The 72,089-nt window shown below is 42.4% G+C and overlaps 1 protein-coding gene across 1 annotated transcript; it reads right to left on the bottom strand.

Annotated features, from left to right (window-relative positions):
- Window positions 1-25,643: 25,643 nt before the first annotated feature.
- LOC126419549 (alpha-tocopherol transfer protein-like) lies at window positions 25,644-61,630 on the bottom strand. Its single transcript, XM_050086739.1, has 6 exons — window positions 61,492-61,630; window positions 57,629-57,788; window positions 39,425-39,683; window positions 37,582-37,692; window positions 29,016-29,118; window positions 25,644-25,795 (listed from the first exon to the last, which is right to left on the bottom strand). The coding sequence occupies exons 1-6, from the start codon at window positions 61,628-61,630 to the stop codon at window positions 25,644-25,646; spliced, it is 924 nt and encodes a 307-aa protein (XP_049942696.1).
- Between the last annotated feature and the right edge of the window lie 10,459 nt (window positions 61,631-72,089).

The raw sequence follows: 72,089 nt of genomic DNA, 5'->3' as shown, positions 1-72,089 counted from the left end.
TTGTTTCATCTCTTTTCAGTGTTTCGTCATCATGTATGTTATCTGATTTATCTTGAGTTTGGTCTTTGTAGCTTTTAAGTACTACGTTTAGATGGAATTTTTGTCCTTGATGTGTGTTGTAGTAATGTAATTTCATTTGCTATTGCTTATTCTTCCAACGGTAAGTGTATGGTTTGCACATATATGCAACCTGGTATGGTATGAATTTTTACTGAAGATAATGTCTGCAGTTGCAGCTTTTCTATAAATTCAGATATATTTTGATTATTATTGCCTATTTTTAGGTGTAAGGAACTGATGAATTTGTTGTTTTCTGTTTCGATTGTTTAACAGTTGGTGAATTGTTTATGTACCAGTGTTGTCCCCATTTATTACCAGTACTTATCGTCTACATACCAAAAGTACGAATATGTTATTTACGTATTTACTGGAAGTAAATACCTAAACGTTTGGGTGAAACTTACTGTGCAAGTCGCAACTCACCTTGAGCTCTCTCTGATTCTGTAGCGTCTTTTGGATGATCTGTGTTACACATATGCAATGTTTGTATTGTCAGACCGCATTTTTTCTTTTCCCAGTTTAGATCTGTAGATGATATGCTAATCAGATGAAAACCATTCATTATTAATAAAAGATAACTAGTGATTCAAACGGTGTTTTCCAATCATCATACCGATAGATATCATCGTTTTCCTTGAGAGGTTGTCAGTATTATGAAAGTTAGAATTGACATTGCGGGGCTGCTACCTTTTTCACACTAGTTTTGAAACGGTTCATTTCGATCTTCTCCTGAAATTCGTAACATCCCACGTACTACACTAACGTGGAAGCAGAGCGGCAGCTATTATCTTTTACGTTTCCCTGGCACTTGGAGACCATCATGTTAAAATTAGGCGAACTACGAGAACCTTTATCGACATGCTGAGACTGCTGGTACTAGACGTCCATTTGTAGCAGAGATCACTAGGTACATGAGACTGAAGATCGTTTCATGAACAAAAATCTCATGAAGCATTACTAGACGTAAACATCTAGTCCTCTATACCGTTATCAGGCAAATTGTACAAGTCGCAACTCACCTTAAACACTCCCTGTTTCTGTAGCGTGTCCTGAGTGATGCGTCCTCCGTTTGCTGCAGAGGCTGTCTCCAGAAACACACCTGACGACAGTCTTCCGAAGAGCTGGAGTGGAGCCTGCGTTATCGCTCAGAGAAGTGAAGATGATTACAGGAGATCAATAGGCGAACGCGCCTTATCACCGGCACGTAATGGGTGCTGCTGCCGGCCGTGTGACCGATACCGGCTTTCAACCTGGGCAAGAGGGCCGAAAGGAAATGATTTGAGGCAGCTGTGCGTTGACTAGCACTGCAGTAATCCAGGGTGCCATGTAGTGCGTGCAGTTGCAGTGTTGCCGACCCTCGTGCAGTTTCCAGTTCTCCATGCAGACACTGCACATCTCACAAAGGGACGGCACCTACTTTTATTTATTTCTTTATTGTTCATAATTACAGCCTATTATATGAAAATCTAAAATAGACTACACAAATCACATATACACTCCTGAAAATTGAAATAAGAACACCGTGAATTCATTGTCCCAGGAAGGGGAAACTTTATTGACACATTCCTGGGGTCAGATACATCACATGATCACACTGACAGAACCACAGGCACATAGACACAGGCAACAGAGCATGCACAATGTCGGCACTAGTACACTGTATATCCACCTTTCGCAGCAATGCAGGCTGCTATTCTCCCATGGAGACGATCGTAGAGATGCTGGATGTAGTCCTGTGGAACGGCTTGCCATGCCATTTCCACCTGGCGCCTCAGTTGGACCAGCGTTCGTGCTGGACGTGCAGACCGCGTGAGACGACGCTTCATCCAGTCCCAAACATGCTCAATGGGGGACAGATCCGGAGATCTTGCTGGCCAGGGTAGTTGACTTACACCTTCTAGAGCACGTTGGGTGGCACGGGATACATGCGGACGTGCATTGTCCTGTTGGAACAGCAAGTTCCCTTGCCGGTCAAGGAATGGTAGAACGATGGGTTCGATGACGGTTTGGATGTACCGTGCACTATTCAGTGTCCCCTCGACGATCACCAGTGGTGTACGGCCAGTGTAGGAGATCGCTCCCCACACCATGATGCCGGGTGTTGGCCCTGTGTGCCTCGGTCGTATGCAGTCCTGATTGTGGCGCTCACCTGCACGGCGCCAAACACGCATACGACCATCATTGGCACCAAGGCAGAAGCGACTCTCATCGCTGAAGACGACACGTCTCCATTCGTCCCTCCATTCACGCCTGTCGCGACACCACTGGAGGCGGGCTGCACGATGTTGGGGCGTGAGCGGAAGACGGCCTAACGGTATGCGGGACCGTAGCCCAGCTTCATGGAGACGGTTGCGAATGGTCGTCGCCGATACCTCAGGAGCAACAGTGTCCCTAATTTGCTGGGAAGTGGCGGTGCGGTCCCCTACGGCACTGCGTAGGATCCTACGGTCTTGGCGTGCATCCGTGCGTCGCTGCGGTCCGGTCCCAGGTCGACGGGCACGTGCACCTTCCGCCGACCACTGGCGACAACATCGATGTACTGTGGAGACCTCACGCCCCACGTGTTGAGCAATTCGGCGGTACGTCCACCCGGCCTCCCGCATGCCCACTATACGCCCTCGCTCAAAGTCCGTCAACTGCACATACGGTTCACGTCCACGCTGTCGCGGCATGCTACCAGTGTTAAAGACTGCGATGGAGCTCCGTATGCCACGGCAAACTGGCTGACACTGACGGCGGCGGTGCACAAATGCTGCGCAGCTAGCGCCATTCGACGGCCAACACCGCGGTTCCTGGTGTGTCCGCTGTGCCGTGCGTGTGATCATTGCTTGTACAGCCCTCTCGCAGTGTCCGGAGCAAGTATGGTGGGTTTGACACACCGGTGTCAATGTGTTCTTTTTTCCATTTCCAGGAGTGTATATTACTACAAACCTAAGTTAAATCCTTAGCCAATTACCCAGCTACTAATCTACCACATGCACTACAGAATTTGTTCTCCGTTTGTTCTTTTATTTTTGGGCATTTAACTTGTAGATGGTTGTCTCTGCTGCTGTAACCGCCCTCATTGTATTCCGGTCAACAGCCATAGTCTGCTGGATTCCTTTGGCGTCGGGCAGTACAAAAAAAAAAAATGGCTCTGAGCACTATGGGACTTAACAAAAAAAATGGTTCAAATGGCTTTGAGCACTATGGGACTCAACTACTGAGGTCATTAGTCCCCTAGAACTTAGAACTAGTTAAACCTAACTAACCTAAGGACATCACAAACATCCATGCCCGAGGCAGGATTCGAACCTGCGACCGTAGCGGTCTTGCGGTTCCAGACTGCAGCGCCTTTAACCGCACGGCCACTTCGGCCGGCGGGACTTAACATCTGAGGTCATCAGTCCCCTAGCACTTAGAACTACTTAAACCTTACTAACCTAATGACATCACACACGTCCATGCCCGAGGCAGGATCCGAACCTGCGACCGTAGGGGTCACGCGGTTCCAGACTGAAGCGCCTAGAACCGCACGGCCTCGGGCAGTACATCAGCAGCGTTTCCGCTAAAGCAGGTAATTCCACCCATCACTGTCACTTCTTACAGTCTACACTTCCACGATCACTTGCAATAACGCAGTGTAGATTCTCGCCGGCCAAAGTGGCCATGCGGTTAAAGGCGCTGCAGTCTGGAACCGCAAGACCGCTACGGTCGCAGGTTCGAATCCTGCCTCGGGCATGGATGTTTGTGATGTCCTTAGGTTAGTTAGGTTTAACTAGTTCTAAGTTCTAGGGGACTAATGACCTCAGCAGTTGAGTCCCATAGTGCTCAGAGCCATTTGAACCATTTTTGTAGATTCTCGGGGCAGTATTTCACTCGGTGGTCGCCGATCTCAATTATCTTCTCTCCATCTGCAGAGTATATTGTCTAGCCTGGATGGCAATATGATGACTTTGGTTGAATGTCTCGTGAGGTCTTCCTTGGCCTTCCTGGGGACCACTCCTGTTTATCATCAAAGATTTCGTACGAATTTATGATAAATGCAGGGCTTGAATGGAAATGGAAGTGGCAGAATTGGGAACGCCACATGACCAATAGCCTTTCCTAAATAAGATTTTCGGAGCGGATCATGCCATTTATTTTGGTGTAGGTTCCAGACAGCGGCTGGCGCAGTGGAAAGATTACATAACGATGGCCATGGAGTCGTCTCCCTACGCGAAAATATTATTTTTTTTAAATTTTCAGGTCTAATATTATATATATGCTCCATACAAAAAATTATGCTCAGTATATTCTATTTACTTATATTTTCCAAAATGGCATCCATGAAAGAATTGTACTTACAGCATTCGCAAAAACATGGGAAATAACTTTCCAAGTAAGGAGTATAATTCGAGCGTACAGGAGTTTGTTAATGGCGGTTTGCTGTCAAACTGTTCGATGAGAAAGAACCTTTTATGAATGTTAACCAAGTTAGCTTTCCAATAGGAACATTAAAACAACAATGTAGCTATGAAACGGGCCCTTTAAAACATTGCAAGATGCAGAGAAAATTACTGCTTCCCCTGTTTTCACAATTAATATCATCCCAGAAAGTGTAAATCATAAGCTGCAGAAGAATAAAAGCATCTAATTTTATTCAAAAGGTTCTCACCTATGAGTTACAATCTCTTCCTGGAAGTTTATTTGCCATCCCTAACTTACCTTTGCCTTTCATTTTCATTTAATTTAGGAAAGTATTAATAAATACAGTACATTTCGGTTTATTTGTACAATAAATGACGTAAAACTTGAAAATAAAAAAGTATTCCTATAGACACTCGACCCTTTCCGCTGCGCCAACCGCTGCCTGGAAATCACGTCAACATAGACGGGGGTGACAAAAGTCATGGTATACCTCCTAAAATGGTAACAGACCTCCTTTTACACAGTGTAGTGCAGCAACTCGACGTGGAATGGACTCAACAAGTTGGAAGTCCCCTGCAGAAATAATGAGCCAAGATGTCTCTACAGGCATTCGTAAATGCGAATGTGTTGACGGTGCAGTATTTTGTGCACGAATTCACCTCTCGAATATGTCCCGTAAATGTTCGATGGCATCCGTGTGGTATAATCACTCACTCGAGTTGTTCAGAATGATCTTCAAACCTATCACTAACAATTATCGACCAGTGACATGGTGCATTATCACCCATAAAAATTCCATGGTTATTTGGGAACAGGAAGTCCATGAACGGCTGAACATTGTCTCCAAGTAGCCGATCATAACCATTTCCAGTCAATGACAGTTCTGTTGGGCCGGAGGGTCCAGTCCATTACGTGTAAACACAGCCCACATCATCATGAAGCCGCCACCAGCTTGCACAGTGGTTTCTTGACAATTTGCGTCCACGGCTCCGTGAGGTTTGCGCCAAACTCGAACCCTACCATCAGCTCCTACCAAATGAAATCGCGATTCATCTGATCAGGCCACGGTTTTCCAGCCAAATTTCGCCGCGCTATGCTAACGAATAAGTTTTTTGTACGTCCCTCATTGATTACTGCGGTTATTTCCGGTAGTGTACCTTGACTCTTAACATTGACAAATCTACGCAAACGCTGCTGCTTCCCGTCATGAAAAGAAAGGCCTTTGGCCACTGTATTAATCGTGGTGGAAGGTAATGCCTGAAATTTGGCATTCTCGGCACACTCTTGACACTGTGGATCTAGGAATATTGAATTTCCTATCCCAACGATTTCAGAAATGGAATGTGTGTCCGTCCCCCCCCCCCCCCCCCCCCCCTTCCATGAACCATGGACCTTGCCATTGGTGGGGAGGCTTGCTTGCCTCAGCGATACAGATAGCCGTACCATAGGTGCAACCACAACAGAGGGGTATCTGTTGAGAGGCCAGACAAACGTGTGGTTCCTGAAGAGGGGCAGCAGCCTTTTCAGTAGTTGCAGGGGCAACAGTCTGGATGATTGACTGATCTGGTCTTGTAACACTAACCAAAACGGCCTTGCTGTGCTGGTACTGCGAACCACTGAAAGCAAGTGGAAACTACAGCTGTAATTTTTCCCGATGGCATGCAGCTTTACTGTATGGTTAAACGATGATGGCGTCCTTTTGGCTAAAATATTCCGGAGGTAAAATAGTCCCTCATTCGGATCTCCGGGCGGGGACTACTCAAGAGCACGTCCTTATGAAGAGAAAGAAAACTGGCGTTCTACGGATCGGAGCGTGGAATGTCAGATCCCTTAATCGGGCAGGTAGGTTAGAAAATTTGAAAAGATAAACGGATAGGTTAAAGTTAGATATAGTGGGAATTAGTGAAGTCCGGTGGCCGGAAGAACAAGACTTTTGGTCTGGTGAATACAGGATTACAAATACAAAATCAAATAGGGGGAATGCAGCAGTAGATTTAATAATGAATAAAAAAAATAGGAATGCGGGTAAGCTACTACAAACAGCATAGTGAACGCATTATTGTGGCCAAGATAGATACGAAGCCCACGCCTACTGCAGTAGTACAAGTTTATATGCCAACTAGCTCTGCAGATGACGAAGAAATTGATAAAATGTATGATGAGATAAAAGAAATTATTCAGATAGTCAAGGGAGGTGAAAATTTAATAGTCATGGGTGACTGGAATTCGATAGTAAGGAAAGGGAGAGAAGGAAACGTAGTAGATGAATATGGATTGGGGGGAAGAAATGAAAGAGGAAGCCGTCTGGTAGAATTTTGCACAGAGACTGACTTAATCATAGCTAACACTTGGTTCAAAAATCATGAAAGAAGGTTGTATACATGGAAAATGCTTGGAGATACCAGAAGGTATCACATAGATTATATAATGGTAAGACAGAGATGTAGGAACCAGGTTTTAAATTGTAAGACATTTCCAGGGGCAGATGTGCACTCTGACCACAATCTATTGGTTATGAACTGTAGATTAAAATTGAAGAAACTGCAAAAAGGTGGGAATGTAAGGAGATGGGTCCTGGATAAACTGACTAAACCAGAGGCTGTACAGAGTTTCAGGGAGAGCATAAGGGAACAATTGACAGAAATGATGTAAGAAATACAGTAGAAGAAGAATGGGTAGATTTGAAGGGTGAAGTAGTGAAGGCAGCAGAGGATCAAGTAGGTAAAAAGACGAGGGCTAGTAGAATTCCTTGGGTAACAGAAGAAGTATTGAATTTAATTGATGAAAGGAGAAAATATAAAAATGCAGTAAATGAAGCAGGCAAAAAGGAATACAAACATCTCAAAAATGAGATGAACAGGAAGTGCAAAATGGCTAAGCAGGCTAGAGGACAAATATAAGAATGTAGAGGCTAATCTCACTAGGGGTGAGATAGATGCTGCCTACAGGAAAATTAAAGAGACCTTTGTAGAAAAGAGAACCTCTTGTATGAATATCAAAAGCTCAGATGGAAACCCAATTCTAAGCAAAGAAGGGAAAGCAGAAAGTGGGAAGGAATATATAGAGGGTCTATTCAAGGGCGATGTACTTGACGACAATATTATGGAAATGGAAGAATGGAAGAGTATGTAGATGAAGATGAAATGGGAGATATGATACTGGGTGAAGAATTTGAGAGAGCACTGAAAGACCTGAGTCGAAACAAGGCCCCGGCAGTAGACAACATTCCATTGGAACTACTGACTGCCTTGGGAGAGCCAGTCCTGACAAAACTCTACCATCTGGTGAGCAAGATGTATGAGACAGGCGAAATACCCTCAGACTTCAAGAAGAATATAATAATTCCAATCCCAAAGAAAGCAGGTGTTGACAGATGTGAAAATTACCGAACTCTCAGTTTAATAAGCCACAGCTGCAAAATAATAACGCGAATTCTTTACAGACGAATGGAAAAAGTGGTAGAAGCCGACCACGGGGAAGATCAGTTTGTATAAATATTGGAACACGTGAGGCAATACTGACCCCACGACTTATTTTAGAAGATAGATTAAGTAAAGGTAAACCTTCGTTTCTAGCATTTGTAGACTTAGAGAAAGCTTTTGACAATGTTGACTGGAATACTCTCTAAAGGTGGCAGGGTTAAAATACAGTGAACGAAAGGCTATTTACAATTTGTACAGGAACCAGAAGGCAGTTATAAGAGTCGAGGGACATGAAAGGGAAGCAGTGGTTCGGAAGGGAGTGAGACAGGGTTGTAGCCTCTCCCCGATGTTATTCAATCTGTATATTGAGCAAGCAGTAAAGGAAACAAAAGAAAAATTCGGAGTAGGTATTAAAATCTATGGAGAAGAAATCAAAGCTTTGAGGTTCGCCGATGACATTGTAATTATGTCAGAGACAGCAAAGGACTTGAAAGAGCAGTTGAACGGAATGGGCAGTGTCTTGAAAGGAGGATATAAGATGAACATCAACAAAACCAAAACGAGGAAAATGGAATGTAGTCTAATTAAATCAGGTGATGCTGAGGGAATTAGATTAGGAAATGAGACACTTAAAGTAGTAAATGAGTTTTGCTATTTGGGGAGCAAAATAACTGATGATGGTCGAAGTAGAGAGGATATAAAATGGAGACAGGCAATGGCAAGGAAAGCGTATTTGTGGAAGAGAAATTTGTTAACATTGAGTATAGATTTAAGTGTCAGGAAGTAGTTTCTGAAAGTATCTGTATGGAGTGTAGCCATGTATGGAAGTGAAACATGGACGATAAATAGTTTGGACAAGAAGAGAATAGAAACTTTCGAACTGTGGTGCTGCAGAAGAATGCTGAAGATTAGATGGGTAGATCACATAATCAATGAGGAGGTATTGAATAGAATTAGGGAGAAGAGGAGTTTGTGGCACAAGTTGACTAGAAGCAGGTATCGGTTGGTAGGACATGTTCTGGGGCATCAAGGGATCACGAATTTAGTATTGGAGGGCAGCGTGAAGGTTAAAAATCGTAGAGGGAGACCAAGAGATGAATACAGTAAGCAGATTCAGAAGGATGTGGGTTGCAGTAGGTACTGGGAGATGAGGAAGCATGCACAGGATAGAGTAGCATCGAGAACTGCATCAAACCAGTCTCAGGACTGAAGACCACAACAACAACAACAATGCGTCATGCGTCTAGCTCCAGCTGCCATTTTTTGTTCGAAGTCTGTTAATTACCGTCGTGCGGACATAATCATGTCCGACATCTTTTCTCATGAATCACCTGAGTAAAAATGACAGCTCCGCCAATGTACCTCCCTCTTGTACGTTGTTTACGGGAGAACACCTCCATCTGTATACAATATGTGCATATCGCTATCCCAGAACTTTCCCTGACATCAGGGTATATGGCTGATGCCTCGCCCAATACGGGCCAAAAGTGATGTATTTTTTCAAAGTCCACGTTCATTTCTGGCTACGCCCTGCGTATACCGTAAATTTGGTCGAAATCGAGGATGACGTGTAGGCGCGGTCCCCTTGTCAGACCGTGTATTGCTGCGGTACCCCGGTTCTAGCCAGACAGTACCAAATTATGAGACTGACAAGGGAAGCATATTCCGTCTGTCCCAATACTTTCGAGATTTTATTTACAAAAACCAGAGAAAAGTTAATATGGTTGGTTTAATCCTCTAGGTGTTCGGAGTCTCCCCCTAGCTTAGTGCAAGGCATATAACGTTCATACAGCCAAATGAAACTGTCAAGAAGGTCCTTATTTGTGATGTTTTTCTACTCTCTCGTCACACTGCTTTGAATGTCGTTTATAATGTCCAAGTGTTGACACTTCGTGTGAGTTGCTGCACTTTGTCTTCTGTGCTAGGTTCATATCGATAACACAAAGTCTCGTCGGCACTAATAACTGTCCGCATTTTGCATTTCAAATAAAACGCACCTGGCTTCACCGCATAGTTATTTTTGCTGTGAAGTCAATGAGTGAGGACCAAACTTTAGGCCGGCCGCTGTGGTCGAGCGGTTCTAGGCGCTTCAGTCTGGAACCGCGCGACCGCTACTGTCGCAGGTCCGAATCCTGCTTCGGGCATGGATGTGTGTGATGTCCATAGGTTAGTTAGGTTTAAGTAGTTCTAAGTTCTAGGTGACTGATGACCTCCCATAGTGCTCAGAGCCATTTGAACCATTTGAACCAAACTTTGCACATACTTTTCGTTCTTCAAAATTTTCTGGAGAACGTCTTGAACTCTTGATTTAGGGATGTGGCACTCTTGCGATATATGACACAGCGGTGCTGACTCAGTACAGTCGCACGTCCACTACTTAACACTGCCTCTTTCACAGTTGACTCATCGGACGCAAATCTGTTCTATACCCACTATTGACTGGTTGCACGCACATCTATTGTTTACTGTTGTCAGTTCAAACTGCAACCTTAGTTACGTGCTGCTGTCGCTTATACGAGTACACCAGGAGCAAACTCAGTCCCGGAAGTTTTCAGTCGGACAATGAACGTTAATCCGGGCAACAACTTTGCTCGTATTTCGCACGATTTTAAAACATACTTGTAACATACACTGGTCTAGTAAGGGTCCCTTTTTAAGCATTTTCATGAAGAGAAGATTCAGAGTTTTACGTGGATGTTGAACACCATACGAGATGATGATGATGATATTTAGCTTGTGGGGCGCTCAACTGCGCGGTTATCAGCGCCCGTACAAATTCCTAATCCTTACACAGTGCAGTCACGCCACTTTCACGAGTGATGATGAAATGATGCGTACAACGCAAACACCCAGTCCCCGAGCGGAGAAAATACCCCAATCGGCCGGAAATCGAACCCAGGACCCCGTGATCCAGAGGCAGCAACGCTAGCCAGTGGAGCACGAGCTGCGGACACCATACGAGAGCGGCAGTCTTCGATCAGCTACGTTAGCGCAACCGAGTGTAATAGCAGAGTTCAAGTAATTATCGTCCTGCGTTTGAGCCTTGTCATTTTGTTTTCGTTATCACCCAAAAAACGTCGCTATAACGAATGGTATTTCTTCAGGAAAGACCATTCTTTTTAAATGTAGTGATGTGACGATATTAGTACGCTGACGGAAAAATAAATCGCAACACAAAAAAATTATTAATGTAGAGTAGCGAAAGTTCGAAAATGCATTTTTCTAGGTGACGTATTAAAGTGATTAATATAGCAAGATCACAGGTAAATGTAATCGCGAGATTGGCCATTGTAACTGTGAAATGCTGGTATATGAGTAACCGATTTAAGCGTTAGAATGTTGAATGCAAACATGTTAACGGGCATACATTGTGCTGAGCGGGTGCCGGATGTCGGTTTTTGGGGTGGAGTTCCACCCCTGCTATACTTGGTCGGCCAATACAGGAACAGTTAACGCTGGCTGTGAATGACGCTGGAGTTGTTGTCCGATGACATCCCAAATGTGGTCGACTGGAGACAGATCTGGTGATCGAGCAGGCCAAGGAAAGTTGCCGACACTAGACCTCCACCCTATACTCCAGTGAGCTCTCGCTTGACACCAATGACGTAGCAAATGGGTGGTTTGGGGTCAGTGGAGTGCACGCTACAGAACGTCTGGCTCAGGGCTGTCCTTGAGGTAGCCGATCTGTAACAGTTCGTTGTGTCACCGTGGTGACAAATGATGCTCGAATTGCTGCTGAAGATGCAGTAGAGTGCGCCAGAGGCACATGCCTTACACGGTGATCTTCCCTCTCGGTAGTGCATGTGACCGTCCGGAGCCCGATCTTCTTGTGACCACCCTAACCACCAGTGCCAGCAATCACGTATAGTGGCTACATCTCTGTTAAGCCTTTCTGCAGTATCGCAGAAGGCGTATCTAGCTTCTTGTAGCCCTATTACACGACCTCGTTCAAAGTCAGTTAGATGTTGATAATGACGTCTTTGTCGCCTTAAAGGAATTCTTGAATAATATCAATTTCTTGTATCCAATATCGGAGGTAACTAACGATCAGGACCGTTACAGTGTGTATTTAAATCAAACCTGATTCGCATCCTAATGTGACGTCTCCTGGCAAGACATCTACAAAATCGTTATAATACATAAAAAATAAACATTTATGTGTATTATTATTTCATTACTGTATGAATGGTTGTAGATTATGTATGAAAGGAGATAACAATTTTTCATTCTTATGTTTGTGCAATATTTATGTATCCATATTTCACAAATAACGTCTGTGGTCGGCGAATGTATCTGCCGAAGCAGACAATGATACTTAAAAATAATTACAAAGATGCATCGTCAATTGCCTATAAATAGTGGGGGTTAAAACATTACTCTCTCTGTCTTCTTGTAGCCGTTAAAGTTGTAAGAGCCTGTGACGCTCGCTTGAATGCTTAGGTAGCCTTCGTTTGTCCTTTGGTCGAGAAAGACGCCATTGGAGGCTGATATTTGTTAAATGTGCGTACTTTCAATTTATATTGATTTTTTGAATATAGAAATTGTTAAAATTATTACGTGTAATAATTTATTGCTAGCTTGCCCAAGATTTCGTTCCACATTCCTAGCCGTTTTCAGCATATGAGGAATTTTTCATGACGCAGAGCCGTGCAGCGATCGCGGGAACCGCTGCCGCGGCAAATTCAAATTTATCTGAATGAAAGCAGTTTTCCCGCAATATAGCGGGCATGTAACGGTACAGTAAAATTATCTCTTTGTTTCCTGGAGACTTCAGAGGGAAACTGTGGATTTTATTATGTCATTTTCAGATTGACATGGGCAGCTGCTATTATGTTATCAGTTACGTAAATAATCCATGAGTGATAAAGTTTTACTTGTGTGTGATCAAGGACTTCTGTGCAAAACCTGTTCTGGCTAATAGCATAAAAATCAAATTTCATTTTTTTAGCTTCTTGCTCTCATTTTAGTCGGGTCAGTTAATAGTGTGTATATATAAAATAAAATACACCGCAGCTTTTACGTTTAGCGAACATAACATACTGTTAACTTCCGTACAGGTAATAAGAGTAATTTTCAGTGCATTCAAGAGATGAAAGCAGCGAAGGCTGTTTTTTTATTCCGTAATTAGTTACAATAATGATACCATGTTCCATGTCTAACAAGACAGATCAGTGTTGTATAAAAATAGTTCGCAAATTAAAGACCGTACGTCCACAACAGTAAATCTTTCAGTGTTGTGCGTACCCCCACATAATAGGTCAAAGTGCATAAAGTTAAAATATTTTCAACTGCAGAAACTAATAGTGAGAATCGTATTTTATCTGCCGTGCTTGCAACAATAAGCAATATAAAGTTAATTAAAATATTATGCCATATAAAATGCATATAAAGTAAAAAGGGTGTGCGGTGTGGATTCCGCGACATTCATAGTGACGCTAACAGGCCACACTTATGCAATGTGGGTGAAATTTGAATAGACGTCACCTCTCAGATATAGAGACACGCATACCAAATTTCGTTTATGTCGCACAACTCCTTGTTGATGTTGCGATATTTTTTTTTCGTCAGTCTCTTAGAAATAAAATGTGGCATTCACAAATGCGTTTGGTGCAACTCTGCAGTAGATTTGTCAGTCTCTTACGAAGGATACCATTCGAAATGCTGTCGACCTACCAGTAGAACCAACAATTATAAGTGTAATTACTTCAGTGCGATAATTTTTCAATGCGCGCATGAATATTTCCTTTCCGAAGAAACACGATTTGTTTCTGTGATACGGATGTCTGTTGGAATAATACAAAATTAAATGACGAGGGTTGTAAACAATACAGACAGAGCTCTAGAATGCCGACGAAACAGGCTGCGGTAACGTCGCTCTCGTGTGGTATTCAACGTGTTCCAGAAAATACTTTAAAAGTGCATCGTGCTGGAGCAGCATTCGTTATACCTGAGTATATACTACTGTGATGCGTCCCAAGTTCTCTTTGCTAACACTGTTCAGTAAAAAAAACAGGACATGCAACTGTGTGAAAAATAAAATACGCCAACGAAAAAGAAGTTCAACTGATAAGGAAAATGCATACGGTTTCGACAGTCATATTTGGGAAAGTAAAATCATAACCGTAAGTTCTCATGAAGAACTAACTGTCAGGTGCGTTCTTGTTAAGTCGCTACACAAAACAGTAGCTTTTCACTAACCAATCGGCCTCTGCACAGTTGCTCTGCAATCTAGCTGCATAAGCAAATACAGGAATAGATGGTTGTGATTGGAATGCGGGCGAATTACCATACAAGTGACTATTTTCGGAATACTCCATTTATTCGGCACTACATTCTGTACCTGTGTGCGTGCAGTATTCAAAGTATACACGATTATATTGCATAAAATGGGAAAAAAGTAATGGCCTAACATCATTCGACAACATTTATAATGCTCTGAGACCTGAAAAATAGCTATAATTCAATTACGAGACTAACCACTTTCCATTATTCATTATGCCTATTTAGACCGACCGATGAGGGAATGTGAACAATGCGAAACCCGGGGCCCCGTGCGCGGGAAGCGAGAACGCTACCGCAAGACCACGAGCTGCGGACCTTTTTAGGTTATAAGTACTTTAAATTTAACTAGGGTTTGATAATAGCAACCAAAACATATTAATATGGAACATGGTTGTGAAGATTTTGAATATGTTTTTATCAGCTGAATAACCTACCTTTACATTTTAATACCTAGTAACATCACGCATGTGTTAACATTTAACCATTTTAAGCTGACTGGACTATGCTGATATCCCCTAGCTTTTTAAGCCACCGAAGGAACATTTTACGTTGGACGACCTCAGGCCGTGATACTAGATTGTAACCAGACCATAGTTTGATAGTATACAGGGTATTCGGCAATTCCTTACAAACTGTTAGGGCGTAGAGAAGGGACTTCAGGTAATATTGCGAATTGGAACGTATGTTCGGAAATGTACCGTTTCCGTGCTACAACCATTCTGTAAACATGTTGGCAACACGTCGACTTTTGCAAGTAATTCATTAGGCATGACGCAAGCACATTATTTGCCTTACAGCTCCACTCATTAATAACCGTAGAAACAAAAAGGAAACGTGGTGCAGCATGGCTCTTTCCAGTTCGGGTGTGTAACTATTCCTTGGAGCACTGCAGGCACGCCTGCTTACGGTGAAGGGAGCCCTTTGTCGAAGCCGTTGCGTAACTGTGGCGAAAAGGGTATGCGATGGAGTCGGACATTGTGGATAACCACATCACTACCCTGTTGCATACCTACCTAGCAAACATGTTTTCAAACGCCCGTAGTATGGAAACGGTATGTTTCCGGGCATGGATGCCTATTTAAAATATTCTGTACTAACTCCTCTCTACAAAACCTATGAGTTTGTAAAGAGGAATTTCCGGACACTCTGTATTGATCGTTACACACCCATTAAAATAAGTTCTGAGAGTTCCGGAACCTGTACAGAAAATGGGAATAGAGATCAACATAAACATCATTTCTGCCCTCTTTATTGCTCATGAAATTCACACATTGCATGTTGTACCACCATACAGCGAGATCTTCGGAGGCGGTGGTACACATTGCTGTACATACTGTTACCTTTAATACCCAGTAGCACGTCCTCTTGCATTGGTGCATGTCTGTGTTCGTCGTGGCATACTATTCACATGTTCATCAAGGCGCTGTTGGCCCACATTGTTCCACTCCTCAACGGCGATTCGGCGTCGATCCCTTAGAGTGGTTGGTGGGTAATGTCGCCCATAAACAGCCCTTTTCAATCTATCCTAGGCATTTTGTAAGTAGGTTGTTTAGGTTTTTATGTTGGTAACGCCACGTAGCGCTCTGTATGAAAATCACTATCTGTGCTGTGTGCAGTCTGTGGCTGGTTTGCATTGTTGGAATATTCTCTATTGTAGTGTTGGGCAGCTGGATGTGAACAGCGCATAGCGTTGCGCAGTTGGAGGTGAGCCGCCAGCGGTGGTGGATGTGGGGAGAGAGACGGCAGAGTTTTGAGAGCGGACGATCTGGACGTGAGTCCATCAGAAAAAGGAAATTTGTAAGACTGGATGTTATGAACTGATATATATATTATGACTTTTGAACACTATTAAGGTAAATGCATTGTTTGTTCTCCATCAAAATCTTTCATTTGCTAACTATGCCTATCAGTAGTTAGTGCCTTCAGTAATTAGAATCTTTTATTTAGCTGGCAGTATTGGCGCACGCCGTATTGCAGTAGTCTGAGTAACGAAGATTTTTGTGAGGTAAGTGATTCATGAAAGGTGTAGGTTATTGTTAGTCAGGGCCATTCTTTTGTAGGGATTATTGAAAGTCAGATTGCGTTGCGCTAAAAAAAAATTGTGTGTCAGTTTAGTGTTGATCAGAACAAGTACAGAGAGAAATGTCTGAGTACGTTGAGTTCTGCTCAGCTGTTTGAAAATCAAATAACGTAGAGGTTTTCCAGCACTGTCATTTATAAATTTTTCTAAGGGGATGTTTCAATTTTCGATAGGTTTCATGTCTGGAGAACAAGTTGGCCACTCCAGTCGTTATTCTGAAGGAAGTCATTCACAAGATGTGCACAATGAGGACGCGAATTGTCGACCATGAAGACGAATGCCTCGCCAGAATGCTGCCGATATGGTTGCATTATCGGTCGGAGGATGGCATTCACATATAGTACAGCCGTTACGGCGCCTTCCATGACCATCACCGGCGTACGTCGGCCCCACATAATGACACCCTGAAAAGCAGGGAAGCTCCACCTTGCTGCACTCGCTGGACAGTGTGTCTAAGGCATTCGGCCTGCTAAGGTCGCAGGTTCAAATCCTGCCTCGGGCATGGATGTGTGTGATGTTCTTAGGTTAGTTAGGTTTAAGTAGTTCTAAGTTCTAGGGGACTGATGACCACAGATGTTAAGTCCCATAGTGCTCAGAGCCATTTGAACCATTTTGAGCCATTCAGCCTGACCGCGGTGCCTCCTAACACATCTCCGACGATTGTCTGGTTGAAGGCATATGCGACACTCACCGGTGAAGAGAACGTGATGCCGATCCTGAGCGGTCCATTCTGCGTGTTGTTGGGCCCATCTGTACCGCGTTGCATGGTGTCGTGGTTGTAAAGTTAGACCTCATGTGGACGTCGTGAGTGAAGTTGCGCATCATGCAGCCTATTGCACATAGTTTGAGTCATAACACGACGTTCTGTGGATGCACAAATCATTATTCGACATGGTGGCGTTGCTGTCAGGGTTCCTCTGAGCCATAATCCGTAGGTAGCGGTCATCCACTGCAGTAGTAGCCCTTGAGCGGCCTGAGCGAGGCATGTCATCGACAGTTCCTGTCTCTCTGCGTCTCCTACATGTCCGAACAACATCGCTTTGGTTCACTCCGAGACGCCTGGACACTTCCCTTGTTGAGAGCCCTTCCTGACATAAAGTAACAATGCAGGCGCGATCGAACGGCCGTGTGGGCATGGTTGAACTGCAGACAATACGAGCCATATACCTCCTTGCTGGTGGAAAGACTGAAACTGATCGGCTGTCGGCCCCCCTCCGTCTAATAGGCGCTGCTCATGGATGGTTGTTTACATCTTTGGGCGGGTTTAGTGACATCTCTGAACAGTCAAAGGAACTGTGTCTGTGATGCAATATCCACAGTCAGCGTCTATCTTCGGGAGTTCTGGGAACTGGAGTGCTGCATAACTTCTTTTGATGTGTATATAAATCTCGCACCCTGTCACTTCATTGCTGCACGAAACTGCTACTGTTCACAACTTTTATAAATTTAGATATTTTATGAGGTACTCTGTCATACATACTATTACTCGATTCATCATGTGACGTCGTTTTAACAGCTGGTAGCATATTTTTACGTTAGACCACCTGTCATCTATGATACAAGGTTATAAACTGTCCATCGTTTCATTACATATTATGTAACTGTGTAAATTTTTTACACCATGTCATTTCTCTGCTGTTGCAAGCAACTTTTACAACTTTTTACCTTTCCTTCTTACTGCTATCATTTTTATTTAGTTAATAGGGACATATCGTCTTGTTTTCTTATTTTATCCGCTTGAAACAACTCTCGAAGTTATATATTTTAATTATTTTGCATCCGAATACAATATAGAAATTTCCTTCTCCCTGTCCTTAATACTACGACACATTGCAGGCGCATTAATAGCTTCAGCACGCTGTTCACACTGCAGTCTTTTGTTAACATTTAGAACCTCTAACATGCCAGTCTATATAGATATGTCACATATACATCTGCAACACATGTATCAATATATGGTTCAAATTGCCCTGAGCACTATGAGACTTAACGTCTGAGGTCATCAGTCCCCTAGAACTTAGTACTACTTAAACCTAACCAACCTAACGACACCACACTCATCCATACCCGAGGCAGGATTGGAACCTTCGACCGTAGCGGTCGCGCGGTTCCAGACTGTAACGCCTAGAACCGATGGGCCACTCCGGCCGGCATCGATATATGAACACACTTATGTAAATACTGCTAAATATTTGCTTTTGATAATATGAGATTTTAAGAAACGATCGAGAAGATGGAAGAGGAGAGCTCGCCACTAACAGATTCGCTTTCATGAAGACTTCCTCCAGGTCTCGTCGAGCGAATTGCTGCGGTAGTGAAAACAAGAATAGGTCAATTGTATTTCGTCGATATATAAACCTCCTTGTCGAAGAATAAGAACATATTTGTGGAATAATCTCTTCAGACAGTTGTCACTTCCATTCCTGCTACGTGGAAATAACGCACATCAACATTTGTGGGTGTATGAAATGAATGACGCACGTGGAACCGAACTATTAGGAAATGTAGACGGCAACAATTGAATAATACTGAATAGTCTATCGGTAACAATAATTGATTTACCACTATGAAAATGGTCAGTTGTTGATAATACATTACGGTCGCCTTGTTTTTCACTTTAAATGTGTGTGAATTCCTAAGGGATCGCACTACTGAGGTCATCGGTCCTTAGACTTGGCTCTGAGCACTATCGGACTTAATATCTGTGGTCATCAGTCCCCTAGAACTAAGAACTACTTAAACGTAACTAACCTAAGGACAGCACACAACACCTAGTCATCACGAGGCAGAGAAAATCCCTGACCCCGTCGGGAATCGAACCCGGGAACCCGGGCGTGGGAAGCGAGAACGCTACCTCAAGAACCACGAGCTGCGGACTCCTTAGACTTACACACTACTTAAACTAACTTATGCTAAGAACAACACACACACCCATGCCCGAGGGAGGACTCGAACCACCAGCGGGAGGGACGCGCAATCCGTGACATGGCGCCTCAAACCGCGCGGCTACTCCGCGCGGCGTCTCTCATTTGACAACTACTGTAGCGTGAAAATTCGTGTCCTGGGCTCCGGTCACTCTTCGACTAAACTGAAACTGAGTATTTTCAGTAAAATTTTAGTAGTTTAGTAGTGCAACAACGCGGAAACAAATCGAATCTGAAAAAGCATGTTGATCGTAATATACACTCCTGGAAATGGAAAAAAGAACACATTGACACCGGTGTGTCAGACCCACCATACTTGCTCTGGACACTGCGAGAGGGCTGTACAAGCAATGATCACACGCACGGCACAGCGGACACACCAGGAACCGTGGTGTTGGCCGTCGAATGGCGCTAGCTGCGCAGCATTTGTGCACCGCCGCCGTCAGTGTCAGCCAGTTTGCCGTGGCATACGGAGCTCCATCGCAGTCTTTAACACTGGTAGCATGCCGCGACAGCGTGGACGTGAACCGTATGTGCAGTTGACGGACTTTGAGCGAGGGCGTATAGTGGGCATGCGGGAGGCCGGGTGGACGTACCGCCGAATTGCTCAACACGTGGGGCGTGAGGTCTCCACAGTACATCGATGTTGTCGCCAGTGGTCGGCGGAAGGTGCACGTGCCCGTCGACCTGGGACCGGACCGCAGCGACGCACGGATGCACGCCAAGACCGTAGGATCCTACGCAGTGCCGTAGGGGACCGCACCGCCACTTCCCAGCAAATTAGGGACACTGTTGCTCCTGGGGTATCGGCGAGGACCATTCGCAACCGTCTCCATGAAGCTGGGCTACGGTCTCGCACACCGTTAGGCCGTCTTCCGCTCACGCCCCAACATCGTGCAGCCCGCCTCCAGTGGTGTCGCGACAGGCGTGAATGGAGGGACGAATGGAGACGTGTCGTCTTCAGCGATGAGAGTCGCTTCTGCCTTGGTGCCAATGATGGTCGTATGCGTGTTTGGCGCCGTGCAGGTGAGCGCCACAATCAGGACTGCATACGACCGAGGCACACAGGGCCAACACCCGGCATCATGGTGTGGGGAGCGATCTCCTACACTGGCCGTACACCACTGGTGATCGTCGAAGGGACACTGAATAGTGCACGGTACATCCAAACCGTCATCGAACCCATCGTTCTACCATTCCTAGACCGGCAAGGGAACTTGCTGTTCCAACGGGACAGTGCACGTCCGCATGTATCCCGTGCCACCCAACGTGCTCTAGAAGGTGTAAGTCAACTACCCTGGCCAGAAAGATCTCCGGATCTGTCCCCCATTGAGCATGTTTGGGACTGGATGAAGCGTCGTCTCACGCGGTCTGCACGTCCAGCACGAACGCTGGTCCAACTGAGGCGCCAGGTGGAAATGGCATGGCAAGCCGTTCCACAGGACTACATCCAGCATCTCTACGATCGTCTCCATGGGAGAACAGCAGCCTGCATTGCTGCGAAAGGTGGATATACACTGTACTAGTGCCGACATTGTGCATGCTCTGTTGCCTGTGTCTATGTGCCTGTGGTTCTGTCAGTGTGATCATGTGATGTATCTGACCCCAGGAATGTGTCAATAAAGTTTCCCCTTCCTGGGACAATGAATTCACGGTGTTCTTATTTCAATTTCCAGGAGTGTACTTACATTAAAAAAAAAATTACACTGGTTGGACGTAAGACAAAATTTCAGAAAAAAATATTATTCGTTCCTTGATATTATAATTAGTGCTGCAATATATTTCATTCCACAGAATACAGGAAAAATGAGAACTAACCACCTCCCAACGGTTCAGTGGAATCAGGACGTTGAAGACCAATAGGTCGAAGGCGTCTAGCACTATCGGAGTGCGGGAAACATCACACGTTGCATAATTACTTGAAGCACAAACGCATTAAGGCCGAAATTAATCGGTATTTCTTTTTTAAAGGAAGCCTCCACGATAGCTTACTGTTCTTGGCTTGGGAACAGATCTCGTATAACGGACGTATGGAAGAAAGTAAAAGCTTTTCGCTGTCAACAACTACGTTCAGCTTTAATAACAGATAATACTTCGTGTTGGAAACCTTTGTAGGTAAAACAGCGCCACGAAGTGTGCCGGGTGAACCAGAAATGCATGCAGATTCCAAAAAACGTCCTTGTGTTGACTGCGTACACCTTTCGGTGGAAACCCCAACTGCCTTATTGCAAATATGGAATCAGCTACGTTGCCAGGATGAGCTGATTACAGACGGAAAAACACATGTTATTCCTATATTGAAGCCCAATGAAGATCCTTCAATTGCCGAATCTTTTAGACCAATAGCACTATCATTTTGTGAACGGAAAACTCTGGAAAGATTAGTAAAAAAGTTCCAGTTGGTGGCTGGAGTCAAGAACGCTCTACCAGTCTGAGTTTGGTTGCAGGAAAGGCAAAGCGACAGTATATAACTTAACACTGTTGTCTACTGGAAAGATTAGTAAAAAAGTTCCAGTTGGTGGCTGGAGTCAAGAACGCTCTACCAGTCTGAGTTTGGTTGCAGGAAAGGCAAAGCGACAGTAGATAACTTAACCCTGTTGTCTACTGGCATACTTAAAGCTTTTGAAGAAAGATTATTTGCTGCATTCTTGGATACTTATCAAGCATATGACTGAGTGCAGATAAATAAATTATCCCCAAAACGGGAGCCGTCAGCTGTGGCCGAGCGGTTCTAGGCGCTTCAGTCCGGAACCGCGCTGCTGCTACCGTCGCAGGTTCAAATCCTACCTCGGCCATGGATGTGTATGATTTCCTCAGGTTAGTTAGGCTTAAGCAATCTATGGGACTGATGACCTCAGGTGTTAAGTCACATAGTGCTTACAGCCATTTTGAACCCAAAACGGGATAGGGAAATGCCAGCAAAGTTCATAAAAGGAATTTGCAGTCAGATTCAAAGACAAAAATAGTTGCCCTGACATTATTTAATATTGCTCTATCACAGGGTTCAGTTCCTAATTGCTATAATTTATACACTACATCTCAAAACTTATTCTTCCGCCCACGAAAATACTATAATATGCGGACGGCATCTGTATATATTCCTGAAGGGAGAACTTGCATCACATGGTAGTGGAAGTAGATAAGGCAATTACGTGCACAAGTGACTGGCTCTCTCCCGATGGATTAGAAACGACTGAAAAACCCGTAGCAATAATCTTCACGAGGTAGCATATCAATTATGTTTCAGTCAACATGATCTCAGATTCACAACCTATCCCAATAAAATCGCATACTGAATTCCCTGGATTGAGTGGGTATACTTTGCTCTATTGGTTTCCCGTACGGTCAGAGCTGATAGTTGGCTTTCAACTACGAAAATGAGCACTTAAATGTCAATAGTTTCTATGATTACTACTGTATTCAGTGCACATTCTGCTCGCCTTCACAACTAGTGGATGCATTTATGTTGACACGAGTAGTTACGAATTTTACATTGTCCTTTTAACAGATGTTTAGTGTACGTCAGTAAGCCACCATAAACTTTTTGCATCTTTGTTCTGTCTTTTTGCAGACAACACTTTAGAATGTCATTGGACACGTATTCGGGAGGACGATGGTTCAGATCCGCGACCAACTATCAATATTTAGCTTTATCGTGGTTCCCCTAAATCACTACATGCAAATGCCGGGATGGTTCCTTTAAAAGGGTGCGACCTATTTCTTTTGACTTAACAGCGAGCGTGCGATCGAACTGTAATTACATGGTTGTCGACAGGGCGTTAAACCCTTATCTTCCTTCCTTCCTGCCTTCCTCGAGAATGGCCTGTGAGGCCAACATAGGCCAGTTGTGCGTAACTGAATAAAGTAAGTATCTGTAACCGACAGGTGAAGTACAGCCTTCACCATGTGTTTCTACACAAGAATACTGAGAGTTAGATCGGTAGATCGAGTAACTAATGATGACGTACTAAATAAATTGGAGAATAAAAAAAAATTGTGGCAATGCTTGCTTAAAAGAAGTGAGTGGTGTTGATAGGATACATTCTGAGGCATCATATAGTTAGCAAAAAAGAAAAAAAAATGGTTCAAATGGCTCTGAGCACTACGGGACTTAACTTCTAAGGTCACCAGTCCCCTAGAACTTAGAACTACTTAAACCTAACTAACCTAAGGACATCACACACATCCACGCCCAAGGCAGGATTCGAACCTGCGACCGTAGCGGTCGCGCGGGTCCAGACTGTAGCGCCTAGAACCGCTCGGCCACCACGGCCGGCATATAGTTAGCTGTTTGGTAATGGAAAATAGTATGGGGGGTAAAATTGTGGACGGAGGTCATACTCGAATACACTAAGAAGTTCAAGTGGATATAGATTGCAGCTGTTATGCACATATCAAGAGTCTTGCGCAGGGTTGCGCAGGGTAGGCTATCGTGTACAGCTGCATCAAACCGGTCTTCGGAGAGAAGACCACCACAGCCGCAAGCGCGGCAGCGTCAACATCATCAACAAGCGTCGATATGTGTCTTCAATTGTTCTTTGCTTACGTGTGCATGTCTGTAAACGGTATTTACAGTACCATAGTGCCACTAGGGAACGTGGGTATTCCTAGCTGATGGCCCCTCATAGTTTCCTACGGATAATCAAACGATGAATTCCTTATACGTTGAAGAAAGCGTGTGTATCCTGATATATGGACGACCAACAAGGCCAACTTCTTGTTGAGCTTGCATAACGTCTATTGTTGATCACTCTGAAGGTGACGCACCTGCGAGCCTGTAACGGCGGGAAGCGGCCATTACGTGAGCAAGCAGATCCCGGGCAGAAAGTTTTTTAACCCGGAGCTAATTGCAGCCCGCAGCGCTGGGCTCGGTGAAGGTGAACCGTTCGCCGTCGGGAAAACCGCATCGCGGCAAGCAGAGCATTGGCACTGCCCGCTGTTCAAAAACCCGTACACCACACCGTGTGCGTTCAGTCTTGTTTGTGGTTCTCTGGCGATACACACGTTCTTTTCCTGTAGTAGTCTACGCTATGCCTGTGGATATTTGTGAACACAGTCCACTGAAGGATTCTGTCACACTCCGCTGGAGCACAGATGAACCGCCCGTGATTGAAACAGAGAACACGGGTCACACATGTTTAATAAAAAGAAAAAGTTCTATAACTGATCCACAGAGCTATCGCCGTATGTGATCACATCTATTTCTAGCAGACTTGTGGAACATATTCTGAGATGAAAAATTACATCAGACTTGGAATAATATCACTTTTTGGAAATCAATAGGAATTCCGAAAACATCGATCACGCAAAAGTTAATTCGCCCTCTTCGCACGTGATATCCTCTGTGTCACAGATGGAAAAACAAGTCTTAATCGGTATTAAGACTAGACGTTTAATCCAACACCTCGTCAACACCTTTAAAAAAATACGTTCTGTGGAATATTACCTAGCTTTTCAGGCTGGATAGAAAATCTCCTGACACGCACAGGATGCAGCAAATAATGTAGCATGGAAACGACCGATTTGGCGCAGTCGTGATATAACAGACTCGCATTCCACACAGCGGTGGACCTGATCACTGTCTAGCTGTCTAGATGTAGATTTTCCATGGCTTCCCTAAATCGCTTCATTAGAATTCCACGATGGTTCCTTTGGGAAACTCACGGCCTATTCCTTACTTCGTTCTCTCTAAATCTGAACTTCGGCTCCCGCCTATAATGGATGACCTCCGCATTATAGTGTCAGCTTGTGGATACATTGATTATTCAGGTTTACATGCCAGTTTAAAACGCAAACTAAAAGGAAGGGGACAAAATATATCAGCAGATTGGTTGGGGGGGGGGGGGGGGGGGGAGGGATGGTGTACGAGGTTGAGAAAGTCTGCGTTCCTCAGGATGCGGCTTCTCAACTCACCGATGGGAGAATAGAGTAGTATACAGGGAAAGGAAGAAGAAACACCCCGCGTATACAGAGTGAACCAGAAGTCCGGCGCCGTCAAACACATCGCAGTAGTCTTGAATCTGTAGATTTGCGCATCACTCTACGTTTTGCTATTGTACAGTTTGGTGATCACATGTTATAACATTTCGAATGAACTTTTGTGAAGGTATTTTCACGAAACAAAAGTGACTGGTGTAACAAACCTAATAAATCACAGTTATTACGATGCACAGGAAACCGTTGGTCCCTTATTTTGTCGGGGATTTTCGGTTCATACTGCACAGATGCTTAGTCAATAGGGCACTACCAAATACAAGCGATTCCCTAATGAACATACGAAAACACACCTATATGATAACGCACAATAGGTAAAGGAACGAGAATAGCAATGAGTTTAGGAAAGCTTATATTTTCAAGAGGATTTATGTTACTGTTTCGTTAGACATACATTGGCAGGAACCCGCAAATATACCACATGCTGTTCCTTATGCAATAGCAGAGCGTAAACGGTTGGACATTGACACAGGAAGCGCCCATCTTGTTCCGTCAGTCTACGGCGAGCTGCCGGAAGGATCCCTCGACACCGAACAGGTCGGTCTGCGTCTTGGGCTTTCCGGGCCGCTTCGACTCGTCAACTCCGTACTTGTCGTCCTCCTTGAAGAAGGCAGCGTTTCTCTCGATGCGGCTTCTCCACTCACCTGCAAAGAGGAGCAGCTTTTGGCATCATTGCGTTCATTTAGGACGAGGAATTAATGTTAGCTTACAAAATTTTTAAGTTCTTTTATTTATACCGGGTGATCAAAAAGCCAGTACAAATTTGAAAACTGAATAAATCACGGAATAATGTAGATAGAGAGGTACAAATTGACACACATGCTTGGAAAGACATGGGGTTTTATTAGAACAAAAAAAAAAAGTTCAAAAAATGTCCGACAGATGGCGCTTCATCTGATCAGAATAGCAATAATTAGCATAACAAAGTAAGACAAAGCAAAGATGATGTTCTTTACAAGAAATGCTCAATATGTCCACCATCATTCCTCAACAATAGCTGTAGCCGAGGAATAATGTTGTGAACAGAACTGTAAAGCATGTTCGGAGTTATGGTGAGGCATTGGCGTCGATGTTGTCTTTCAGCATCCCTAGAGATATCGATCGATCACGATACACTTGCGACTTCAGGTAACCCCAAAGCCAATAATCGCACGGACTGAGGTCTTGGGACCTCGGAGGCCAAGCATGACGAAAGTGGCAGCTGAACACACGATCATCACTAAGAGATCTTTCAAGCGTCTAGCAATACTTTTTTTGTTTTTGGTTCTAATAAAACCCCATGTCATTCAAAGCATGTGTGTCAATTTTTACCTCTCTATCTACATTATTTCATGGTTTATTTTTTCAAATCTATACCAACTTTATGATCACCCGGTATATTATTTGCATTCTCCACCTACAAATAGGTGAAAGCGATTGCTAGGATGCCTTTGTAATTAGGCTAAGTTTCTTTTCACAGTCACTACGTGGTCGTTATATAAGGCTCAATAGATTCCTTAATTTATATTGTTTCTACATATTTCGTAAGTAGCGTTTTACGGCATAGTTGACATCTTGAAGCGCCGGCCAGTTCAGATTTTTCAACTTAGTAACTCTTTCATATGGGTCAAACAAACGTGCGAACTAAATAAGAAACAGTGCAGCAATCAGCCGCAAATAATGTTTATTACATATCCATATTTCGGCCACTGTTTGGTCATCTTCAGTGTAGAAATGTAAGTCAAAACATTAAAACAACATAACTGCATATAGCACATAGCCCCAACTGGACTATTCATGTCAAATGTCTCTGTTATTCCACTGTGGACGTGGTAGAGCGGCTGGTCCAATATTTGACAAAGAAATTCGACAAACAGCCGCGCTGATTGAGAAGTTATTTTATTTTCGCTACCAGTTTCAGCAATTCATTATGCTATCTTCAGGCCCCATATGCAATCAAGCCTCCGACGGAAGCACCTGAGAATTCACGACATCCAGGAAAATATGCTTCCAGTACGTCAAAATCAATTATTTTTTTGAGAGTTGCATATAGGGACTGAAGATGGCTTAGTGAACTGCCGAAACTGGTACCGAAAATAAAATAAAGTAACCTCTCAATTTGTACGACTGTTTGGCGAATTTCTTCGATAAAAAATTAATCTAAAGGTTGAGAGTCTAAACTCACCCAACCTCTGACATAAATACTCCAACAAACAGTGAACATGGCCACACAGAGACCGTAATTTGGATATGCAATAAACATTATTTGCGACTGATTGCTGCACCATTTACTCCTTAAAATTAATACAGTCGCTTTGCACAGCTGTGACCGAATGTAATCAAACCTGATAAAACGTGTGAATATTCGCGTTGACCATCTTTCTGTCGGTTCAGTATTGGATGCTGGTCACACACACTTGAGCAATATTCAAGAATGGGTCTCAGGATTGTTTAGTAAGCAATCTCTTTTGTAGACTCCACCTGCTTTACCTACTTCACAGTTTCATTTAATATCTCTACGAATTTTTTCTCCCAAGTACTGGTGTCAATGAGTTGTACCAATAGTGAGTAGTTGATACTGAAATCTTAGGATACTGTAACTTCCATTTTTATAGGTGTAAAATATTACATTTCTGAATGTTTCAAGTAAGTTGCTGCTCTCTGTATCGCTTTGAAACATCATCGAGAACTGTCCGAATATTTGTGAAGGCTTCTCCTGGCAGTAATTCATTGAAGATAATTGCATCATTTGCAAAGTTTGCTATCGCTATTAATATTATGTCTGCAAGTTCATTAATGTACAACATGAACAACAAGTTTCTCAACATACTTTTCTGGAGCACGCCTGAAATTACGTCTGCTTTATGACTGTCTACCCAGGATAACATTTTGCGCCCTCCTTACGAAAATGTGCTCAATTAAGTAACAAATATTGTCTGATTCCCAGTATGACCGAACTTTAGTTAATATTATCTATTTGTGAGTCAAACATTTTTCGGAAGTCAAGAAATACTGCATGTTCCTGACTGCCTTGATCAATAATGTTAGACATGTCATCCGGGAAAAGCGTAAGTTGAATTTCAAGTGACTTGTGTTACCGTAATCCATACTGGTTAACACGGGGGAGGTCCTTCCGATAAAAAAAACATTATGTTTGAGCTCATAATACGTCTAAGACTCTACAACAGATTGATGTAAAATATATTGGAAAATAATTTTAGAATTATGACAGTTATTTCTACTACGTTTCTTGTAGAAACGTCCCCCCTTCCAACTACTGGGCAACCGTTTTCGATCGAGGGATCTACGGTAGACTATAGTTAAAAGTGAGGCTAATTCAGAAGCGTATTCTGCATAGAATCTGATAGGGATTCCATCGGTACCTGAAGCATTGCTCAGTTTTAACGATTTCAGATGTTTCTCAATGCCACTGACACTAATATCTGAATATGGATTTTCCTTTGTAAAGGTACATTTGAAAACCAAGTGACAACAGTGGATGTCTCGACGTTAACTTTCATGCTACTGAACACCTTTCCAGTGGGCACAATTTGTGTGTGTATGTGTACTGCCTCGAATGAAACTATCGTTTCGTTCTGTAAGTGAGTGAAGTTTGAAAGATATGTAGTCCTGTAGACTTTCCAACAGAGTCGCAGCCATTAACTGGTTCCAGAATGATATGAATAATCTTAAGTAAATTACACTCTTCCCGTCTTCCTATCATGATTTCGGAGTGTCAAAGAAAAGAACAATAAATAAAATGTCAGAGTTGGTATGCAGGGAGTGTTGCACGTAAGTTTGTTTGGGTAATAAAAATAAAGCAGAGTCTTCTTCAAATGACTGCAGCAGAGGAAATGTTTATCATATGGAAAGCCACCTACTTACTTTGTATCTTGTCGATCGGTCCGGCGTCTCCTCCATATTCCTCCGGCAGTATTTCCTTCGGCACATGTTTGTGAAGAGACTCCAGATTGGCGTGGACAAAGATCTACAAAAGCCAACCAAAAAAAAAGTCAATTAAGATATCTGTCTGATTCATTGTGTTACGTAAACTGCAGTTAATCACAACTGCATATGTAGTACATCTGTCAGATAGTAAATTAGATTTCCACGCGCGGCAAAACAAAGCCAAAGACAAGACTGAGAAGTTACTCAGTCACCGTACCAGTGCAAAGAGAATCTACAAAGGAGATTTGTGAAGACAGACGCTATGTAGTAAAAACAGCCTAGAAAAATAACTCAGTGCCGTTTGACTTCTGATACTTCATCATCGTCTATTACAAAAAATACATACAAAAATTAAATAACATAATTGATATTCTGACGTGCATTTATGTTGATTTCATGCACTTTACAAGGTTGTTATTGTTCACTTTTACAAAATTTTTAATGGAAGGCTAATTAAAGTAGATTGCTCACTCTAGCTGAAACTTGCCAGTCAGGTTTATTACTTTCACTACTAAATTATTTCGCTTGTTGTTAACTCCCATTATACTGCGAATATACTTTCTGTACTGAGCTATCAATTTCCGCAAGCATAACTTTCTTTGACATGTTCAGTAAGTTTGTCGGAAAGCACTGTCTCATTTTTCGGTTCCACAAACCAATCAGAAATGAGCGCGTCTCGTTGCGAGCGCAGGTAAATGTGTTTGAAAGGTAAAAAGTGAGTTGGGGGTCTAGTCAGGTGTGGTGGCATTTGGCTATAGCGTATGGTAAGATGCGGTATGGTTGTGAAGAATTTGAGCACATTCGCAGAGTCTGTTATTCACTCTCAAATCAGGTTCAGATACGTGCCTATTTTCCTAGTTCGTATTGCTAGGTTTGAAGTGCAGATTTTCACGCCAAGACGTTCGAGTCAAAGACTTTGAAACGCCCTGTATATACACCGAAATAGATTGATAAATGGTTGAAATGGCTCTGAGCACTATGGGACTTAACATCTGAGGTCATCAGTCCCATAGACTTAGAATACTTAAACCTAACTAACCTGTCACACCGACCGGCGAAAAGGATTGAGCGAAGATCATAGGGAAGGGATGTGGTGAGTTTAAATGCCCTACTATTCGCATGGATTCATAGAAAACTGATTCTGCACTGTAGATCAAAGACCACCCTTTTCACAAAGACACAAGAGAGAGCTACTCTTTTTAAATTGTTTCGGCGAACGACATCACATTATTAAGCTACTATGGAGAACAGTATTCACCGTATTCCTTTGCATGCTTTTCCGAACAGAACGTAAGTTAGGAATTGACGTAGTTGCAGTTCATCATGCTATGAAACTGTGTCTACGTGGCTTTGGGGGAGCCAGCCACACGAAACTCTTCCATCTGGTTAGCAAGATGAATGACACATGCGATATACCCTCAGACTTCAAGAAGTATGTAATAATTTCAATTCCAAAAAACACAGGTGCTGACAGGTGTGAGTATTATCGAACCATAAGTTTAATAAGTCGTGGTTGCAAACTACTAACACGAATTCCTTACAGAAGAAAGGAAAAACTGGTAGAAGCCGACCTTGATGAAAACCAGTTTGATTCCGGGGAAATATAGGAACACGTGAGTATGCTGACTCCACGACTTATTTTAAAAGATAGGTAAAGGAAAGGCAAACTTACGTTTGCAGCATTTGTAGACGTAGAGAAAGCTTTTGACATTGCTGGCTGGAATACTCTCTTTCAAATTATGAAGGTAGCGGAGGTAACATACAGGGAGCGAAAGACTATTTACGACTTGTACAGAAACCAGAAAGCAGTTATAAAAGTAGAGGGGCACAAAACGGAAGCTGTGGTTGAGAAGGGAGTGTGACAGGGTTATAGCATATGTTCGATGTTATTCAATATGTACATGCAGCAAGCAGTACAGCGAATTAAAGAAAGATTTGGGCTAGGAATTAAAGTTTAGGGAGAAAAAGTAAAAACTTTGAGGTTTTTCGACGACATTGTAATTCTGTCGGAGACTCAAAGTACTTAGAGGAACAGTTGAACGGAATGGACAGTGTCTTCAAAGGAGGATGTAAGATGAACATGAACAAAAGCAAAACAAGGATAACGGAATTAAGTCGATTTGAATCAAATGATACTGAGAAAAGTAGGTTAAGAAACGGAGACTCTGCGAGTGGTAGATGAGTTTTGTTATCTGGGCGGCAAAATAACTGATGATGGATGAAGTAGAGACTAGCAATGGCAAGGAAAGCGTTTCTGAAGAAGGGACATTTGTTACCATCGATATAGTTTTAAGTATTAGGAAGTCTTTTCTGAAGATATTTGTCTGGATTGCAGCCATGTATGGAAGTCAAACATGGGCGATAAACAGTTTAGACAAGACGGGTATACAAGCTTTCGAAATGTGGCGCTACAGGAGAATGTTGAAGGTTAGATGGGTAGATCACGTAACTAATGAGGGGGTACTGAATAAGAATGGGGAGAAAAGAAATTTATGGCCTGACCAGAAGAAGGGATCGGTTGGTGGGACACATTCTGAGACAGTAAGAGTCACCAGTTTAGTATCGGAGGGAAGTGTGGGGGGTAAAAATCGTAGAGGGAGAAGCGATGAATACAGAAAACAGATTCAGAAGGATATAAGTTGCAGTAATTATTTGGAGATGAAGAGGCTTCTAGGGGACAGTAGCATGGAGAGCTGCATCAAACCATTTTTCGGACTGAGGACCACAGCAGCAGCAAGAACAACAACATCAACGTCTATATGTTTGAGGTATGTTAACACACTAGGCAAAACACGACCATTGTATACAGAGAAACTATACGCATCGTTGCTTACATGTTTCTCATATAAATTCAGATGCTCGTTACGGCTAGGCAGATTCTTGCAAATCAATTAACTGCTTGCTATACTCATTATACTGGGCTACAATTACTGAATTATATGAAAGAAACGTAAATTATTTATAAACTATGGCGTGCACACACTTTATTGATCATGTAAACGTCACTAAAGATATTAGGATTTGGGTTATAACCTGTTCGATGTGCCTGCCATCATTGGAGATGATGTGACACAGACGAATAGAGAAAGTCTGCATGACGCTCTGAAGTGTCGGAACAACGGTGCTATCGATTACTTCCTGAACGGCTCTGTACAGTTCAGCAATTGTTTTGGGGTTGTTGCTTTACACAATGTCTGTAATATACTCACACAAAAAGGGATCGCATGTGTTCAGATCAGGAGAATATGTCGGCCAATCGGGGCCCATGACAGTGGCCTCTGAGTACCACAGAACAATAATGCGATCCCCAAAGTGCTCCTCCAGGACATGAAACGCTCACCTGCTTCGGTGGGGTCGAGCTCCAGCTTGCATGAAACGTATCTTGTCCAAATCAGGGTTACGATGAATAATGGGAATGAACTCATCTTCCAAAACCTTCTTGTACCGTTCGGTAGTCACCGTGCCATCAAAGAATATCACACCGACTATTCCGTGACTGGACATTGCACAACACATACCCTTTGAGGGTGAAGAGACTTTTCTATTGAAAAAGGTGGATTCTCAGTCCCCCAAATGCGCCAATTTTGCTGATTGACGATCCCATCCAAATGAAAGTGGACTTCGTTGCGAAGTCAAACCATGCATGCGCATACTAATTACCATCGTGCCCCACGTTCAACCGTGAAATTTGAACGTCCTAACGTGAACCATTCAGAATTTATGACAATTTTATTTCATACAGTTCAATAATTGTCACCCTTAAGTACGTTGCGTGAAGTAATTCTCTGTTCTAGGTCATGCTTTCTTAATATTGCAGTCAGGTCACGTTATTACATAAATTCGCAGCCTATTTCTGACTTAAATTTGCATGTAATACGATTTCAAAATTAGTCAGGGAGCTTTGGCAATGAGTAGCACTAATGATTTCTATTCAAGAAGCTCTAAGCATAACTGTGCGAAGCACCAAATTCCTGAAAAACCTTGGACTGTGGACAGCCAAAGGAACGATCCTTATTTCAGAAATGATCTCTGAGCCTGTGGTAGGGAGTCAGGTACAATTTTATTTCGTGCCACACTTTACTACAGATATATGTGATAAGCATAAAGTAAGTGGAGCGACTTCATATATTTATTTTCCTTCTTTGTCTAGCACATGTTAATACGCCATTATCATTGTGTAAATGATATGTGGGGGACCAAACTAATTAGCTAAGTAACTAAAAAGGGCTCTATTTGTCACACTCTCTTAGTAGACACTGTGAGGGTAGCCATTTTCCTTAAATTTTATTGCGCAAATTCTTTTTCGTTTATTTCAACACAACTTGAATAATATTGTAAATAATTCATTTCTTATTTGGTATATGTAGAGCTATGTCACTAAGAGTTGTCACCTTGTTTAATCTAAACCTATCACTAAGGAAGCTATCGCAGTGATACTCCGGATTCGCACAGCTCAAATCTTCCTCCAGCCATTTAGCTTTTTCGTGGTTTACCTAAATCGCTTAAGAAAAATAGCTGGATCGGTCCCTTAAAATGGCCATGACAATTTTCCCTCCCCATCCTTTCCTAAGGTAAGCCAATGCTCAGTATCTAAGGATCTGAAACCTTATGGCAGGTCAAATCTATAGTTCGGACCACCATTCGAACCCAGAACCTATCCTATCAACCAGGAGTGCTAGTCCCCCTAGGCATGCGTGTGAGCTGTGACGTTTGGAAAGCAGGAGAGGGATACTGGAAGACGTAAAGGTGTGAGAGCGGGTTGTGAGCTCTGCCTTGATATCTCATTCGCGTTCCAGTCACTGTCCAGCGCACAGCTGTAACTTGACTAGAAGTTTCAGAACAGCTCACACTTAAGTGGATACTGAAAGATCCATTTTGGATCGCATAACTTTATTGGCGGAGGAACATTAAAGCTTAAATTGCTTAGTTCCAATGTCTGCCATTATTCTCGCGAAATCAAAATACAATACAGGGCTACCACGTCTCCCTTCGAGAAGATTATTCCACTGTTTTTCGCTTTCAGCCATAGAACTTCCTGTAGAGTCTTGAATTTTTTACAGTCCTTTATCTCATCCGTATACTGAAATACACTGATTGAAAAATGTCGCAATACCAAGAAGGAGTTTTACGACATAAACAAACGTCGGTAGGCGTGTTTCTTTAACTGAAATATAGTATCTACTCAAATTTCCCGCCAGTCGCCTAATAGTGGCGATAATAGCACCGCTGTGAGAATGAAAATCATGTTTGCTTTAAATACACACTATAACGGTCGTGAGCCTTGGTTACCTTTGACACTGGACATGGTGAAGTTATGTTCGCCAAGAATGCCTTTAAGATGACAAAGAGCCGGCCGGGGTGACCGAGAGGTTCTAGGCGCTACAGTCTGGAACCGCGCAACCGCTACGGTCGCAGGTTCTAATCCTGCTTCGGGCATGGATGTGTGTGATGTCCTTAGGTTAGTTAGGTTTAAGTAGTTCTAAGTTCTAGGGGACTGATGACCTCAGAAGTTAAGTCCCATAGTGCTCCGAGCCATTTGAACCATTTTGATGACAAAGACGCCATTATCAACACCTCAATGAGTTTTATAGAAGTTGTGTAATATGGCTACTAGAAGGTGGATGTTCCTTCTACGACGTTACAGAAAGACTTGGCATGAATGTTGCCACTGTACATGATTGCTGGCGGCCGTGGTCACGGGAATGCGCTGTCGCAAGAAGACCGGGATCCCGACGGCCACGTGGCACTACCGAGAGGAAAGACGATAATCTTCGGCGTATGAATCTGGTGCATTGTACTGCGTCTGAGCAGCATTTGGCACCTCGATGATACAAGGAACTGTTACAAATCGATTACTTCAAGAACACCTCCAAGCCAGACGCCCTGTAGCGCACATTCAACTGCTCCAAAATCACAATCATTTGCAACCTCAGTCGTGTCAAGCGAGAGCTCATTGGAGGACAAGGTGGAGGTCCGATTTGTTTCCTGGCGAAGCTAGTTCTACCTCGGTGGCCCCCAATAGCCGTGCGTTGGTTAGGAGGACAGATGAGGGCCTGTAAAAGACCTGTCTACGTGCTAGACACACCGGACCTGCACCAGAAGATGTGGCCTAGGATGCGATTTCGTATAACAGCGCCGGTCGGGGTGGCCGAGCGGTTGTAGGCGCTACAATCTGGAACCGTGCTACAGCTACGGTCGCAGGTTCGCATCCTGCCTCGGGCATGGATGTGTGTGATGTCCTTAGGTTAGTTAGGTTTAAGTAGTTGTAAGTTCTAGGGGACTGACGACCACAGAAGTAAAGTCCGATAGTGCTAAGAGCCATTTGAACCATTTCTCGTATGACAGCAAGAGCACTATTGTGGTTATCCCACGTACGCTGACTGCAAATGTGTACGTCAGCCTGGTGATTCGACAAATAGTGCTGCCGCTCAAGAACAGCATTCCAAGGTGGTTTTCCAACAGGTTAACGCTCCCCCACATACGGCTGTTGTAACCCAACATGCTCCACAGAGTGTCGACATGTTGCCTTGGCCTCCTCGATCACCAGATCTGTCACCAGTCGATCACATATTGGACATCATCAGACGATAGCTCCAGCGGCATTCACAAATAGTGTTAACAGTCCCTGTAATCACCGACCAAGTGTAACAGCCATGGAGCTCCATCCCACAATGCAACACCCGGCATCTGTACAACACAATACATTAACGTCTGCCTGCTTGCACTGAACATTCTGTCGATTTCACCGGTTATTAACGCACCAGCATGCCACACTTGTAGTGGCTTATCTAACGCTTGCATTAATGCGTGATTTTGCAACGTTAATCACTTAAAACCAATGTATTCTTGAAATTTTACTGCTTTACATTAATAATTTTTTGGCGTTGCTATATTTTCCGACAGCGAACTTCCTCTGATACACTATCTAAGTCGTTTCTTTGGCCTTAATTTTTTTAATTGACTTCAATTTTTCCTCCAGTCGCGTATCACAATCAGCCTTGCTTAACCGACCGGTCGCTCACTGCCTCTTATAATAACGAATGCAGGTAAATAATTTTTAATTTGATGTTTCTAAATCATAAAATTTTCCCCATTTGATTTTAATGATGTTCACTGTGTCCGCAATTACGATGTCGACTTTGGAGGCTTTGCACACGAAAATGATCCCTAAGCCAAAACTGATATAGTGGACATCATAATCAAAATTATAATCAATGAGCGAAAATATCATTTAGAAATTTTTAATTTGTTGATGCTTAATCCTCAGAACGCCATCTAGGTTTCTTGATTATTCTGATTTTAACTATATTTCATCATTAGCAGCTGATCTACAATGTCTGTAATTGCATTAAAGTTTGTTTCACATTCAGCATCTGAATCCAAACCATTAGGCTACCGAGGCAAAATAGTCCATAGATTTTCGGACTTTCCAGCGTTCACTGCTTGTGTGATTTTAGGACTCTGGTGAAATGTTTCCAAGTTAACCCTCTTTTCCCATACTCCGACAAAATATCTTCTTTTCATTTTTCACTATTGTATTCAGCCTCAATCACTATGAGATTTTCATTTCGTCCTGACCAATCAACTAAAATGTTTGTTCTGCTAAATGTTTTGAAGCGTCCTCTCTGTTGCAGCAGGGCGTAAATTTGTGAACCGTACGTTCTTGTCCAACGGATAAGATCTGAGTAACAGCCTAAATTTGGTATCCAGAGCGTACGCAACACTGACCAACAGAGTGCACGCTTTTATTAAGCTTCTCAAAAAATTTAAGCTGTGGAAGATCTGGGCTCGAGATTCAATTGAGGATACAGCTGATGTATGTAATGAAGACGAAGCTTTTACAACCGCACAAACTTTACTGCAGGATAAAAGATTCATCGTGGATATTAAGTAGAATTCTATACACCTTCCTTTGACTAGCTGTGAAAAATCTTTGTGTTTATGAATATTCCAGTAACTGTAACTCCAATATCTGATATTTTAGTCTGAATTAAAATCTTTCACCTACTTTTGATTACAGTAGGTTTACTATCTACAACTGCTCCCGATTTTAGTTGTTTTCTTTTTCCCTAAAGATTTTACGACAATAAATATTTATCATATACTGTAGTCTATATTTTCAGAGTTCACTTGAGAACTAATTTTCCTCCATAGTACTTTACAGCTAACATAGTCATGAAATGACATAAAAAATAAAACGAAATGCAGTTCCTCTGTAACTAACCACTAGAGAACGAAGGTCTCTTATACTGAACTATTCAAAAAATTGTCCCCGAAAAATATCCTTTCGGTGGCGTTCGGGCGTGCCCTGCATGTTACTAATGTACGGAGGAAGGTCGATATATTAAAATACAACTACATGTCTGTTTTTATCAGGCTGTACATAGAGTTCTGGCCTGTTACTTCTGAAATGGAAGCTGAGGAGCAAAACATGTGTGTTTGTGTTTTTCATGTACTATTGTTGTCATTGAGGAGTAAATGGAATGACTTCCTATATACATACCCTTTTACGTATCTTCTCCTTGAAAAATTGTTCAAATAATGAGAAGAGTTTCTCGAAGCCCGATGGAACATTGATCATGTGGAGTCCTTTGGCTCTCAGCGGGTAACCATCCTGTAAAGAAAAGAACAAAAAAGAAAAGAATATAAAGAGTCTGAAGTACCACTTCAGTCTAATTTGCTGTACTGCGAAGTGGGCAAGGTAAAACTGGCCCATAAAATATTTCATGCACCTTAAGAAAGGCAACCTAATTTACATCATCTGCCCCAGGTGTGGATGATGTAAGTTGGGTTGCCTGTCTTTAGGTCTATGAAAATGTTTTGGGCTCGGTTTATTTTGTCCACCCTTCGTTACGTGAAGACTGAAACTGAGCTTCAAATTGGCATACTTCGTGCTTTAAATTGATTAATCTCTTACACTGTAGGTACCATAAGCACTAGAGGCTTGAAATTGCACTTGTTCTTGAAACCAAGAGATAAGCTTAAAGATAAGTGCAGCTTGCGGAAAGACATTACCCATGCAATTCGGGAGATTTCAAGAGGCGACAAGTGCGAGAATTATCGCACAATCAGCTTAACAACTCATGCATCATCCAAGTTGATGACAAAATCAATGCATAGAAAAATTGAAAAGAAAGTTGAGAATCAGTTAGATGACCATCAGTCTACCTTTAGGCAAGGTACAGGCGCCAAAGAGGCTGTTCTGACGTTGTGGTTGATAGTGGAAGCAAGACTGAAGAAAAATCAAGAAACGATAAGGCAGGAAGATCAGGAACGAAGTGCTGGATTAAAAGTGACGTAAGACAGGGATGTAGTTTTCGCTCCTGCTATTCTGTCTATACGTCGAAGAGGCAATCACGCAAATAAAAGAAAGGTTAAGAGTGGGATTAAAATTCAGGGTGAAGGGATATCGGCGATAAGTAAATAAGAATTACAGGCTCTGTTCAATGGAGTGATAAGTCTAATGAGAACAGAGTAGTAATGGAGAGTAAATCGAAGAAAGACGAAAGCAATGAGATTTACATAAATGAGAATAGCGTAAATGAGAATACCGAGAAACTTAACATCAGAATTGGTGATGACGAACTATATGAAGTTAAGGAGTTCTGCTACTAGGCAGCAAAATAACACGTGACGTAATGAGCAAGAGGACATAAAAAGCAGGCTAGCACCGGCAAAAGGGTATTCTAAGCCAATAGAAATGCACTGAACGTAGGCCTTAATTTGACGAAGAAATTCCTGAGAAAATTGGAGTACAACATTGGCCGGTAGTGAAACATGGACTGGGAGAAAACAGGAACAGAAGATAATCGAAACATTTGAAATGTGCTGCTACAGAAGAAGGTTGAAAGTTTGGTGGACTCATGAGGTAAGGAATGATGAAGTGGTTCTGCGCAGAATCGGAAAGGAACATATGGAGAACACTGTCAAAAAGAGGGGCAGGGTGACAAGACATCTGTTGAGACATCAGGAAATAACTTCCATGGTACTGGAGGGAGCATTAGGGGGTAAAAACTGTAGAGAAAGACAGAGATTGGAATGCGTCCGGCAAACGGCAAATGAAAGAAGTAGTCAGAAGACTAAAAAAAAAGAAAGACAGGACCTCATGCTGTTCCATATGCTGTATTATGTGTTCTTCCTACTATTCCTACTATAAAGGATACACACAAGATGCAAAATTTCGCCTTTTACTGTTATTGCTGGTGTTACAGTGTGACAGACCAGCAGCGTGAATCCCGAAGAAACCAGGCACCTAATAACAGACTGTATGAGAGGCAACAAGCTTACAATCAACTTGTTTGGTATTTTCGTATTATGTCCTAGATTGGCAAAAGTGTGAAAAGTACCTGGAAGCAGGTGGTGATACGCTTCATCTGCCAAGGTGTCCAGGAGGCGAAATGGGCCATGGTCGTTCCTTGAAAATCCTGAATGGTGACCTCCCCGCATATGACGGTCGCGTCGTCCTCGTGCAGCGTCGCATCGGCGTTCATGAAGTTCACCCTGCTGACGTCCTCCGCTGACAGCGATCCAGGGGCCAGGAGGCGGGGCCGCCAGATGATGACGCGGCGGCCCTCTGGCGATCTCCGAGGCAGCTCCACTACTACCCTGCCAATGGGAACGCACCACACTAGAGCGAGACTCAAGAGTGATAAGAACTTGCACAGAAATAGAATGTCCTATAGTAATTAAAGCTAATCTAAACAACCAATGGGATCTACGTTGCGACTACCTGTACCACTATCTAAACACACTGGACAAAATGTTAATTTCCCGTTAGAAGAGTATGTAAGTAGGCTGTTTAGGTTTTTTTATTGGTAACGCCACCTCTGTATGAAAATCACTGGCTGTGCTGTGTGCAGTCTGTGTCTAGTTTGCATTGTTGTCTGCCATTGTAGTGTTGGGCAGCGGCAGCTGGCTGTTAACAGCGCGTAGCGTTGGGCAGTTGGAGGTGAGCCGCCAGCAGTGGTGGATGTAGGGAGAGAGATGGCGGAGTTTTGAAATTTGTCATGAACTGCTATATTTATATATGATGATATCAAGGTAAATACATTGTTTGTTCTCTATTAATATCTTTCATTTGCTAACTATCCCTATCAGTAGTTAGTGCCTTCCATAGTTTGAATCTTTTATTTAGCTGGCAGTAGTGGCGCTCGCTGTATTGCAGTAGCTTGAGCAGCGAAGATTTTTGTGAGGTAAGTGATTTGTGAAAGGTATAGTTTAATGTTAGTCAGGGCCATTCTTTTGTAGGGAATTTTGAAAGTCAGATTGCGTTGCGCTAACAAAATATTGTGTGTCAGTTTAAGGACAGTCATGTATAATTGTTGAAAGGGGACGTTTCATATGGCGACCCTGCCAGGATACCTCACTGGAATCTTCTGATTTTTTTCTTGTAGTTTGTGTAATTGGTGTAGCTATTGTTTATTGATAGCACGTAATCATAGAGAGAATTTCCTTTGTAGTTGTAGTTTTTCATTGTTGTACAGTAAAACAGTTGTGGCATGCATGTAGATTTGCACCAAGTATTTCGCAGCTGCGCTGGCAATTAAGTAGACATTATTTCCATTGATATGTTATTTTATTTTGCTCTTCAAGTTGTGCTTTTCTGTGTTATCGTGTGAAATATTGTGACAATTATGGCGTGTGAAAAACGTAACACTAGGCTCCAAACTAAACTGAGAAATAATAGTGACGACGAGCGTAGCTTATCAGCGCCGCCGAGTAATGAATTTACTAATGTTCAAAGTAGTAATTTGGTAATAGTGCATAGGGAAATGGAGCGGGCGGCAAACAATGGCGCAGACAGTGAAACAAATAGTGAACAGGGAAGCATTATCGATCGATCGGTCGGCAACAGCTCGCCTCAGGAATCGGGAATGACAGGACACAATCTTGCAAATACTGCAGATTTAGGTTTTGGGTCCTCACCGTTTTCTCAAATAAGTCAAGACACATTTTGTGCTTGTCAAAATGTCAATGTTGCCGGTGCAAATTCACTGCCGAAAAGCACTGAGGAACATGTTTCCGACACCAGTGCATTGTTATTACAGTTAATGCAACAAATGGGACAAAAGCTACAAAAGTTAGACACAACACTTGAACAAAATCAGAAACAAATGGGACAAAATCTTAAAAAGTTAGACACAGTGGAACAAAATCTTAAAAAGTTAGACACAATGGAACAACACCAGAGACAAACACAGCAACAGTTAGACACAATGGAACAAAATCTTCAAAAGTTAGACACCACACTTGAACAAACACGTGAAGATTTAACCACTGAGTTACATAACATTGAATCGAAATGTCAAAAAGTCTGTAATGACGTAAAAACACAAATTTGTGAGCATTTTCAACCTATTTTTTCGCGGCATGAAAATGCATTACAGAATCACGAAGCAGCCATAAAAGAACTGCAAACCATTGTTCATGAAAATCATGAGACCTTGTGGGCTAAAATTGACTCAGTGGCATCTACCGATTCGGTTACGCAACTTGCAAAAACTCAGGAAAACTTTAAGGACACAGTAGATACTCTGAAACTTGGTTCAGAAAAACACACTGAAGAAATAAGTACACTATCGGAGAAAGTAGCCGAACTTTCGGATCAGGTCACTAACTTATCTACAAAGGTAGATGATGATCTGAAAGACACAAGACCTGTAGCCTTCACTGACACAGAAGAGTATGAATAAATTAGAAAATTCAAACAGAATCAAAATCAAATCAATACACAACACCAAAGAGAAATCCGGGAAGTACAAGATCAGCTGACACAGGTAATACAAGAATTACGTATTTCAGAGGATACTCGCGCCCCAATACGGGAAGAGGGACACAGAAATACGGAACAGCCACAAAATAATAACACAGGGCATTTCGGAAGTTATGAAAGAAATTGGCAATGTGCACCGAATTTTGAGATGGAACGGCCGACACGACCTAACAATGACCGATATGCGACTCGCCGACATGATGATTTTGACTATAAGCTGTTCATTACTACACGTAAATTCAAAACATTTAAGAATTCTGGCAACGACATTCATCCACAAGCATGGCTCCATCAATTCTCGCATTGTTTTCCTCCCAACTGGTCGTCAGAACACAGATTAGAATTTATGTGTGGCTACTTGGAGAATGAACCAGCTGTAAGAATGCGATCGGTAATTCACGATTGCCACAGTGAAGGAGAGTTTTACCATGCCTTCCTCTCAGCATATTGGTCTCAAGCCACACAAGACCGAGTAAAACATGGTATCATAATGATGAAACATTTCGAACAATCTGAATTCTCCAGTCTTGTAAAATATTTTGAAGACATGTTGCACAAGAATCAGTACCTGTCAAACCCATACAGCCCCTCAGAACTCATCCGCATTTGCTTAATCAAATTACCTGAACATTTACGACATATTATTTTGGCAGGACGTTGCAAAGACGACATTGAAGCTTTTCAGGGACTGTTACAAGAACTGGAAAGTGACACTGACAATCACGGAACGCAGGAGCACAACAATTACAGATCACATCAGTCGCAATTCCGCGATGAAAGAAATAATAACTGGACGCGACAAGGCTATTCTCACAACACAAATCGTGACCGAAACAGACACCACCCGTATTACAACCGTTGGCAGAGTAGTAATAATTACTGGGAAAGATCACCTCTCCGCGGTAGTGACTATCACAGAGACAATCAGAGAAACAGACAATTTGGGAACCAAAATAATTATTATCAAGGGAGACAGAATAACTTTAGACGCAACGGTCCAGCGCGCAGTTACGATTCAGGGAGAAATTCTCCACCACTTAACCGACAAGAAAGAAACTACAGGAACTACCGACATGACGACAGACGATGTGATCGTAACGACAGACCTGAATTGCATCAGAACTGGCGGGATTCAAACAGAGCAGGGCCCTCTCGTCACGGTGAATTTGTAGAAGTTAGGTCTCCAAATCCCAATAACGACGCGCGCCAACAAAGAGACAGACAATGACTCGCGCCGCAGGCACCCACGTGCGCCGGCTGGCTCCGAGAAAAATAACATTATATCTGGTACTGCTAATGAGATTTTAATGCAACATTTTGGTTTACTTGAAAATACATTCTGGGTTTAATGTACTTTCTGTGAGATACCAGACGACACAGTGGTTAGTTTATGTGACAGCTACACGCTTTTATCACGACGCTACTAATGAGAGACAATTTACAATGTTTCTTGTGCGCTATATCTGTTTTATATCTGCACAGTTTTTCTGAATTATTCTGGAAAGTAAAACATGTTTTAGTAGTTGCTTTTGTGGTATAGCTACAATGAGACTGCCTTTTCCGTAGCACGATAATACGTTACAGCACAGTACTTTCCTCATCACGGCAATAAGCGTAATAACTAAGATATCTATACGCAAAGCATTTCACTTTTGTTTATCATGAGGTAAGTACATTGGCTTCTGCAGAACTTAGCTTTTGGAGGACGATAACTACGACACTTCCACAGAGATTATCTTACAACAAGATGCACATTTAGCGCTGCAGGACACGCATTTCAGTGATTAATGTTGTACTTAAAACATTTATTTTTAAAGATTTTTGAATTACAAAGAAAGTTTTCAGTGATACATTTCATTCCATTGCTGTAATCTGTAACACCTGAGGGTATAATTACATTAATCCTCAGGGGGGTATACTCCTACTTTGTGTACCATGTGTGTGGCAACCACAAGGAACCCTCGCTAATATGGTATTTGCTTATACAACTTTACACATCGGTACCATATTTCTCTAACACACAAATTACACAGCCATCTCATCATTTAACTGAGAGATAAACTTTTTTTACTACGTCAGTGACAGATGTTTACGCAATTACAGAGTTGGATTACTTCACACTTATGAAATTGTATTTTGTCTGTACTGTGTGAACTGTTCATATTTTTTTGGACCCATTGTGATACTATGAGAGCTTTGAATGATGTATTTGGTATGGGATCATGATTTTTAAAGTACGTTTGAGGCAGATGACACTTTTGACATGAGCAGAGAATTTTTTTAGGTTTTGACATTATTGCAGGAAGCTACGACGATTTTGAGATTTGACTGAGGTGTTATGATGTTATTTTTACGACGACGATGTGTATTATGCTGTTGAGGTATGTTTATGATCAATAAGCTGATGCTATATGAGGAATTTGGTTATGCTATGTATTTATTATGATGAAATATTGAAGTGCTGTCGCAAGATTGACGTGTCGACGAATATATATATATGTGTAATAAGGTAAGGAGTAATGAATAGTGATTAGGGACTCTGACTTATGGAAAAGGATGTTGGAAACCAAGAATCATACTTTAGAATTATGAAATGTGTGTACATGTGTGAATCATGTGTGAATGTATCACAATGCCGACGAAAACTTTTTGGACACTTATATTTATAGGATTTTGTTTCTACAGATTTACAACGCTAATTCTTGACCTGTGAAATATTTTTATGTGAGACTGTCACTGTAGCGGAAACTGGTGTCGTAAATATTTCCGTAAGAAGGTTAAGTGACCACCTGCACGTAATGCGTTGTGGGCACGCAGCTGTGTCAAACACCTGGAGAACAAGCCATTAGGGTGTGCTTTTCAGAGCACAGGAAAAAAAAAGGGAGGCCATTATCCTGGCCATTGTCATTCCTTTAGAGAAAGCATCGCAAATCCGACACGCTGATTACTTGGAAACATATCGTACTTTCTGATATTTACTGAAATGCCTAATGAAATGACAAGAAATAGTTTGTCTACACACCTGACTATGACTACTGTCTTTCTAGATGAGAGATTTTTTTACTACTTATGAAATGCCACATGACTATTGAACGATGTTCTTATGCTTTGCTTTGTACATAGTTGCTTATTTCATTTGATATCTAGTTTCTAGCTGCACTGCAGCATTGGTTAAAATAAAATTTTATAGATGTACTAATATAAATATTTTCTGTCTACAGATCGAGTAAAAAATAATTTTTTTAAAAAAATGAGGGCGCACAAAATGACATTTACCTTCACAGGAACTGCATTCATAATTTTCTTTTCAAGTAATTGGTAACTTTTTGGTAGAATAACTTCTTGTGGTGCACCACTTTAATTACTTAGACATTAAGATGTGATTATACATTTCCCTTATCTGCATTGTTATCTTTAGTGTACTATTTTTTCTGCTTGAGCTATGTCATGTTTAGGTATAAGTTACTGCTGTTTGCCAGGCATAGTGCTGCTAAATTTAACTTTGTATTACTCTGTTAAGCTTTTCTTGTTGCTGCACATTGGCTCATATTAGTTGTAATTTTGCATTTTTTCTGTTGATTTAGATTTACTGTAGCTTGCTTTGCAATTTTCCATTTTTTTGCATTGCTGTTTGTGTTAATTTGTTATGTGCTGCTGCATTGCCTCGTCCCTTAGTTTAGCATCTGAGCTCAGTAGAGTTAAGTTAGCTTAAGAGGAGGTAGACTATATAAGAAACTGACTATGGACAATATGAAAAAGATTTGGGCCAAAATGAGTATTGTACACTGAGAAATAATTATATTGAAAGAAATATGAATAGAATACAGAAAGCAGGTATAGATAGGACTTTTTGGGAATAATGATGAATGAAGGGAGATCTCCAAGAAGTAAAGAAAGTTTTGTTTGCAAAATACTGCAGTACAACAAACCCTGTCCTTTCCTTTTGTGTTATCCCACTATGTGTTTGGGTACCCTTGTGTATATATGTTCTTCCTGTCTTTATATGTTTACCTCATAAGACTTATGTTGTAGAATTTTTCTCATACTCAGCTACATGAACTATGATGAGGAATACTGTTATCCTCGAATATAATTGGCATTAATAATATGTTATTTACTTTATAAAGATGTTAGACATTATTAATTCCGTTCTGTTTAATGCTCATGTGTGAAGTTGATGTTTCAAAAGTTATTGTGATCTTTTATGTATGTACTCATGTCATAATTCCACTGATGTATATGTTAGTTCGATTCTTTTGTAAAGCCTGTACTACAAATGTTATCTGTATAGTTATGTTTTTAATGATGTATTTTGTACCTTTGTTATTGTATTCTTATGTTATAAAATTGTAATTGTCACCAGTTCATGATATTATTAACATGTAAGTTACATTTCACTGCACACGTTTCTGCTGGTCATAGTATATGGACAATATGTGAGAAGTTGGGACTGTTGGTGTTTGCACGTGTGTTACTAATTCAGCAAGGGACTGGATAACAGCATTGCTGGTTCTAAGGACAATTCCAAAAACTTTGTGAATGCACAAGTGGTGGTTATGGACTTGCTATATTATCCGCAAGACTGTTCAATGGTGATTGTGCACCTGCACAATCGCAACAGAGGGCTGCTGGCCATCTCTACAAGGACTACAGTGGGTCTGCATCTATGATGACCCACCGATACCATTATTTCTACAAGGACTACAGTGGGTCTGCACCTCTGGTGGCCCACGAATACCACATTCTCTACCAGGACTCCAGTGGGTCTGCTCTGTGATGACCTACCCACCAATATTCTTCAAAACTTCGACTGACTCTGCTGTGGGTTTGCTCTGTTGTGGCCCATTACCTGTATGCATGTCAAGAGTCAGCACTGTCTTTCCGTTGGAAGGACAGCACTACTTCTTCAAGACTGCATGGAAATCCACTACTTCTGTGTGCATTTTCTTTTACTGCTCAGACTTTGAAAAAAAACACTGCAATTCAACGATCAGGACTATCTTTATGGACTGCGAGAAAATTTTTGCTTTTGACCAACATTGTATCAATAAGTGTGTGCATTTGTTATGTTTGTTATTGTAATTATGAAAAATTTCTTCAAATCTGTATTGGCCACTGTCCAACACAATTTGTAAAATTTTTTGTGGGGAGCATGGGGGCTATGTAAGTAGGCTGTTTAGGTTTTTTTATTGGTAACGCCACCTCTGTATGAAAATCACTGGCTGTGCTGTGTGCAGTCTGTGTCTAGTTTGCATTGTTGTCTGCCATTGTAGTGTTGGGCAGCGGCAGCTGGCTGTTAACAGCGCGTAGCGTTGGGCAGTTGGAGGTGAGCCGCCAGCAGTGGTGGATGTAGGGAGAGAGATGGCGGAGTTTTGAAATTTGTCATGAACTGCTATATTTATATATGATGATATCAAGGTAAATACATTGTTTGTTCTCTATTAATATCTTTCATTTGCTAACTATCCCTATCAGTAGTTAGTGCCTTCCATAGTTTGAATCTTTTATTTAGCTGGCAGTAGTGGCGCTCGCTGTATTGCAGTAGCTTGAGCAGCGAAGATTTTTGTGAGGTAAGTGATTTGTGAAAGGTATAGTTTAATGTTAGTCAGGGCCATTCTTTTGTAGGGAATTTTGAAAGTCAGATTGCGTTGCGCTAACAAAATATTGTGTGTCAGTTTAAGCACAGTCATGTATAATTGTTGAAAGGGGACGTTTCAAGTATACTGGTCACTTTGGAGCGCTGTCAATGGTGCTGGACTGGTACCATACGCTCACGTGACACACCATCGCTGACGTAAGCCTTGACAGTGAAGCGGTGTAAGTGGTTTGTATATCTGGATACGACGCAGTAAAGTGGGCTGACGTAGAGACGTGACAGAATGGTAGAAAGAAGCTTTCGTATTTGGACGTGCCCACGACTACACCGTGAATCAAGTGACCGTCTTGACGATCTGTTAACACAGGCCAATATCGTTGACATCCATATGTTGTATTGTCTTAGAACGTATTCTGAGCTCAAGCTCAATGGGGTATCAGGAAAGGAACGCCCTCCTCCATGCGAGCGAAGTAGCATGGATTTCGGAAATAATGAACGTGTGAATACCTACTCGCACTATTCTCACATGACATCCTGAAAGCCAATGTTCAAGCCAGTCAGGTAAACGCAGTATCTCTGGATACCCCCCCCCCCCCCAAAAAAAAAAAAAAAAAAAAAAAAACATTTGACTCGGTGCAACACCTGCGCTTGTTATCAAAAGTAAGGTCATCTACATCTACATGGATACTTCGAAAATCACATTCAAGTGCCTGGCAGAAGGTTCATCGAACCACCTTCACATTTCTCCATTATTCCAATCTCGTATAGAGTGTGGAAAAAACGAACACCTATATCTTTCAGTGCGAGCTCTGAATCCCTTATTTTGTTATTATGATGGTTTCTCCATATTTAACTCGGCGTCAACAAAATATTTTCGCACTCGGAGGAGAAAGTTGCTGATCGAAACTTCGTGAGAAAATTGCGCCGCAACCAAAAACACCTTTGTTTTAATGTTGTCCACTCCAAATCCTACATCATTTCAGTGACAGTCTCTCCCATATTTCGCGATAATACAAAACATGCTGCCCTTCTTTGAACTTTTTCGATGTACTCAGTCAATATTATCTAGTAACAATCCCACACAACGCAGCAGTATTCGAAAAGAGGACGGACAAGCTCGGGCAGACTCCTTAGTAGGTCTGTTACATTTAAGTGTCCTGCCAATAAAACGCAGTCTTTGGATAGCCTTCCCCACAACATTTTCTATGTGTTAATTCCAATTTAAGTTCTTCGTAATTCTAATTCCTATTTAGCCTATTTAGCCGAATTTCCGCCCTTTAGATTTGACTGATTTATCGTGTAACCGAAGTTTAGCGGTTTTCTTTTAGCACTCACCTGGATGACCTCACACTTTTGGTTATTTAGGGTCAATTGCCAATTTTCGTATCATACAAATATTTTTTTCTAAATCGTTTTGCAATTTGCTTTGATCTTCTGATGACTCTACTAGGCGATAAACAACAGCGTCATCTGCAAACAACCTAAGACGGCTACTCAGATTGTCTTCCAAATCGTTTACATAGATAAGGAACAGCAAAGGGCCTATAACACTATCTTGGGGAACGCCAGAAATTACTTCTGTTTTACTCGATGACTTTCCGTCAATTACGAATAATACGAATTGTGACCACTCTGACAGGAAATCCCGAATCCAGTCACATAACTGAGACGAGATTCCATAAGCACGCAGTTTTCCTACAAGCTGCTTGTGTGGTACAGTGTCAAAAGCCTTCGGGAAATCCAGAAATACGAAATCAATTTTAAATCCCTTATCAATAACAGTCAACATTTCATGCGAGTAAAGAGCTAGTTGTTTTTCACAAGAACGAGGTTTTCTAAATCGGTGTTGACTGTGTGTCAATAGACCTTTTGCTTAGATGTTCGAACACAATATATCTTCCAAAATCCTGCTGCATATCGACGATATTGGCCTGTAATTTAGTGGATTAGTCCTACTACCTTTCTTGAATATTCGTCTGACCTGTGTAACATCCCTGCCTTTGGGTACGGATCTTCCGTCGAGCGAACTGTTGTACATTCTGTCAGCATACTCTGAAAGGAGTCTCACTGGCATACAATCTGGACCGGAAGACTTGCTTTTGTTAAGTGATTTGAGTTGTTTCACTACTCCAAGGATATATGCTTCTACGTTACTCATGTTGGCAGCTCTTGATTCGAATTCTGGAAAATTTACTTCGTCTTCTTTGATGAAGGAATTTCGGAAGCCTGTGTGTAGCAACTCAGCTTTTTCCAGAGTGGGAAGGAGCGCCTGGTCCCCAGCACGAATCTGCCTGGCGGACTTGTGTCGATGTCTGGTGAGTCGGCCAGTCTGTGGAAGGTTTTTAGGCGGTTTTCCATCTGCCTTGGCGAATGCGGGCTGGTTCCCCTGATTCCGGCTCAGCTACACTATATTGACGATTGTTGTGAAAAGAAGTTCTCCACGTACGCGTACACCACCATTACTCTACCACGCAGACATAGGGCTTGCACTCGTCTGGTGTGAGACGTTCCCTAGGTGGGGGGAAGTCCACCGGGGTCCAGACCGCACAATAACCCTGAAAGAGTGGTTCGGTGTGGGGCAGCGGAGGGGTGAAGTGGACTGCGGTAGCAGTCGTGGGGTTGTGGACCACTGCGGCTAAGGCAGGGACGGAGCCTCTCCATTGGTTCTAGGTCCCCGGTCAACATACAATACAATACAACTCTGGTCTGACAGCACTGTCTTCCATAGTATCTCCATTGCCATCGCACAGAGAAGGCATTGCGCATTGATTCTGTCTTGCCGCTAGCATACTTCACATACGAAAAGAATGTCTTTGGATTTTCAGCCAGGTTTCGAGGCAAAGATTCGTTTTGTAAACAATTGTAAGCACCTCGTACTGAATTCCGCTTTAAATTTTGAGTTTCTGCAAAAGATTGCCAATGTTGAAGATTTTGCGTCCGTTTAAATTTGGCGTGTTTTCTTCGTCGTTTCTGCGACAGTGTTCTGACCCGTTTTGTGTACCAAAGAGGATCAGCTCCGTCGTTTGTTAATTCATTTGGTATAAATCAATTGCTGCCGATACTATTTCTTTGAATTCAAGCCACATCTGGTCTACACTTACGTGGTTAATCTGGAAGGAGAGGTTGCCTGTCAGGAAGGCGTCAAGTGAACTTTTATCTGCTTTTTTGAATAGGTATATTTTTTGTGGTGTCACCGCCAGACACCACACTTGCTAGGTGGTAGCTTTAAATCGGCCGCGGTCCATTAGTACATGTCGGACCCCCGTGTCGCCACTTTCAGTGATAGCAGACCGAGCGCCACCACACGGCAGGTCTAGAGAGACTGACTAGCACTCGCCCCAGTTGTACGGACGACTTAGCTAGCGATGCAACACTTACGAAGCCTCGCTCATTTGCAGAGAAGATAGAATAGCCTTCAGCTAAGTCAATGGCTACGACCTAGCAAGGCGCCATTAGTAACATTGCATGTATCTACAGAGTCTCACTTGTATCATCAAGAACGCTGTATACAAATGATGGATTAAAGTTAAGTATTCCAGCAGCTACGTACTTTTCTTTATAGCATTCATTACGTATCCTGTTTCAGACCTATCTCTAGCCTGCGTGGGTTAACGCGTGCATATCGGCTTCCTCAAACCGCACTGTGTCGGCACTTCTGTCGACACATCATTTTTCGTTTATTTTTTGAGGATTTGGGAATTAAAATATTCAGTTCGCTACGACAACCCTGTGTTCACTAATCCCTGTATCCGTTTTCATACTCGTTTTTAGCTCAGGATTATTTTTTGCTAAGAGGTAAAGCGTGTTTTCACAACCGTTTACTATTCGCGTGGTCTCACGAACTAACTGCTCGAAATAATTTTCAGAGAATGTGTTTAGCACAATTTCGGATGATGTTTTATGGGTACCTCTGGAATTAAACATGTATTTTCGCCAACATATCGAGGGTAAATTAAAGTCACCACCAACTATAATCGTATGAGTCGGGTACGTGTTTGAAATCAAACTCAAGTTTTCTTTGAAGCTTTCAGCAATTGTATCATGTGAATTGGGAGATCGGAAGAAGGATCTAATTATTATTCTATTCCAGTTGCCAGTCAAGTGGGATACCAGACGAAACATGTAACTGGCCTGAAAATTTATTGGTAGGTAAGAGCAGTATGTTATCTTGGATGGAGAGTCGTCGATAAATGTAGAAGTAACTTCTGGTGTATCCCAAGGAAGTGTTTTGGGTTTCTTTCTGTTGCTGTTGTATGTTAATGATCTTGCGAGCAACGTTAATAGCAATGTCAGACTTTTTCTAGCTGAACAGTTATCTACAACGACGTATTGTCTGAATGACACTGTACAAACATTCAAGAAGACATTGATAAGATTTCAAAGTGGTGGAATGATTGGTATCTTGCTTTAAATGTTCAAAAATGTAAAATTGTGCACTTCAAAAGATGGAAAAACTTAATATACTATGAATACAATGTCAGTGAGTCACAGTTATAATCTGTAAACTCATACAAATACCTGGGTGTAACACTTAGTAGGGACGTGAAATTTAACGATCACATAGGCTCAGTCGTGTGTAGGGCAGGTAGCAGTGTTCCGTTTATTGGCCGAAATGTAGGGAAATGCAACAGTCTACAAAGGAGACTGCCTAAGGTCACTCATGCGATTCGTCCTAGAATACTGTTCAGTTGTGTGGGTCCCGTACTACACAGGCCTCGCAGGGGATATCGAACGTATACAGAGAAGGGCAGCAGGAATGGTGACAGATTTGTTTGAACCACTGGAAAGTGTCACTGAAATGTTAAGAGAACTGAACTGACAGACTCTTGGAGATAAATGGAAACTATTCCGAGAAATTCTAATACCAAAGTTTCAAGAATTGGCTTTATATGATGACTCTAGGAATATACTACAACCTCCTGCATACCGCTCCCATAGATATCGAGAGGATACGATTAAAATAATTACTGCATGCGTACAGGAATTTAAACAATCGTTTTTTCCGCATTTCATACGTGAATGCAACGGGACAAAGCCCTAATAACGGGAACAGTGGGACGTACGCTTTGCCATGCACATCGCAGTGGTTTGCAGAGTGCAGATTTAGGTGTAGATGTTTGACGTAGACTAAAACGAATTTATCCTTCGCAGCCAAGTGATTCAGTGTAACAACAACGGACATAAAAAATATCATAAGCGCTCGGAGACAAGTATCATGCTTTCTCAGTAACTGTCAGCGAACGCAGATACATCTCAACCAGTCTTCGAGCGAACACTGCGAAGGGAACTTAATGCAACAGATATCTGGCGTCAGGCACTTCCCAAGACGCCATTCGTCACAGCGGCATGTAGAGCTACATATCTTCAATGGGCCTAACAGCATACAAAATTGGACTGTAGCTGACTGAAAGAGTGTTGTGTGGTCCAACGAATCGAGATTTTGCATCTTGTCAAGTGATACAAGGCGTCGAGGTCACCGACGGTCCAATGAGATGTTCAAAACATAGTGTGTTTAGGGTGTAGTTCAGGGTGGAGTTGATTGTGTCAAGCGTTTTGGAGTGATTGTAGTACCATGACTTGGATCCACTCATCCAGATTACCGTGAAGTAAACGTGAACAAAGATGTGTATTCGTAACATTCTCGGTGACCAAGTTTTGAACTATCTTCCACATCTTCCTGATGAGTACGCTAGGGTCATTCTCGTCTTCCAAGATGCCAATAACTGCCTATCAAGGCTTTAGTAGCCGTTTTACGGGAAGAACGTGAGGTCTCGTTGATGGTTACTAATTTTTTCGTCCGAAGTTCCTGTGTGGTCAAAAAGCATCCAGTCACAGTGCTGCGACCTGCATTGGCTTTTCTTCGGCTCTCAGGATAAGAATACTTATACCAGTGCTTCGAATGCCTTTTGTATTACTTTTAATGAAGAGTGATGTGCGGACTATGCTACAACACTAAGTAACTACACAGGGTGAACATGAATAAAATCGACAAATTGCAGGGACGGATTCTTGACTTGAAATTGAGGAAAAAAGGTCTTATGAACATATGCCCGGAAATGGATCGTTGCCACTGTAGATGGCACTGACGAATAATAATTGATATTGCCACATAGCGTGTGTTCCTCGTGTATGGAAGTCTGTGTGATTGACGCAGTGTACTGTACGGAGTAGAATGGTCCGGTGTTCATGTTGAGGACAAGCTGAGATTGTGTTTGTGCACGGCCAAGCAGATGGAAACGGCCGAGGGGCAACACGGCTGTACCAAAACAACTACCGTCATAGACACCAACCACATCTCACAATAATGTCTTATCATGGGTTCGTTCAGACAGACGAACGTGCAGGGAGGCGGCAGCTTGTGTATACTTCAGGTTTGGATGACCGGATTTGCAGGGCATTGAGACGAAAATTAGTACAATGAAATGATAATTAAATGAAGACCCTAAGCTGTCGACAGGCGTTTATATATATCAACGGGGACAGTTGAAAATGTCGAATCCGGAGTCTCCTGCTTACATGGCGGACGCTCTATCCATCTGAGCCACCGAGGGCACAGAGAATAGTGCGACTGTAGGGATTTATCCCTTGCGCGCTCCCCGTGAGACCCACATTCCCAACTTAAAGTCCGCACACTACATTCGTAGTGCCCCTGCCCATTACACTCATTACTCGCGGCAGACAATCTTACCGAGTCCCGTAAGAGTTCGGGCAATGCATGTGCATCTGTACACAAGAAGGTCAATGGCCGGTTAGCCTTAACTGTATCAAGATGGTATCTGTTCTTTCGGACATGTGCTGATGCACACGCATTCTCCGAACTCTTACGGGACTCGGTAAGATTGTCTGCCGCGAGTAATGAGTGTAATGGGCAGGGGCACTACGAATGTAGTGTGTGGACATTAAGTTGGGAATGTGGGTCTCACAGGGAGCGTGCAAGGGATAAATCCCTGCAGTCACACTATCCTCTGTGCCCTCGGTGGTTCAGATGGATAGAGCGTCTGTCATGTAAGCAGGATATCCTGGGTTCTAGTCCCGGTTGGGGCACACATTTCCCCCTTCGGACATGTCCGAAAGAATAGATACCATCTTCATATAACGTTAGTACAAACTCCAAGCAAGTGGGCCACAAACATGATGTAACACAAAGTATATTTACGTGTATACTGCATGACAACCGCTACTATCTGCATCACCTGCAATCCCATGAAAGCCGCTCTGAACATCTTTTGTGACGTGGATGCGATGCAGCACTGTACTGTGTTTCGGGACGATTTGTTGTCGTTGCACGAACACCGTCCATTTCCCGACGCCCTTTCAGAGGACTTTTTTTCCTCCATTTTCAGTTAGGAACCCGTCGCTGCAGTTTCTATGTTGTATCTGAAGGATACTTTACAGTGACCGCTACATGAAACAACTTATATTTTGATCTATATTTTAACTGTATTTCTCGTTTTGAGTATTTGACCATCTTCAGTCATTACTTATTGTGGATAACAGAACACCTAGTTACACTACCAGTCAAAAGTTTTCGATCACCTATCACGACTATGGATTTGTGGTTAAAATAGGGATTTAGTTTTGCATGTTCTATGCCGACTCCATTCTGGTAATAAAACAAGTATAAACATGCAAGTGCCTCTGTTAGATATTTGACTGGTTGTTCGTATAGAGGGGCGCCGACGATTATCCTCAACAACGCTGAAGTGCCTTTACCTAAGCTGACTCCATTCGAATCAGCTTCATTCCTTCTGCTGTCTGTGTACTAACCAGTTTGCATGAGCTTGAAGTACCTGGTAGTTATAATTAAAGTTTCCCTACTTAACACGAGCAACAAACGTGGCAGCATTAATGTCCAGAAAATGGGGTGCATGACTTCCATACGCCACCGTACTGTTCTAACTATGACCACCAGGTGCCGTGATCAGTCATCGTGGTTCATAGTCTCAGACACCTGACTAGTCGCAGTGCACTTGCTGGCGTGTCAACATGAGCCTGGTCAAAAGGAGCAGGGTGTTATCGGTGAAACTTTATTATCAAAACAAAAGTAATGCTGCAGCTCAGCTTCGGGAATATCGCCGACTAAAAGGATTTTGGAAGGGTCCTCTTTCTCCATCTGCTGTGCGGAGCATCATGGAGGAGTTCGAATCAACTAGAGAACTGGGCGTCGCTCCCGGAAGAAGCCAACGAACGGTTGCACCACAGGTGGTTGATGAAATCGTTGTTGCAATGGCAGCCAATGCCGCGCTCAATTCCCGATCGTCAGGCAGTGAGCGTGATGTGTCGCAATAGTTGAACGTCCAGTGGTTCTCAGTACCGAAGGTGCTTCGAACCATTCTCAAATGGTATACGTACAAGGTCTATGTCATACAGCAGCTTGCACCACAGGACTCACAACAACGTGTTGACTTCGCTCTCCACTTCCTCGCAAAGACTGTAGTTGACGAGGGCTGGCCCTGGACCATCCTATGGACAGAGAAAGCTCATTTTTCTCCGAAGGGTGAGGTGAACACACAGAATGGCCGACTGTGGGGATCTTCACCTACAGTCACAGTGCATGAAATTCCTCTATATGGTGAACTTGTCACCGTATGGTGTGGCCTCGCGGCAACTTCCATTATTGGCCATTCTCTTTTGAACAGTTTGGCGCTCGAGGACCAAAGACGCACAGTAGAACTGGCCAGCGGTTCTGTGATATGCCAGCATGTCATGCCCGCCCTACAGTTCCCAGACCCATTGAACTGAAGAGTTTTCATCTAAGATGGGGCCCCACCGCACATCGCTCGTGAAGTTCACCTGCTTCTCCGAAGTACATTTGGAAACGATCCAATTATCAGCCCATCGTTTCCAAATGCTTGGCTGGCACGATCACATGATCTCACTCACTGTGATTTCTGGTTGTGGGGCTACTTGAAGAACAGAGTTTACCAGGGGAGCAGTCACACATGTGCTGATCTGAAGCGTAGCTTATCAAGAGAGGTAGCCAACATACCTACGGACATGCTTCGTTCTGCTGTGCAGAATAGAGTCCTGCGCTTTGAGACTCTTCTGCACGCTGATGGGCGCCATATTGAGCTCCTTTTGTAGCAGTAATGGTACCGATAAGTAACGGTATGATATACCGTAGGATCTCGTTAAAAGTGTTTCATGTTTCAGTTGAATTGCTTATGCATTATATCTCTTCCCCACGTCCTTGACATTAATGATACCACGTTTGGTCTTCGTACGGTAAATGGTTTCTTTGTTATAACGTGTTAAATACTGAAAGTTTAATTATAAACACCCGGTATATTCAGGCTTGTCAAAAGTACTTCACCACTTATATGGCAGCTTCATCTGCCGTTTACGTACATTGACCGTAGGCTATTTTCGGTTTTCTTCTGACTGACTACTGCTGTGGTTACAGCTCACCCATTCAGAACCAAATGAGATGAGTTTTTTTAGGCTTCTTGACTAACCATATTCTTATTTTGGCTATGTTTTCGTCAAGGTCGTCAGCAGTTTTCCATTGTCATTCGTTTAGCAACTTAACTGCCGCGATAATTCACTGCACTTATATCGTTAGCACGTTATTAAGTCGTTTTTGGTGTAGCTTCATAATCAGTATCGTACTTGCTTTACTTCCAGCCAGGATAGATTTCTTAGACACTACACAGTCAACATAAAGGAAGGAAGGAAAAAAAGGGAGGAAAATGAGAGTTTAACGTCCCGTTGGCGATGGGGTCATTAGACACGTAATCTAAGCTACGATTGCAGAAGGCTCAGAAGTAAATAGGCCGTATCATTTTTAAAGAAGCACCTAAATATAGCGTTCTCGGTGGGTGCCTGAACCAGTGTTGTCAAAGTCAAGTGTGTTAATCAATGCGCCATCTCACTCGGCTGCGAAAATATTTCACAGTTTAAGCTCTCGTTTCACGTCAGAGATTCGCCCGCAGAAGCTAGCGAAGACAATTTGTTTGTCTAGCAGTTTCATACGATTCTTGTCACATTACGCAGATTAACCACTTACTTTATGCATCGATGTTTTCACTAAACGGATTATTTATTTTTGCAATGTTGGGTATGGGCATACGGGGTAGAATGAACCTTTTTTCTATTAGAATTTACTAAATGTAGTGCATTTACTACAGCGGTAAAATAGAATACGTGACAACAGGGCACAAAAAAGTAGTCAATGATGCTTACCCTGAAGAGAGATATTTCTGGGCTTTTGGTGAAAATGGATCCCGGTTGATGAATATATCTGGAAGGGCGGACCGCAGCGTGTAGAACATATCCAGCTTCTGCTTCGTCTTCTCCAAAGAGAACTTGCAGCCACGCAGGAACGTCAAAATCCACTGGTCATCTGGAAAAGAAAAGCCCTGTTACGAACGCCAATACTTTGTACACTAACAAAACAGTAGGAAACACGAGAGTTGCGAGAATGTTATGAGACAAAAGTTCTGATCTGTGTATTTTACTTATAATGAGCTGAGATTGATAGACACTCCAGGATATCTCGATATATAAGAGGCTACGTTCTGCCTGACTGACTCAACATCGCCCAGCCGAATCCGCTAAGGACAGAAACTTGAAATTTGGAGATGGTGTGGATCTTATGAGTCATTTAAGAAGGGATTTTTCAAAATTCCAGCCGTAAGGCGATGAAATAGGGGATGAAGAGTCTTTCTGAAAAAGTTTCGATGAGAATGGTTTTGAAGCTAGCCCTTCGAAAACTGGTATTTGGTTTCTCGGTCAGAAATAAAGGAATGCATGTTTCAGCGTTTCTGGAAGTTTGACCCTATGAGGGTTAAATAGTGGGTGAAAGCTTTTAATGAACATTCGCATTTGACTTCCTGGTAGCAAATAAAAGAAAAATAGGTGTTTCAGTGTTTTCGGAAATTTTACCCCTACGAGACTGAAATATGAGATAAGTTTTTTGTATGAGGATGTTTCATTATTAAAGCATTTTTAAAGATGAATCTATGAAAAGTTAAATTTGGTTTCAAATTAGAAGTAAAAAATACATGTTTCATTGTTTCTGTAATTCATCCCCTATGGGCTTGAAACATGGGATGAAAGTTTTTCTAGAAATGTTTCATTGTGCAAGTATTTTTGCAGATAAATCTATGAAAACTTGTATTCAGCTTCTATGTTAGAAATAAAAGATACGTAAGTCAGAGGGTTTTGGAAATTCAACCCGTAAGAGGAAGAAATAGGGTGAGGATGGTTCACTGACTCATCGTTGTTCAGATCAAGCCACGAGGAATAAAAACCTGAAGTTTGGAGAGGGTATGAATCTTATACTGTAGGCATGGTTCCAGAAGGGACTGTCCGAAATTCCGCTCCTAAGGGGTTGAAATAGGGGATGAAAGAATTTTTGAAATTATGCCGCTATTAAAGGAAGTTTGAAGCTAGAACTACGAAAATTGCTGTTTGGTTTCTGAGTCAGAAAAAAACAAGTGTTCCTGCATTTTGGAAATTCAGCCACTAAAGGGGTAAAATAGTGGGTGAAAGTTTTTTTGAAAGTAAGTAATTGCTAAAGAACTAAAGGATTTTTAAGGCAACATCTATGACAATTGGTATGTAACTTCTCGGATAGAAACAATAAAAAAATGCGTGTTTCAATGTTTCTGGAAATCCAAGCTCTATGGGCGTGCAATACTGGATGAAAATTTTTAAGAAAATATTTCGCTAAATTAAAAAAAAAGTTAAAGCTAAATTTATGAAAATTGGTATTTCGCTTCTGGGTTAGGTATAAAGAAATATTTCTTAGGAGATGAAAGTTGCTGTGGAAATATCTCCACAAGAACGCAAAAAGCTTGATTAACAAAAACTTTGGACTACTGTTACGAGAATTGCTTTTCATTCAGTACACTCAAACGACACCATGCTTATATGGTCTAAATTAACTTGAAAAGCTTAGAATGGGCTGCAGTTTGTGAACAACACAGAAATTCGATTAAGTAAAAACAAAAAAATCTCTGCAGTTCGTACAGTCTATGCAAGCGACGCAGCGTCAGCTACGTTAGTCAGTAATATTAGTCGGTAGAAAAATTCTGCATCGAACTATCTACTTAAGTGATGCAAGGATTTATATTAGGAGTTTAAAAGCTCATATATGCAATACAGTCAACGTGGATTAATGGTACAAACACTAAAGCAATGCCGCATGCCGCTAGTGGGGCAGCACTCTATGAACCTGCCTGTAAATACCCATGTTTGCTGTCCTCTACTCTCCGGAAAACATTTTTCAATCCTTGTATACGCCTTGGAGAGAAAATGACATGGGATGGAGAACTGTACGTAAGACGTGTCTCACGCCGAGAGAGTAGGTTTCAAACGTGCACGACTGCCTAATGTCTGCAGATCTAGTAGGCCATCATGCACTCTGTTTTTTTTTCTTTCTACCTGTGGGTAGACTAGGTGCACTTTGACATCTGCCCAAAACATTAAGTTGTAGAGAGTTTTTTTTTTTTAAAAAAAAAAGAATAAGTTTTCTGAAGTTAGTGACAGTGAAGGAAACTGGTTGAAAATGTATTTGACCAAACCAACTCACGCACTGAGAGTTTCGTACAAAATAATTGTGTACACAGACAGTTCATCCATTCCGTGAATCGAGGATCTCCTCGGTTTTCACCTGTTATCGACATTGATACTGGCAAGACAACGGTCCCAGGGGTTCTAAGACTTCTGAGAATGTTTTACCTTTAAGTCTGAAGTCAGCCAACAGATGACAAAATAAATGTTCTTTTCGTATGATATAATTACAGCTTAACAATTATTAATTTTTTCCGTTTGCTTGCACTGAGAAACGTTTCTTCCTGCCAAATTTCAAGATTCTAGATAAAGGCGAAGTACCCTATAGGTTTTGATGAGTGAGTTTGAGAGTATCACAATATGTGACATAAATAACCTATGTTTTGGTTGTATGGACTTAGAAGCTTCCATTCATTACAGCGCCAAGTGACAGTAGATCTAAGTATGCGACATAAATTTCAACTTTATACGCCAACCGTTCCTGAGAAAAAAGGACTTAACAGACGGACGGACTGACGGACTGTCGGATAACAAATGGCAATTTTTTTTTCCTTGTGATATAATTACAAATTCAAAATTTGTGAATTTTTTCCTTTACGTGTACAGTGAAACCTTACTTCTCGTCAAATTTCGGTATTTGTAGACCAACGGGAAGTACCTAATAGGTTTGGACGAGAGAGGTTGCGAGTATCAAAATATGTGATTCAAATTTCAGTTTGATATGTCTTCCAGTTCCAGAGAGGATTTCAGTTGCTAAGAGCTGATGGTGGGGTTAAAGTGTGGTGCAGACACTACGAACCCATGGACCCAAATTGTCAACAAGCACTGTACAAGCTGGTGGTGCCTCCATAATGGTGTGGGCTGTGTTTATATGGAATGGACTTGGTCCTCTGGTACAACTAAACCGACCCGTGACTACAAATGGCTGTGTTCGGCTGCTTGACCATTTGCAGCCATTCACGGACTTTATGTTCCAAAACAAATGCGTCATGTCCCAGGCCACAGTTGATTTCGACTGGTTTGAAAAACATTCTGGGCAGTTCGTACGAATGGTTCGGCCACCCAGATCGCCCACCATGAATCCCATTGAACATTTATGGGACTGAATGGAGAGGTCAGTTCGTGCACAGAGTTGTGCAGTGGCAACATTTCTACAATTAAGAACGCCAATAGACGCAGCATGGCTCAGTAACCTGAAGGGAACTTCCAACGAACTGTTGAGTCCATGCCACCTCGTGTTGCTGGACTACTCAGGCAAAAGTAGATTCGACACGATATTGGGAGGTATCCGATGAATTTTGTTATCTCAGTGTAGAACAACGAACATGCTCTACAACCAACAAACAGGGCAGAATGCTCTAAATTTGATCTACAACCAACAACTTGGGTAGAATGGTCCAAATGGGGAACATTGGCCAGTGTCGTGTGATTAACTGTAGGCTGTTCAACGTGCCTGTAATGGAGACACCTACAGACGTGCTTTGTCCTCCGTGCCGCAGCCAGTCTGGCCGCTGTGTGACGTCACTCACCGTCGCGTGCCCTGAGGTGCGGCTGCTTGCTCAGCCAGTCCTTGATGTGCTGGATGTCCTGGTCTCTCCTCTTGGGGTCCTCATTCAGCTCCTTCACTGCTATCGCCTCAAGTTCTGGACTCACTTCTCGATAACCCATCCTGGAACATATAACTCTAAAACTTGGCGACAAATACTGGGACTCTTTGGTATCATATCATCTGCTTTCATCTCAAAAATAAACGTGCTTTACATATACTTGCGTTAATAAAGAGCTGAAGGTAACAAAATGAACTCAGGGAGACATAATGTCAAAAATTCTGACATAACAAAAAGGCAGGGAAAAACGACAAGATCGATAAAAAGGAGAGACGCCACACACAGTTTGAAAATTTATACTGGTAACTGTAGGGCCAATCCCGCCAATTTATGTCCCTTGTTTGCGAAGCCAGACTGTACCTGTATTCTGCCATCATATGACAGAAGTAGAAGCGATATATCACCAGAACGATCTGGAGAAGAGTAAAATATATTAAAAAATGAAGAATTTCTTTCAGAGAATCAGTATGATTTTAGAAAGTCCAGCCTTTGAATCGAAAACCTGTTCATAATAAAACAACTGAAATAGAAAAGAACGAAGTGTGATGATGAATCCCACATAGCATTTATTGATTGATGACCAAGTAATTATATGTGTCGATGAGCATAAACTGGAAACCACTATCCGTATGCTGAAATTACTGTGCCAATATTATAATATATAATTCTGTACTGAGAAAACAAAAGTAACGGCATTTGGAAGAGTCGAACACACAAGATTAAAAATTGTCAATTTTGGAAAGTAGAAAGATAATGAAAAAGTAAAACGTTTTAAATATGTTGGACATTAAATTAATTATCTATAAGAGAAAGATGCACATAAAAATCGTAAAATTCTTGTATCAGTATGATACTGTAAACAGAACTTTAAAAAATAAATGAGGAAAGAAATTAAAAAGCGAGTTTTGTGGAACTATGAAAATTTATGTACTTACCCTCGACACTGAGAACTAGACCCTCATCAAATGACAGAGAAACAAGATTCAAACATCTGAAATGAGAGCCCTAAGAACTGTGAAGGGATCTATAAAATTAGCTAAAACGAAAATGTAAATATTTAAACAGAGAATTTGAATCAATAAACGATGATTACCGATCTATTTGCATTCTTCCTGCACTATCCACAGTCTTACAATATATAGTCCACTAGCAGCTAACAAAGTACTTAACTAAAAACAACCTACTAGACGAATACCAATCAGGCTGCCTTAATAAAGGCAACAGTTTAGCACAGGTTTGAAGTGAATGCACAAGATTCTTCTTAGACTTTAGCAAAGTTTTTGACACTTTCGACTATGGCATTTTACTTGCCAAACTCAGCAGCCTAAATTTCACAGTGGAATGGTTTTGCTCATACCAGATGTCTCGCCAGCAATGCATTGTGCCTGGCACCATAAAGTTACAATGGAAGTAGGCAGTATCATGCTTCCCACAGGACTTGGTATTAGCTCCTATGCTCCTTTCACTGTAAGTCAATGTTGTATCATCAGTTTTGTCACGTTGCAAATTCACATGTACACTGAGGACCTCCTGTTGTATCTTAGTGGAAGACCAATAAACATGAAGACACCTACCAAGAATGGCAGTATTGAACTGTACGCGGTATCAAAATGAGCATAGAATAAAGCGTTAAAGCTGAACCCATTCAAAACACAAGCGGCACTATTTGGTCATTCTAGGCTCATTATCCCGAAATATTGGGAATTCCTAGCTTCTTTAATATTAAATGGGACCAATATCAACTTCTCTCCCACAGCAAAACGTTCAGGACTAACAGTAGATGCAAATCTAAATTGGACTGAGCACGTAATAGCAGTCGGCACAAAGGCATCAGAATCTCTCCATGCCCAACGAAAAAATAAAAAAGATCTTCCTTCTTGATCTGAAAAAGAAACTTGTGCAAAAACTTATGCTTCCAATTGTCGATTACAGCGATGTTATCCTGCAACGACTTTCTCTGGAAACCTTGCAGCACCTGAAACCGGATTTCACTATCATATGGCTACGAACAGACAAGCAGAGAGATTTCCACACACTCTGTCTCCTCTATTGCCTTATCAGCGTACTCTATCCTCAAATCCCTCCTCGACCTTAACGCTTTTGCCTGAATAACACGGCAAAACACCCGTTCCCTGCTGAGGAAAGTCCTCTGCCCCCTATTTCATCGATCAACCACTTTCTCCAAGACCTTTTCAGTAGCCAGTTAATACTGACAGTGTTTCTGGTATTGCTGCTTCCAATAATGATAACACTACTACTACTACTAATAATAATAATAACAAAATTAAAATAAAGACAGATATGAAAAGGATGTGTTGGTGTACAAAATGGTGACAGAGACAAATATAAAAGGAATTTATAGGTGCACAAAATAAACTGAAAGAAAATGTCGCAATACCACAAAGTAGGTAATGTAAAGTAATGGAAGCTCGGGAATACATTTGTCAGGTAACATATTTAAGTGATAAACACTGCAAGAGGTAAGGCATTGCAAGTGTGAAATGCTGGAACATTAATAACGATGTAACCACCAAAATGTTGAATGCAAGCATGCAAACGTGCATGCATTGTGTTGTATAGATGCCGGATGTCAATTTGTGATATGGAGTTCCATGACTGTTGCACTTGGTCAGTCAAAACAGGGACGGTTAATGCTGTTTGTGAATGATGCTGGACTTGTCGTCCGATGATGCCCCATATGTGGTCACTTGGAGGCAGATCTGCTGATAAAGCAGGTCAAACCACCATGTCGACAGTCTGTAGGGCATGTTGGGTTACAACAGCGGTACATGGGGCGAACGTTATTCCGTTGGAAAACACCCCTTGGAATGCTGTTGATGAATGGCAGCACAACAGGTCGAATCAGCAAGTAGACTTACAAATTTGCAGTCAGAGTGTGTGGGATAACCATGAGCGTGCTCCTGCTGTTATATGAAATCGCACCCCGGGCGATAACTCCAATATGGGTGCAACGTATCTAGCACGTAGAGGGCTTGGTTTCAGGCACTCTACTGGTTTCCTTCTAAGCAACGAACGGCCATCAGAGCCATTGAACAGATCTAGCTATCATCAGAAAACGCAACATAGCTCCACCCTACCCTTCAATGAGCTCTCGCTTGACACCACTCACGTTGAAAATGGGGGTGGTTCGGAGTCAGTGGAATACACGCTACAGGTCGTCTGGCTCGGAACTCTCCTTGAAGTAACCGATTTGTAACAGTTCGTTGTGTCACTATGGTGGCAACTGCTGCTCAAAGCGCTGCTGCAATCGCAGTACGATACGCCATTGACATACGCCGAACAAGATGGTGTTCACTCTCGTCAGTGCCACGTGACAGTTCGGATCCCTGTTTTCTTGCGACCGTTCATTCTCGTGAGCATCGCTGCCAGGAGTTATGTACAGTGGCTGCCTAGTCTTTCTGCAGTATCGCAGAAGGAACATCCAGTTTCTCGTAGCCTTATTAGACGACCTCGTTCAGACTGAGTGAGATGTTGATAATAGAGTCTTTGTCGCCTAAAAGGACTTCTTGACTAACATCAACTCAGCATGTCCGGTCTCATAGGTACTAACGTTCACGACCGTTACAGCGTGTATTTACAGCAAACCTGTTCTGCATCCTCACAGTGGCGCTACTAGAGCCATTTTTATGCGACTGGTGCGAAATTTGATCAGACATCACCTTTCAGGTGTAGAAGCACGCCTACTAACTTTCGTTTATTAGCTGTTGGCCAGTACTATTTATTCAAATTGTCTCTACAGACACTCAGATCGTTTTATTGCTCTTAAAATTGTTGTTATGCCTTGAGTAACTGTGATGTAAGAAAGGCGCTGTATGCATGAAACCCTGGTCCGGTGTAAGAGAGGGACTGAAAGACCAAATATGATTAGATTATGTAAACAAATAAAGAAATAAATAGAGATAAACAGAAGGACTACGTGAAAGACTGCCAGACCGGCGATTACCGCGACAAGTCATAAAATATGTTCCCTATGGAAATAAATGTCTTCAAAGACGCAAGAAGACGGGACAGGCGTAATGCCTATGGCCTGAAAGTGAAAATGTTGACAATTGTGGGCTACTCATCAATGTCTAGTGTCATCTATGAATAAAACGTACAAATGACTTAATGAGATGCAGAGGATTAACATCACTGACATTGTTAATAAACGTGTGCATCATCTGTTTGTCTCCAGCAATGGTTGCCAATCTCCTTGTCCTCTGCCCTTCAAGGTTTCCTGTGCCATTGCTTACACATTAAACATGAGCATGTTTTAGATGCTCCCGTCCGCTAAGACGAGAAGGGCCGTGTTACAGGGTTGAATACGTTCCTGACTTCACGAACACCTCGGTTGGTCCGATAAGTCACTCCTCTTAGTCCCAAATAACACGTCTGTGGCTGTTTGAAACAGCGGGCAAAACGCAGCAATCGGTTTACTTATAATTATTAGTTGTCATCAAATGTATACGGACGACCAGAAGCACGTTATGGCCTCCCTTCCCCACCGAATTGACGTTATTTTCAGTGTTAGAGGCTTTGTTACACGTCATTGAAGTGATATCTCCTAGGGATAACTGATTTTTAGTCCAGTGTTCTTTGCGAGAAACAGCCTCTATGCCATGTTGCAGGCATACATCGATTCTCTTTTACATATGCTACACACACACACACACACACACACACACACACATACACACACCGAAGTGACGAAAGTCATGGGATACCTCCCAATATCGTGTCGGACCAGCCTCGCGGAGTGGCCGCGTGGGTTGAAGCGCCGTGTCACGGACTGCACGCCACCTCCCGCCGGAGGTTCAAGTCCTCCGTCGGGCATGGGTGTGTGTGTCGGATCGATGACCTCGGCATTTTGGTCCCGTAGGAATTCACACACACTTGAACATTTATGTCGGACCTCCGTTTGCCTGGCGTAGTGCAGCAACTCGATGGAGCATGGACTCAACAAGTCATTGGAAGTACCCTGCAGAAATATTCAGACATGCTGCTCCATAGGCATCCATGATTGCGAAAGTGCTGCCGGTGCAGGATTTTGTGTACGAAGTGACCTCTCAATTGTCTTGCATAAATGTTCTATAGGATCCATGACGGGCGACGTGGGTGGTCAAATTGTTCGTTCGAACTGTTCAGAGTGATCCTCAAACCAGTCGCGAACAAATGTGGCCCCGTGACATGTTGCATTGTCTTCCATAAAAATTTCCTCCTTGTTTGGGGACATAAAGTCTATGAATGGCTTCATATGACCTCGAAGAAGCGGTTCGTAACCATTCCCAGGCGATGATCGGTTCAGCTGGACCAGGGGACCCAGACCATTCCATGTAAACACAGCCCAAACCATCACGGAGCCACCACCAGCCTGTTCAGTATCTTGTTGACGACTTGGATCCATGGCTTCGTGGGGTCTACACTACACTCAGACCCTACTATCAGATCTTACTAACTGAAATCGGTACTCCTCTCACGAGGCCACGGTTTTTCTGGTCGTCTAAAGTCACCTGATACTGTCACGGGCCCAGGAGAGGTGCTGCAGACGATGCCGTGCCGTTAGCGAAGGCACTCGCGTCGGTCGTCTGCTGCCATAGTTCAATAACGCCATATTACGCCTCATTATACTGACAGATACGTTCGTCGTACGTCCTGCATTGCTTTCTCCGGTTATTTAAGTCAGTGTTGATTGTGAGTAAGCACTGACAACACCGTGCAAAACGCCGCCGCTTTCGGTTTCTAAGCGAAGGCCGTCGGTCACAGCGTTTCTTTGGTGAGAGGTTATGCCTAAAATGCGATTTTCTCAGCACACTCTGGGCACAGATGATCGCAGGATACTGAATTCTGTAACCATATGTGAAACGGAATGTCCCATGCGCCTAGCTCCAACCGTCACTCTGCGGTCAGAGTCTGTTAATTTCATTAGTGCGGCCGTAATCAGGTTGGAAGCCTTTTCAATGGAGCCATCTGACTGCAGCTGATAGCCACGCCAATGCACAGCCCTTTTATACCTTGTGTGCGCGGTACTGCTACCAGCTGTATATGTGCAAGTCGCTATCCCGTGTCGTTTGTCACCTCAGTATATATATACTATGGAATTCCGAAAAATTTCGAGACTGGATTAATAAAAAATAAAGATAACTTAAGCATGTCATTTGGATGCTTCAGGTGTTCTGTATAGTCTCCCCCTACTAGAGTAAAAGACACAGAACCCTCATACAACCGTTTGCAACTGCCAGGGAAGTCCTTATGTCTGATGTTGTTCATACTGTGCGTCACACTGGGTTCATTGTTGGTTACATTGTCAAAGCGTTGACAATTCATGTCAATTTCTGTACTTTGTCTACTGTGGTTGGTTCTTATTGATAACATAAAGCCTCGCCAACCGCGTTGGTTTTATTCACGTATTTCGTTTTAGTCAAATCGTGGCAGGCGCTCACGTATCGGTGTTTTCATTCTGCAGTCAGGGTGTAATGGGGCAAATTTTGCACACATATTTCTGTTCTTCAGAACATTCTGAACAATGTCTTGAACAACTGCTCTAGAGATACTATTCCATTGTGACTCGTGGCACAACAACGTTGCCACACTATGGCCGCCCGTCCACTACCTAATACCGCCTCCTCACAACGGAGTGGTCGACTTCCCATGTGCTGTTTGCAGTTGTTAGTTCAAACTAACACCGTAGTTACTGCGCTAGCATCGCTTTTATCTGATATGTACTATCCTTTTAGCCATGTCTTCGCTCATGTACCTGTACAACTCATATATTGCAAAAGTCTCCCCCTCACCCCTCTCTCTCTCTCTCCCGATCCTATTCCCCTTTCTCTGTATATCTACTGCTCTGCCTGTCTGTTCATTTTGTCCTGCCCCTAGCTCTGTCCATCTCTTCTCCCCCCTCTCTATGACTGTCTCCTCTCCCCCCCTTTTTCTCTCCATTTCCTCCTGCAGAATCCCTCTCTCCATCTCCTCCCCCGCTTCCTGACCGATACTCTCTATATTCTACCTATCTCCCATACCTCGCTCTCCTCCGTCTGTCGAACTCTTCCTACACATCTCTCTCTGTACATCCCCTGCTCCCCAACTGACTGGCCATCTCTTCCTCCCCATCTCACTTTCATGCCGTCCTACTCTGCGGATCATGCTGGGCTGGGCAGTAGCTCAGCATCATGAAGACATGTAAAAATAGGCACCCATGCATTGATTTTATGCGTGACAAGTGGCACATAAGGACAGAGGATGTCTTTGACATACTGTTGCGCTATGAGAGTTTCGTCAGTGACTACTAGTCATGATCTGAATTCATATTCAATGGCTTCCCACAGCATGACGTCAGGAGTACCACTGCTGTTCCTCTTCAAACCATAGGAAGAATAGATCCTCTCCACACGTCGCTACTACGCTGATTCACGACAGTAATCGGGGGAAGTATAGCACCACGATTCATCGTTAAACACAATGCAACGCTATTCACCAACAATCCGTGACTGCTAGGCACGGTACTACCCTAAACCCAGCTGTTTCTGTTGTGGTGATAACGGCAGCCTATGCAGACAATGGTAATTCACTAGTCTGTCTGCTGCTAGTCTCCGATCAATGGTGTAGGACGACACAGAACGTTACAGGGAATCTATTACTTGTTCTCGAATTACTTGTTCTCTGAATACAATGCGCTATGTGGTTGGTGCACAGTATAGCTGTTCTCCCTTGTTGTAGTCAGATGTGGTCGACTGAAACCTTAGCGTCGAGTACGTCTGTCCTCACGATCCATGCAGTCTAATATCGGGGCCCGTGACATCCGAATGCTCCACAAAACTAGATATTGCACAATTCAACCAGGCACCCAATGGAGACCCATAATTAGGCTCATTTGAAACTCTGAGAGTGGTTGATAACGGTGCCTCACACGAGCAAGAGGCATCTCCGTATCCTTCATGGTGATCACTCGCCATCTGATGCTGTTTACGCCTATTATATATACTACCAGGCCAGCCAACGACATTGAGCACGAAGTTTCATGCACACTGGCGGTCAATTTACATCCCAAGCAGAGTAGAATCTCTTATCACTTACATGCCTGATGATGGTACATGTACAAAGTTACAGCCAGCGAGACCTGACGGTACCTTCAGGGTACATTACGTGTCATGTAAGACAAACAAAACGACTGGCCGAATGGGACAAAAATCGGCACATGTGTTGTACATGTACTGACAAATAAATTATTACAGATTCATAAAAAATGGATGATTTATTCAATGGAAAGAACTTCATAAATTGAGCAGATCAATAACGCATTGTTCCACCTCTCGCACATATGCAAGCAGCTGTTCACATTGACATTACTTGATAAAGTTGTTCGATATCCTCGTGAGGGATACCGTGCCAAATTATCTCCAATTTGAACTTTAGATCGTCAAAATCCCAATCTGGTTGAAGGGCCCTGCGCATATTCTGCAAACGTTTTCAGTTGTGGGGGGGGGGGGGGGGGATATGGCAACCTTGCTAGCCAAGGTAGAGTTTGGCATGCATGAGGACAAGCACTGGAAATTCACACCGTGTGCAGAAGGGCATTATCTTGCTGAAATGTATGCCCAGAATGGCTTGCCATGAAGAGGAGCAAACGGAGAGTAGAATTCGTCGATGTGTCGCGGTGCTGTAAGGTTGCTGCGGATGACAACCAAAGGGGTCCTGCTATGAAAATAAATGGGACCTCGGAACATCACTCCCGTTTGTCGGGCCATATGGCGCTCAGTAGTCAGGTTGGCACCCCGCAGGTGTTCGTGGCGTCTCCAGACACGCCTTCTCTATATATGATTAGACATCATTTACGTACAAAGAGATACTCTTTGTCTTGTAAGTATTATTCTATATATGATGACAAAATAATTATATGGCTACATATTGGACAATGAAAGTATTTTTCTGTACAACTGACTGATTTGTTTCTATTTATGAATTCCTGTGTAATACAGAACTCGTTATCACTAGGTGGCATAGTCATTCACTCACATAGTGAGCCTATATAGGCAAAGAGTATGCACCGATGATATCGCAGCTGACTGTCTGGACACGCTTTGTACCATGTTTATATTGCTCCTGGCTTTACTTCGGATTTTGTTCTGTTTTTCATGCTCTGAATACTGATTCTATAATATTGTATTTGTCGGTGGAAACACAGTAACTCCTGTTACAATAACTTGTTTCTTCTAATGTTTCATTTACAGTAGTTTAATGGTGTTGATTGGTTTGCTTGGGGTCGCCATATGTCCAAATTAATTGGGAATTCATCTGTTTTGAATTTCAAGTCCCGGTGCCTGGCTACATTTTCTGAGACGTTCAAATGTCCCGTTTTATCGCCTTTTTCATTGTTAACAATGTCTGCACTGTCGAACAGATAGCAACCTCTCTACTAGACTCGCAGCGGGCCATGTTTCTCACAGTGATGCTTTCGCAACACTTATTCTGCAATCGTACGCGCAGAGGTTGGGGTTATTGCTGTCTTTTCCAGCCATGTCCTAAATTTAAAAAGAAAGTGCAAAATTTTCGACAGATATAGCGAGGAATATTCCATAATTAAGAAAAAGCACAGTAAAATATGAAGCCTTCTGCAAACTTGTAAAACATGTTTAAGTATCAGTCATGGAGGAACCACTGATACAAAAGATCACGTTGGAAAGAAGAACATAAATCCAACGTACCATCCTCATGTACAAATGAAGCTCTCACAAATTGTTTTGTAAAACACTGCAGCTTAGCAGAAGAGAAAAATTACTGCTGCAGATTTGTGTTTTGCGTACCACGTGGTCAGTAAACATCAGTCTTTTACTTCTACAGACCGCCTTAATATGTTAATACCAAAAATATTTAATGAAACAAAAATTGCCACTCAGTGTGCCTCAGTTGGAACAAAAACATGTTCGATTAAGCAAGTTCTTGCACCTCATTCAGTTGATCTCATTCGTAGTGAACTTCAAAGCTGCTCGTTTTATATCATTAGAACCGACGCAAATAACCATAAAAACGAAAAATTCACATTTGATTCAATATTTTACCAACATAGACACAAACGTACATTAACTGGGAAGTTTAAGATGAGACACCCCAAATATGATGGTCAATTTTTGTGGACAGATATTAAATGATTTAAAAACTAATGTGAAGGAATGCATTGGATTTGGGGAGGCAGTGCTAACATCAATTTTTGAGGACAAGAGAGACATGGTACTAATAACGTATATAATAAATTAAAACTAGAAGCTGGAGCAGATGTTGAAAGAACTGGGTGCCCTGCTCATATACTACACAACCCATTACAAACAGCGGCTAACTTATTATCACTTGTAAATAATAGATTTCAGCTATCAGTCGTCCTTTTGATTTTTTTATTGGCAGATCTAGATTTCAGCTAGAAACTACCCATTCTCAATGAAGTGTGGATGAAACCCGACCAACAGGCATTACATGCATTGATCAAAAATGATAGTGCATTGAGAATGGCTAGTTTCTAGCTGAAAACT

The sequence above is a fragment of the Schistocerca serialis genome, chromosome 9, assembly GCF_023864345.2.
Source record: "Schistocerca serialis cubense isolate TAMUIC-IGC-003099 chromosome 9, iqSchSeri2.2, whole genome shotgun sequence".
NCBI classification, from domain to species: domain Eukaryota; kingdom Metazoa; phylum Arthropoda; class Insecta; order Orthoptera; family Acrididae; genus Schistocerca; species Schistocerca serialis.
Note: the sequence above shows the minus strand (reverse complement) of the source record. Positions and strands in the feature narration are given on the sequence as shown.

Coding starts and splice junctions, on each gene's coding strand:
- LOC126419549 (XM_050086739.1), bottom strand. CDS start 61,630: ATGGGTTATCGAGAAGTGAGTCCAGAACTTGAGGCGATAGCAGTGAAG. Junction 37,693..39,424: donor GTATCACCACCTGCTTCCAG/GTACTTTTCACA, acceptor TTTTCTTTACAG/GATGGTTACCCGCTGAGAGC. Junction 25,796..29,015: donor ACCGATCGACAAGATACAAA/GTAAGTAGGTGG, acceptor TCCTCTTTGCAG/GTGAGTGGAGAAGCCGCATC.